At 42.4% G+C, this 72,089-nt stretch overlaps 1 protein-coding gene across 1 annotated transcript; it reads right to left on the reverse strand.

Annotated features, from left to right (window-relative positions):
- Window positions 1–24,063: 24,063 nt before the first annotated feature.
- Window positions 24,064–51,734, reverse strand: LOC134596288 (retinol dehydrogenase 7-like). The gene is made up of 5 exons (XM_063444760.1): window positions 51,695–51,734; window positions 50,217–50,547; window positions 44,395–44,653; window positions 42,294–42,457; window positions 24,064–24,369 (listed from the first exon to the last, which is right to left on the reverse strand). Exons 2-5 carry the CDS (start codon window positions 50,530–50,532, stop codon window positions 24,149–24,151), a joined length of 960 nt encoding a protein of 319 aa, XP_063300830.1. The 5' UTR covers window positions 50,533–50,547; window positions 51,695–51,734; the 3' UTR covers window positions 24,064–24,148.
- Window positions 51,735–72,089: the final 20,355 nt, after the last annotated feature.

Consider the following 72,089-nt stretch of genomic DNA (forward strand, 5'->3'; position numbering starts at 1 on the left):
CCGCCCTGTCGTGGGTCGACGCCTGCGTGGCCGGACTGCCTCCCCGAAGGTCCGCAGTGGGTCTCCATATCGGTGTCGGCGGGTCCACGAGGCCACTGCCCGTGTCGCCTGAGGGTTGGGCACTCCCCTGTTGCATAGTATCCCGCAGAAGGCCGAGCAGAGTCGGTCTAGGCCACCAGAGGATGAGGGTGCTCCTGGGTGTTTACATTTGTGTTCTTTAGTTGTCGGTGGGCGGCCATCTTGGACACACTCTGGCTGACTCATGCTGTCGCCGGTTGTCAAGATTGTCTCCCTTGTTTTCGTTGTTAGCCTGCTTGTCTTGTGGGGACTGGGATATCCCCCACCGGTCTATAGGGGGGAGGGGGGGTAGGAGGTCAGTGGTGCTTTCTGGGGTGTCCGGTGTCGATGAGAGAATGTGTTTTTGTCCCCATGTTTCCTAATAACCTTTCTCCTCAACAAGATAATGTTAAGACGTTCTATACACGTTAGACGGTTCACATACATCCTGTCGCCCACACCGGAAATAGAACGACCGGAACCGGAAGTGACTACATGCGTCTAAGCGTGATGATGAAGATTACGTGATGACGCTGGACCCGGAAGTAAAGAGCCGCGATTGCGGCGAAAAGGGCGCCAAAGGAGAATTTAAAAGCCTGCATGCTATGAACATACACATCACCTCTGACGAAGGCTAATAGCCAAAACGCGTTAGGTGCTGTGGACTTTAACCTTATGGGACTTCTTTTATAGCATTTCTGGTTTTATTTGTTTCCTGCATTTTGGAGAATAAAGTTTGTAACCCTGAATCTGCGTCCTGGAGGTACTTTATACAGGATACTAAGGAGGAGTGCCCAGCTGAAGTCTGATTAGTTCAAGGAATGCAGTTTGAGCCAGCTTATTAAAGGACCACTCTAGGCACCCAGACCACTTCAGCTTAATGAAGTGGTCTGGGTGCCAGGTCCTTCTAGGGTTAACCCATTTTCTCATAAACATAGCAGTTTCAGAGAAACTGCTATGTTTGTGAATGGGTTAAGCCTTCCCCTATTTCCTCTAGTGGCTGTCTCATTGACAGCCGCTAGAGGCGCTTGCGTGATTCTCACTGTGAAAATCACAGTGAGAGCACGCAAGCGTCCATAGGAAAGCATTATGAATGCTTTCCTATGTGACCGGCTGAATGCGCGCGCAGCTCTTGCCGCGCGTGCGCATTCAGCCGACGGGGAGGAGAAGAGGAGGATCGGAGGAGGAGAGCTCCCCGCCCAGCGCTGGAAAAAGGTAAGTTTTAACCCCTTTCCCCTTTCCAGAGCTGGGCGGGAGGGGGTTCCTGAGGGTGGGGGCACCCTCAGGGCACTCTAGTGCCAGGAAAACGAGTATGTTTTCCTGGCACTAGAGTGGTCCTTTAAGTGGCTCTCTATATGTGAGTGGGACCAACACATATATTCTATTATTTGAGTCTAAACTTTATTACCCTATGTCTTTCATCTTTGTTTAATTTCAGAGAATTATATGACTGCCAATTTGGGTAATATTTATTTATTTTCTTGAGTGCTCTCACCATTGTTTGCTTATTTGTCTATTACTTTAGATGTTTGTATATCCTGCACTGTAAAATTTACTTTAATCAAACATAGGACGCTCCTATAGGTTCTAGGACACTATCAGCAGCGAAGAAGATAAGAAATTCTAAATTAAACAACAATTGCAATAAAGGCAGTGTAAACATTAGATATCACTTCACAGGAAGGCTGTATGAGCTATTTGTAGGGAGGTGTGACTACGGCTGCATAAACAAACTCTTCAATTGCAGACATTGGAGCAGTCAGTCTGCAGAGACATGATATATACAACAAAACTGCTTCATTAAGCTAAAGTTGTTTTGGTGATTATACTGTCTCTTTAAGCTGAAATTCTTCATGTGTAAAGAGGGTGTCTTTTTTTTCCATTTAAAAAAAAAAAGAAGATAAATAAATTAAACCTTGTTACCCCCCCCCCCCCCACTCCCCCCCCCCCCACCCAACTGTCAGTCAGAGAACTGGTCTTGTTACTTCCTGATTAGTTTCCGTAGTGGAGCTAAACTCACGAAGCTGGTAATTGCTCAGAACACCTGCCTTGCAAATTAAATGAATCCATTTTCATTGAGCTGCATTGGGAAGTTTGCGATTGGACAGCCAGTTAGAATAAGAGACAGTGCCGGCAATGTGCTGCCTGGGTCCAAGGATGAAATGACGCCCCCCACCCAACAAAAACAACACCAACCAAAACACGCCCACGTTAATTATGTTATGCAGTGTGTGTAGTGAATGCAAAGTGTGTATTTGTGTAGTGGATGCAGGGTGCATATTGTGTGCAGTGTGTGTAGTGGATGCAAAATGTGTATTTGTGTAGTGAATACAGTGTGTGCAGTGGCTGGGCCTTGCATGCAGTGTGTGTAATGAATGCATTGCGTGTGTGTGTAGAATGTTTGTGTGTCTACTGGATGTAGAGTGTGTGTGATAGTGGATGCTTTGTGTGGATAGTGGATGCAGTGCATGTACAGGGAGTGCAAAATTATTAGGCAAATGAGTATTTTGACCACATCATCCTCTTTATGCATGTTGTCTTACTCCAAGCTGTATAGGCTTGAAAGCCTACTACCAATTAAGCATATTTGGTGATATGCATCTCTGTAATGAGAAGGGGTGTGGTCTAATGACATCAACACCCTATATCAGGTGTGCATAATTATTAGGCAACTTCCTTTCCTTTGGCAAAATGGGTCAAAAGAAGGACTTGACAGGCTCAGAAAAGTCAAAAATAGTGAGATATCTTGCAGAGGGATGCAGCACTCTTAAAATTGCAAAGCTTCTGAAGCGTGATCATCGAACAATCAAGCGTTTCATTCAAAATAGTCAACAGGGTCGCAAGAAGAGTGTGGAGAAACCAAGGCGCAAAATAACTGCCCATGAACTGAGAAAAGTCAAGCGTGCAGCTGCCAAGATGCCACTTGCCCTCAGTTTGGCCATATTTCAGAGCTGCAACATCACTGGAGTGCCCAAAAGCACAAGGTGTGCAATACTCAGAGACATGGCCAAGGTAAGAAAGGCTGAAAGACGACCACCACTGAACAAGACACACAAGCTGAAACGTCAAGACTGGGCCAAGAAATATCTCAAGACTGATTTTTCTAAGGTTTTATGGACTGATGAAATGAGAGTGAGTCTTGATGGGCCAGATGGATGGATTGGTAAAGGGCAGAGAGCTCCAGTCCGACTCAGACGCCAGCAAGGTGGAGGTGGAGTACTGGTTTGGGCTGGTATCATCAAAGATGAGCTTGTGGGGCCTTTTCGGGTTGAGGATGGAGTCAAGCTCAACTCCCAGTCCTACTGCCAGTTTCTGGAAGACACCTTCTTCAAGCAGTGGTACAGGAAGTAGTCTGCATCCTTCAAGAAAAACATGATTTTCATGCAGGACAATGCTCCATCACACGTGTCCAAGTACTCCACAGCGTGGCTGGCAAGAAAGGGTATAAAAGAAGAAAATCTAATGACATGGCCTCCTTGTTCACCTGATCTGAACCCCATTGAGAACCTGTGGTCCATCATCAAATGTGAGATTTACAAGGAGGGAAAACAGTACACCTCTCTGAACAGTGTCTGCGAGGCTGTGGTTGCTGCTGCACGCAATGTTGATGGTGAGCAGATCAAAACACTGACAGAATCCATGGATGGCAGGCTTTTGAGTGTCCTTGCAAAGAAAGGTGGCTATATTGGTCACTGATTTGTTTTTGAATGTCAGAAATGTATATTTGTGAATGTTGAGATGTTATATTGGTTTCACTGGTAAAAATAAATAATTGAAATGGGTATATATTTGTTTTTTGTTAAAGCGGCACTGTCATGCCGAACTTACCTTTCCTCAATCTCTTCCTCTTCTCCGCCTCTCTCAGGATCTGTTATTCTTTTCTTCCATTCTTCTTTAGTTTTCTTAAAAATCATAAGACAAAGTAGGGACTCTGTCTTATGGAGGATTCCTCCGCTTGACCAGCTCTGACCAGCGGAGGAGCAAAGTGTGCTTCATTTCCGCTGGTCAGAGCAATTTTCCCATGATCCCTAGCTTTCCTAGGGACCTACTGTCCTCCCCCCTTGGCCCCCACCCCTGCGCTGTGGGTGGGGGCCCTAATAAAATAATAAGGGGGGGGACCTACTGTCCTCCCCCCCTGGCCCCCACCCCTGCGCTGTGGGTGGGGGCCCTAATAAAATAATAAGGGGGGGGGACCTACTGTCCTCCCCCCCTGGCCCCCACCCCTGCGCTGTGGGTGGGGGCCCTAATAAAATAATAAGGGGGGGGGACCTACTGTCCTCCCCCCCTGGCCCCCACACCTGCGCGGTGGGTGGGGGCCCTAGTAAAATAATAAGGGGGGGGACCTACTGTCCTCCCCCCCTGGCCCCCACCCCTGCGCTGTGGGTGGGGGCCCTGATAAAATAATAGGGGGGGGGGACCTACTGTCCTCCCCCCCTGGCCCCCACCCCTGCATGGTGGGTGGGGGCCCTAATAAAATAATAAGGGGGGGACCTACTGTCCTCCCCCCCCTGGCTCCCACCCCTGAGCGGTGGGTGGGGGCCCTAAATGAACCCCCCCCCATCAAGGTGACTAGGGGTCCCAAGCCCCTAGTCACTCCCCCCACCCAAAACATTCTATCCCCTACCTACCCCCCTCACCCTAAAAATAGTGAGGGGTGAATAAAATAACTAACCTGTAAAAAAAAAAAATTAAACTTACCATTTGACGTCTTCTTTTTTCTAAATTCTTCTTTCTTCAGCCCCCAAAAAAGCCAAATAAAAATCCATCATACCCGTCGCACTTTAAAAAAAAACAAAAAAAAAACGAGCGCAAAAAAAAATTAATCCATGTTCACCCATGGAGGGCACGCCGCGTACTGAGCTCCGCAGGGCGGATCAAGGCTTATATAGCCTTGCCCCGCCCTGCAATTAGGCTTAGAACACACTGATTGGTTGGTTTAAGCCAATCAGAGTGCTCTGTGTCATTTTACACAGCGTGGGAAAATTCAAAAGAACTTTCCCACGCTGTGTAAAATGACAGATCACTGTGATTGGATGGTTTTCAAGCCATCCAATCACAGTGCTCTGTGTCATTTTACAAGCGTGGGAAAATTCCAAAGAACTTTCCCACGCTTGTAAAATGACACAGAGCACTGTGATAGGATGGATTTCAAGCCATCCAATCACAGTGCTCTGTGTCATTTTACAAGCGTGGGAAAATTCCAAAGAACTTTCCCAAGCTTGTAAAATTACACAGAGCACTGTGATTGGATGGCTTGAAAACCATCCTATCACAGTGCTCTGTGTCATTTTACAAGCGTGGGAAAGTTCTTTGGAATTTTCCCACGCTTGTAAAATGACACAGAGCACTCTGATTGGCTTAAACCAACCAATCAGTGTGTTCTAAGCCTAATTGCAGGGCGGGGCAAGGCTATATAAGCCTTGATCCGCCCTGCGCAGCTCAGTACGCGGCGTGCCCTCCATGGGTGAACATGGATTAATTTTTTTTTGCGCTCGTTTTTTTTTTTTTTTTTTTTAAAGTGCGACGGGTATGATGGATTTTTATTTGGCCTTTTTGGGGGCTGAAGAAAGAAGAATTTAGAAAAAAGAAGACGTCAAATGGTAAGTTTAATTATTTTTTTTATAGGTTAGTTATTTTATTCCCCCCTCACTATTTTTAGGGTGAGGGGGGTAGGTAGGGGTTAGAATGTTTTGGGGTGGGGGGGTGGGGTGACTAGGGGCTTGGGACCCCTAGTCACCTTGATGGGGGGGGTTCATTTAGGGCCCACACCCACCGCTCAGGGGTGGGGGCCAGGGGGGAGGACAGTAGGTCCCCCCCTTATTGTTTTATTAGGGCCCCCACCCACCGCGCAGGGGTGGGGGCCAGGGGGAGGACAGTAGGTCCCCCCCTATCTTTATTTAGGGCCCCCACCCACCGCTCAGGGGTGGGGGCCAGGGGGGAGGACAGTAGGTCCCCCCCCTTATTATTTTATTAGGGCCCCCACCCACCGCGCAGGGGTGGGGGCCGGGGGGAGGACAGTAGGTCCCCCCCCCTTATTATTTTATTATGGCCCCCACCCACTGCGCAGGGGTGGGGGCCGGGGGGGAGGACAGTAGGTCCCCCCTTATTGTTTTATTAGGGCCCCCACCCACCGCGCAGGGGTGGGGGCCGGGGGGGAGGACAGTAGGTCCCCCCCCCTTATTGTTTTATTAGGGCCCCCACCCACCACGCAGGAGTGGGGGCCAGGGGGAGGACAGTAGGTCCCCCCCCCTTATTGTTTTATTAGGGCCCCCACCCACCGCGCAGGGGTGGGGGCCGGGGGGGAGGACAGTAGGTCCCCCCCCTTATTATTTTATTAGTGCCCCCACCCACCGCGCAGGGGTGGGGGCCAGGGGGGAGGACAGTAGGTCCCCCCCCCTTATTACCATTTATGTTTTTACAGTGAGCAGCCACAGGCTGCTCACTGTTTAGTGGACATGCCCCTACTCGCGGTATAGCGAGTAGGGGCATTGGGGAGATTTTAATCTCCCTTGTGCTATTATGGGGGTCATATTGACCCCCATAGAGTGAGGGGGGGACCTGGGGGGCTTATGAAGTGGTGTGGAGCACAGCTCCCCACCGCTTCTGTCTTTACATATTACAAGGAGGGAGCTGCACGTCGGTAGCTCCCTCCTTGTAATAAACTGATCGAACAAACGAACACTGATACTCAGTGATACTCAGTGTTAGTTTGTTCGTCTGATTTTTTCTATTCATTCATTCGTCTGTCTGATGAATGAATGAATAGGTGAAATTCCCGTTCGCATGTCCAGGTGTTTCACTGGGCATGTGCGGGAATCTCACAGTCTGTCTAGTGTGGGTAGATGACGTGTCCCACAGGGACTTCACCTACCCACACAAAGATGGCGGCGCCCTGAATAAAGATCGGGGCAGAAGATACAGATTTAAAAATAGGTAATCTGGGGGGCTTAGGGGCATTTGGGGGTGACTAGGGGGTCAATTGGATGTAGTGGAGGCGGGAGGGGGGTTAAAAAAAAAACGGGATTCGGCATGACACTGCCGCTTTAAGTTGCCTAATAATTATGCACAGTAATAGTCACATGCACACACAGATATCCCCCTAAAATAGCTATAACTAAAAACAAACTAAAAACTACTTCCAAAAATATTCAGCTTTGATATTAATGAGTTTTTTGGGTTCATTGAGAACATGGTTGTTGTTCAATAATAAAATTAATCCTCAAAAATACAACTTGCCTAATAATTCTGCACTCCCTGTATGTGTGTGTATATAGTGGATGCAGGGTGTATGTGTGTGTATATAGTGGATGCAGTGTGTATGTGTGTATATAGTGGATGCAGTGTATATAGATTATGAAATGTGTGTGTATGTATAGTGGATACAGAGTGTGTGTGTGTATAGTGGATGCAGTGTGTGTGTGTGTATAGATTATGAAATGTGTGTGTATGTATTGGATTAATTGTGTGTGTGTGTGTGTGTATAGTGAATGTAGTGTTTGTGTTATTGCAGTGCATGCAGTGTGTGTTTGTGGTGTTGTAGTGTGTTTGTGGTGATACGTTAAGTATCACACCCAGTTTTTTTTTTGTTTTGTTTTTTAATTATTCCTCCCTGCCTCTTACTTGTGGGCAGGGAGGGGGGATACATGATTCCATGGAGGTCCAGTGGAGCTAGAGGACGGTGAAGAGGGGACCCGGGGTGGTAACCTCCAGCAGCAGCAGGTACTCTCCTCTCTGTGGGTTGCCATGGCAATGCTCCAGCACGCATTGCCATGGTAACACTCTTGTGGCTCGTGATAGAAGAGTACCTGCTGCTGGACTTGTAAGATTATGCTCCCGGAACCCCTCTACATTGCAAGGCCCCGGAATGCACATGTATATAGTGGTATTCATTATATATATGTGCAAAAAAGCGGCCCGGGCCCTGCACTCCGGATTAAAGGTACAGGGGCGGAAAAATGCTTGAGAAATGTACATATTTGTTTCAAGAAATTTTGTGAATAGCGAGCTCCTGTTTTAAAATTCTGAGAGCAGAGATAGGGCAGCGGCAGAGCTAAACTGCATTGGATTCAAGACTTTGTGGTTAAACAATTTGTAAAGTTGTTATGGTAGCCGCATTGTTCCTTTAACATATTGTAACATCCAAAAAATGGGGGTGCACACAAAAACACAATGAAAGATAAATCTATCAGTACCTCTCAGCCTAGGGAGGTTACAAATCTCATGACACTGATAAAAGAAGAAATTGTTCGGGCACATACAAGTAATCCAAATTATGCAGACTTTAATTAGGAACAAAACGCCCATTTTTGGATCCTTACAAGTCTTTCTCTAGCCTCAATTATTGTGGCTTTACAAACGCTCATAAGAGCCAACTCATTGCATTTACGTTTCTGATTAAAGTCTACATAACTTTAATTACTTGTATATCCCCAGGCAATTTCTTCCTTTATCTATTGTTCATTTAACACAATCCTTCAGCTTACTCCCTCTTAGGTTAACTGATGCCTTTCCAAAATCCCTTGCTCCCAACTAGTGTAACCATCAAACTAATAACGATCGCCTCTAGCTGTAAAACCATATGTTCTTATAAGGATAAATATATATTATTCTTTTGTTACTTACAATTTAACCCTTAAGGACCAAACTTCTGGAATAAAAGGGAATCATGACATGTCACACATGTCATGTGTCCTTAAGGGGTTAAACTAATCAAAAAGATAATTTTTCAATTTATACTCTGCTCAGGCAACTTTGAATGTTTGTCAAAAGGAGCGGGTTCGGGGCTGCAAATGTACACAGACAAAAAACAAGGTTTTGGGAAACAAACATAAAACATTTTTTTTTCACAGAAATCACCGCAGTTTATTTAAACTACCTTAACAATGATCAGAGCGAACATAAAATACACTTTCTAAATCTTAAAAAAATGTGCAGCTCACTGTTCTTACGTTCTGTAGATAGTTATTATTAATGTAACCAAGAATTGTTGTTAATCACCATATGAGAGCACTTTTCTCAAATAAAGAGCAAATAAAAGAGATCCCTGTTTACGCAAATATTTTTCTCAAATAAACAGATCCCTGGTTAGAACACAGCAATTCCAGGAGATTTTTAGTGTAATAAAAAGTCCCAAGTTCACAATAGCTCTTTTTAGAAAATAAATATTTGTTTATTTGGGTAAATCCTTAGTGCATAAATGGATCACTATTTTAAACATTTAAAATTAACTCTTATTCATAGTAACGTCTCTGTAAACTATATGTAATAGCTGAGAAGTTTGTTGCTAATTAGGGATAACAACACACAAGAAGGACTTGGGAATTGTTATAGACAACAAACTATGCAACAATGTGCAATGTCAATCAGCAGTGGCTAAGGCCAGTAAGGTATTGTCATGCATGAAAAAGGGCATTCATTCTCGGGATGAGAATATCATGTTGCCTCTTTATAAATCACTGGTAAGACCACATATTGAATATGCTGTGCAATTTTGGGCACCTGTTCTAAGGAAAGATATTATGGCACTAGAAAAAGTGCAGAGGCGGGCTACAAAATTAATAAAAGGAATGGAACATATCAGCTATGAAGAAAGGTTTACAAATTTAAACCTATTTAGTTTAGAAAAACGTCGCCAGAGAGGGGATATGATAACATTATACAAATATATTCGGGGCCAATACAAACCATTGTGTGCAAATCTATTCACAAACCGGACTTTACATAGGACACGAGGCCATGCGTTTAGACTGGAAGAAAGAAGATTTCGTCTAAGGCAAAGGAAAGGTTTTTTTACTGTAAGAACAATCAGGATGTGTAATTCTCTGCCTGAAGAAGTGGTTTTATCAGAGTACATACATATGTTCAAACAGCTACTAGATGCATACTTGCAAAAACAGAATATTCAAGGATATACTTTTTCAATGTAAGGTAATAGCCTCTTGATCCAAGTATAAATCAGACTGCCATTCTGGTGTCAAGAAGTAGTGATGTACCGAACTGTTCGCTGGCGAATAGTTCCCCTGCGAACATAGCGTGTTCGCGTTCGCCACGGCAGGCGAACACATGCGCGGCTCGATCTGCCCCCTATTCGTCATCATTGACTAAACTTTGACCCTGTGCCTCACAGTCAGCAGACACATTCCAGCCAATCAGCAGCAGACCCTCCCTTCCAGACCCTCCCACCTCCTGTACAGCATCCATTTTAGATTCATTCTGAAGCTACATTCTTAGATAGAGGAGGAAAAGTGTAGCTGCTGCTCATTTGATAGGGAAATGTATAGCTAGGCTAGTGTATTCAGTGTCCACTACAGTCCTGAAGGACTCATCTGATCTCCGCTGTAAGGACAGCACCCCAAAAAGCCCTTTTTAGGGCTAGAACATCAGTCTGCTTTTTTTTTTTTGTGTAATCTAATTGCAGTTGCCTGCCTGCCTGCCTGCCAGCTTCTGTGTCAGGCTCACAGTGGATATTGTGCCCACTTGCCCAGTGCCACCACTCATATCTGGTGTCACAATAGCTTGCATTTAAAAACAATTTTTTTTTCACTGTAATAGATTAATTAGCAGTTAGTTGTCTGCAAGCGTCTGTGTGTCAGGCCAACAGCGTGTACTCTGCCAGTGCACAGTGCCACTCATATCTGGTGGCACAATAGCGTGCATTTAAAAAACCCCAAACTTTTTTCACTGTAATAGATTGAATAGCAGTTAGTTGTCTGCAAGCGTCTGTGTGTCAGGCCAACAGCGTGTACTCTGCCAGTGCACAGTGCCACTCATATCTGGTGGCACAATAGCGTGCATTTAAAAACCCCAAAACTTTTTTTTCACTGTAATAGATTGAATAGCAGTTGGTTGTCTGCAAGCGTCTGTGTTTCAGGCTCACAGTGGATACTGTGCCCACTTGCCCAGTGCCACCACTCATATCTGGTGTCACAATAGCGTGCATTTAAAAACCCAAAAACTTTTTTCACTGTTATAGATTGAATAGCAGTTAGTTGTCTGCAAGCGTCTGTGTGTCAGGCAAACAGCGTGTACTCTGCCAGTGCACAGTGCCACTTATATCTGGTGGCACAATAGCGTGCATTTAAAAACCCAAAAACTTTTTTCACTGTTATAGATTGAATAGCAGTTAGTTGTCTGCAAGCATCTGTGTGTCAGGCCAACAGCGTGTACTCTGCCAACCTCTGCCAGTGCACATTGCCACTCATATCTGGTGTCACAATAGCGTGCATTTAAAAACAAAAAACTTTTTTCACTATTATAGATTGAATAGCAGTTAGTTGTCTGCAAGCGTCTGTATGTCAGGCCAACAGCGTGTACTCTGCCAGTGCACAGTGCCACTCATATCTGGTGGCACAATAGCGTGCATTTAAAAACCCCAAAACTTTTTTCACTGTTATGGATTGAATAGCAGTTAGTTGTCTGCAAGCATCTGTGTGTCAGGCCAACAGCGTGTACTCTGCCAACCTCTGCCAGTGCACATTGGCACAATAGCGTGCATTTAAAAACAAAAAAGTTTTTCACTGTTATAGATTGAATAGCAGTTAGTTGTCTGCAAGCGTCTGTGTGTCAGGCCAACAGCGTGTACTCTGCCAACCTCTGCCAGTGCACATTGCCACTCATATCTGGTGTCACAATAGCGTGCATTTAAAACCAAAAAACTTTTTTCACTGTTATAGATTGAATAGCAGTTAGTTGTCTGCAAGCGTCTGTATGTCAGGCCAACAGCGTGTACTCTGCCAGTGCACAGTGCCACTCATATCTGGTGGCACAATAGCGTGCATTTAAAAACAAAAACGTTTTTCACTGTTATAGATTGAATAGCAGTTAGTTGTCTGCAAGCGTCTGTGTGTCAGGCCAACAGCGTGTACTCTGCCAGTGCACAGTGCCACTCATATCTGGTGGCACAATAGCGTGCATTTAAAAACCCCAAAACTTTTTTTTCACTGGAATAGATTAATTAGCAGTTAGTTGTCTGCAAGCGTCTGTGTGTCAGGCCAACAGCGTGTACTCTGCCAACCTCTGCCAGTGCACATTGCCACTCATATCTGGTGTCACAATAGCGTGCATTTAAAACCAAAAAACTTTTTTCACTGTTATAGATTGAATAGCAGTTAGTTGTCTTCAAGCGGGTGTGTCAGGCCTACAGCATGTACTCTGCAAACTTCTGCCACTGCACAGTGCCACTCATATCTGGTCTCACAGTAGCTTGCACGCATAGTACCACTAATCCAAAAAAAAATGACAGGCAGAGGCAGGCCACCCCACAGGGGCCATCATGGTCGTGGTGCTGTGATTCCCTTTTGCCCTAGAATAATGCCCAGTTTTCAGAGGCCACGTACCCTGAACTTGAAAAGTTCTGAGGATATAGTTGACTGGCTAACACAGGACACCCAATCTTCTACAGCTTCCGCTCGGAACCTTGACGCACCATCCTCCTCCAGCTTAGTTTCGGGCACCTCTCAAGATACCACTCACCCGCCTGCCGCCACCACCAACACTAGCACCACAGTCGCTTCCCTGAAAATTCCCTTTACATAGACCCGCTCTCTAACATGGGGAATCCCTTGAATCCCCACGCTAGAGAGCTGGTCGTAAGTGCGAGCTATCACAAAACAGGTAGGTCGCATAGTGAGGACAACCTGTTTTTTATAAAGTGAAAATTCAAATTACATTTCAAATTTAAGGCCAGAGTTGCAAGCATAGCAGACTTTTTCAGGTCGACTATTTTGAACTTAAGTTTTAAGTTCACTTTGAATTGTCACTTTAGTGAATAACCCTGATATAGTCTATTACAAAAGACCTAGATGCTAGTGATCAGTGTTATTTACCTTGATATGAACAAGTGTCAATGTGGACTTAGAATCTGGCTTAATGTACACAGTCGTGTATAGATGTGGACTGCAAATAGTCACCCAGGAAAAAATATAATTGACTATGGGTACTCCTCTCTATCTTTAGAACTGTAATATTCAAGCAAATTTGACATAGTATATATTTTAGCAGCAACCCTTTATAAAATGATAACCCTGAACATATAAAATGTACCTAGATGCTCACCAATAATTTACTTTTCTGCTTCCTTATAACAGGTTGGTCACATTTTGTAAATGACAGAACAGATCCCTCTTACTTATGCTACTCTGTAATCTACACAATGATGCACTTACCTTAGATAGGGGAAAAAAACAAAAAACTAATCAGCAAGAGTGGCATAATGACTGCTACATGTTTGGGTTTTAGCAGCAAATGTGAGTTTGAGCAAATGACACCCTAATCTGCTTAAATATATAAAGTGAGGTTTTCCACTCCTGCTGCAATCACACAGTAGAAGGAGCTGCTAAATAAGCAGAAGGAATTTCTCTGAGTTAGTGTTCTGATTAGTTTAGTGTCCCCCCCAGGCCCCCACCTATGACTGTCAGGTGGGGACCCTAATTAATTAAAGGGGGGGGGGCCTAATGTCTCCCCTGGTCCCCACCCATGAGCAATTCCATATCCTTATTACTCTTACTGTAAAAAAAACCCTTTTATTAGCCTAAATGTTCTCATAAAAACATCCGAAAAGGCTATTCATACAAAAACGAAAGGCACATATATACAAATGTGTGTTCAGTACATGAAAAGAAAATAACCAATGAACGGATTAGCAACAGGTATTGGAAATATGCCAAAAGAACATGAATAAGGAAGAAAAAAAATATATAATAAAAAATAATTAAAAAATGTATAATAAAAAAGGGGGTATACTGGAAAAATGCAAAAATAAATAAATAATATAATATTTAAAAAATTATAAATAATAAAATACTAAATAAATAAAAATTAATATAAAAAATTAAATAAAAATACTGAAATAAAAAAAATGAAAATAAAATATAAAAATGAATATACATTCAAATTAAACCAGCCAGATCTATATCTATATTAAGCCCTAACCCAAGGGTTTTTAAATTAAAAATCCATTGGGCTTCTTTTTTAGCAAGCTCTAATGATCTATTCCCTCCTCTCCAATTTACTATCACCTGATCTATTCCTATAGCTATGAAATAGTTTGACTGAAGAGCTGGACCTGTATTACAGTGTCGAGGGACACTGTGATATACTTTGTTCTTTTGTATTTTATTAAAATGTTCTCGTATTCTAACATGTAGTTGACGTATTGTTCTGCCCACATACTGGGCCCCACATCCACATTGCAACAAGTAGACCACATGAGAAGAGAAAAATTGTATACACGTTTTTATTTTATATTCCTTTTGGGTATAAGTACCTAAAAAAAGTATTTGTGATATTCTTCTGATGTCCACATGTTGAACGATGTCCACAGCTATAGAATCCCTCATTTCTATTTTTACCTGATGCTACCGTTCCTTGTATTCTATTTTTTTTTCTGAGAGTAAACTGGGGGCCAATTTGCCTTTAAGATTGTCTGCTTTTTTGTATATCATAACTGGATGATTTTAACTAAAATTTCATCTTTTAGAAGAATGTGCCAATGTTTTATAAGCACCTTTTTGATCTTTTTGGCATAGACATTGTATTGTCACAATGGCATATTCAAATTTATTTTGTCTGGCTGTATTTTTGCATTTATCTTTATTTGTATTTTCTATGAGGAGTTCTGATCTGTTCTTTATAATGATTTCATCTCTTTCCGTTTTTTTACAGTCATAACCTTTATTCATATATCTGGTTCTTATTGTCTTTGATTGTTCCTCAAACACCTTTGGATCAGAGCAGTACGCCATACTGATTTATATTTAGTTTGAAATGACAGTGAGCAGGAATAATTATTTAGGACAAGGAGGGAGCTGGTAGCGCTGCCGGCTCCCTCATTGCTCTTTTTATGCGCATGTATAGTGTTATTTCTCCGTGCTGTGGGGGTTAATTCCCCTGCAGCACGGAGTCTATTAAACAAATGAAACGAAAAGGTAATGCATAAGTTTATATTTTGTTTGTAGGGCTTTCGTTTACATTTAGTAATCAAATATGAAAAAACACGCATTTGTGTATTTTTCTCCCCCCAGCCCCTTTGTTTCGCTGTCTCTCTCTCCCCCTCCAAAGCCCTTTATGTGTATATTTTCCCTCCAGTTAATTATGTGTCTCTTTCTTCACATTTGGTAGAAAGTTGCCTCAAATCACTAAAGAATTCAAAATCGTAGGACAAGTTGTGAGTATCAGTGTGTTTACATTTCATGTGTTCTGTACTTTTCTATCAGATTTTCTGACATTAGTGTTAATGCACATGTTGCTTGCAAATCATATATTTTATTAAGACTTGATTATAAATTTGTTTGATATGAAATAGTTTTACCTGTCTACATTAACCAGAATTGTGCTTTATATCCTGATTAATGGAGTTGGCTAAATCTGTAGAACATAGCTTCCATAGTTTTCTACCAGAAAATATTAGTGCATCGTCAATCAAGGATCTGTATACAGGCCTTGATTTAATATTTTTGAATAAACTTAAAAAAAATAATATCATGAAAAATGTTTTAATTTTGTAATATTTTGATATGTTTTGATACATTGACATATTTTTTCAATGCATATTGAGTTAACATACGTGCGTGGGGTACCCCAACGGCAATCCTCACGTAATATTGAGACATAGGTAACAATGGGGTAATTGAGAATACATGCACTATTTTTTGTTTAAGAAAGTAGTATAAGTAGATTATCACAATAGAGCGTAACAATCAGAGTACACAGACAATTCCTCATGGGTATATTCAGCAATCACATAGTGGTAACATACCAGAAAATGTCATGAAATACTGCATTTTTTATATTTATGGTAGCTAAAGTAATTCCAACAAGTATAGCTGGCATATCTGTATGTTTCCAGCTGGGGTGACATCTTGTCAGGGGGGAGATACAGGAAATTAGAAAACAGCGTAACAAGATGAATACGTATGATCAGTGTACTTAGGTTGAGGAAGTCGGCATTTGTTAGGCAGACTGATAATAACACAAGAAAAAAGAGAGAAAGAAAAAAAGAGAAAACAAAAAACAAAAAACGTGAAATGAGCAGAGAAGACACACATAGCTCGGTTCGTGACTCTGTGTAACACTCTGCGCAGTTCAGATAATTAATTATACCGCTGGGTATGGAAGCTGGGCAGTTGGAGTCGGCTAGCTGTGACAAGGCTCGAGCTGGTAGACATTTTACTTGTAAGGTCTGGCTAAACAAGATGGCGAAAGTTACTAACATGCTAGGCTCCATACGGTTGAACAAGCTTTTAGGGCTTACTAATTGCACAATAAATGGCGTGTGGTGCAAGCTATAATTAAATAAGTAAACCTGAGTGTCTCAGAACAGAAATTAAGAGCCTGAAAAATAAGCGCTAACAAAAAAGAAAATGTTCAGGCAATGAATGACATTTTAAAATATAAGTCCATCTCTGTGCTTGCCGGCAGGCAGCTGAGTGTTCTCGGCGTCTTGGCCTGGCTCAGGGTACCGTGGTCAGTCGCCCAGAAATAGAGCGTGCTCTCGAGTTGTCAACCGATACCTTGTTGGGGTTGTGCTGGTCCTTGCCTCGGACACCCATGTCGTCGAGTAACCGTGCGGTGAGCTTGTGGGCTTGCTGAGTGTCGTTGAGATGAATCAGTAGGCAGAGGTACAGGTGCCTTCATGGTAGGGGGTGCCTCTGGCTTGCTCGCGTTGCGGGCAGTCGGTGATCGTTTCGCCACCCTGTATGAGTTGGGTGTCTGTGTACGTCTCCGCCATCTTCTCGCATTTTTGCGCCTCTCCTGGGGTGCGGTTGGGCTTTGCGGAGCGGGCGATGGGCGGCATGTTGCATGATATGAGGTGTGTGGCGGCAAAGTCCCCCATCTCAGCCTATGCTCAAGCTTGAGCCAGAAGTTGGCAAATATTGTGTCCAGGCTTGATAGGGGGGCTTGTTGTGCTTCATGCCCGTTCACGGGTCCAGCGGTCTCCGCCATTTTGGGTCGATCCCGCAGCCCCCTGAGGTGTTCCTCGCTCGTTTTTGCCACTGCTGATAAGGCTGCAAATAATGGACCGGGATAACCCCCACCGGTCCGGGGGGGGGGGGATGTCGGGTACCCGGTCATGACAATCGGCTCCCAGGCTGCTCCAGGCTGAGAGCTCGGCTGCTGCTCCCGTCCAGTGCACACCCGGCCGCATGTCTTCGCGGGTGTAGCCTGCTGTCCGTCTGCTGTTCACGGGCCGCATTACCGGTTTACCGTGTGCAGTGAATCACTCAGGGTCTGTTTATGCCGTTTTTTGTGGTACAATTATGCCTATTTTAGCTGTTTTAGCTTAGTTCAGGAGGGAGCTGCAGCTAGGCACGTCTTCCCTCCATGACAGTCAGGCCCCGCCCTAAAATAATTTTTATATGATTTAAAAAATATATATTTTAATATGTAGAAAACATAATTTTAAAAGTTTACCCAAAAATATAAATAATTTGGAAAGCTTAACAACCAATATTAAATTGAGACCTAAGTTTGCAAAGTAAGAATTGTAATATATGTAAAGGTTTACTCATCATTTATTATATCCACGCAGTGTTACAAATCTAAGTAAATGATTACATTATCCCACAAGTTGGTTTGGGTGCTGAACGGCACAATAAATAGTCAGAGAGGACTGTGGGAAGGTAAGATACAGGAATGTAGTAGAACTTGCAATCCCAACCAGCAGTGTATCGTGTCCAGGGGTAAACGGCAGTAAGAGCATGTTCCATGCAGTCTGTGACGCCAGTCAATTTAGGATTGGCACAGCCCTTCATTAATTCTACATTTTTAACATCTGTGTACATAGAAAAAAAAATAACAAAACAATAATGTTGTTATTTCTTTGCCCAACTTAAAAAAAAAAAAAAAAAAAAAAAACCTAACTTAAAGGAAAACTCTAAACACCATTAGTTTATATTTTGTTTGTAGGGCTTTCGTTTACATTTAGTAAAAAAATATGAAAAAAACACGAATTTGTGTATTTATCTCCCCCCAGCCCCTTTGTTTGGCTGTCTCTCCACCTCCCCCCCCTCCCCCCCTCCAAAGCCCTTTATGTGTATATTTTCCCTCCAGTTAATAATGTGTCTCTTTCTTCCCCCATTCCCTTGTGTCTCTTTCTTCCCCCATTCCCTTGTGTCTCTTTCTTCCCCCATTCCCTTGTGTCTCTTTCTTCCCCCAGTCCCTTGTGTCTCTCTTTCTTCCCCCAGTCCCTTGTGTCTCTCTTTCTTCCCCCAGTCCCTTGTGGGTCTCTTTCTTCCCCCAGTCCCTTGTGGGTCTCTTTCTTCCCCCAGTCCCTTGTGGGTCTCTTTCTTCCCCCAGTCCCTTGTGGGTCTCTTTCTTCCCCCAGTCCCTTGTGGGTCTCTTTCTTCCCCCAGTCCCTTGTGGGTCTCTTTCTTCCCCCAGTCCCTTGTGGGTCTCTTTCTTCCCCCAGTCCCTTGTGGGTCTCTTTCTTCCCCCAGTCCCTTGTGGGTCTCTTTCTTCCCCCAGTCCCTTGTGGGTCTCTTTCTTCCCCCAGTCCCTTGTGGGTCTCTTTCTTCCCCCAGTCCCTTGTGTCTCTCTTTCTTCCCCCAGTCCCTTGTGTCTCTCTTTCTTCCCCCAGTCCCTTGTGTCTCTCTTTCTTCCCCCAGTCCCTTGTGTCTCTCTTTCTTCCCCCAGTCCCTTGTGTCTCTCTTTCTTCCCCCAGTCCCTTGTGTCTCTCTTTCTTCCCCCAGTCCCTTGTGTCTCTCTTTCTTCCCCCAGTCCCTTGTGTCTCTCTTTCTTCCCCCAGTCCCTTGTGTCTCTCTTTCTTCCCCCAGTCCCTTGTGTCTCTCTTTCTTCCCCCAGTCCCTTGTGGGTCTCTTTCTTCCCCCAGTCCCTTGTGGGTCTCTTTCTTCCCCCAGTCCCTTGTGGGTCTCTTTCTTCCCCCAGTCCCTTGTGGGTCTCTTTCTTCCCCCAGTCCCTTGTGGGTCTCTTTCTTCCCCCAGTCCCTTGTGGGTCTCTTTCTTCCCCCAGTCCCTTGTGGGTCTCTTTCTTCCCCCAGTCCCTTGTGGGTCTCTTTCTTCCCCCAGTCCCTTGTGGGTCTCTTTCTTCCCCCAGTCCCTTGTGGGTCTCTTTCTTCCCCCAGTCCCTTGTGGGTCTCTTTCTTCCCCCAGTCCCTTGTGGGTCTCTTTCTTCCCCCAGTCCCTTGTGGGTCTCTTTCTTCCCCCAGTCCCTTGTGGGTCTCTTTCTTCCCCCAGTCCCTTGTGGGTCTCTTTCTTCCCCCAGTCCCTTGTGGGTCTCTTTCTTCCCCCAGTCCCTTGTGGGTCTCTTTCTTCCCCCAGTCCCTTGTGGGTCTCTTTCTTCCCCCAGTCCCTTGTGGGTCTCTTTCTTCCCCCAGTCCCTTGTGGGTCTCTTTCTTCCCCCAGTCCCTTGTGGGTCTCTTTCTTCCCCCAGTCCCTTGTGGGTCTCTTTCTTCCCCCAGTCCCTTGTGGGTCTCTTTCTTCCCCCAGTCCCTTGTGGGTCTCTTTCTTCCCCCAGTCCCTTGTGGGTCTCTTTCTTCCCCCAGTCCCTTGTGGGTCTCTTTCTTCCCCCAGTCCCTTGTGGGTCTCTTTCTTCCCCCAGTCCCTTGTGGGTCTCTTTCTTCCCCCAGTCCCTTGTGGGTCTCTTTCTTCCCCCAGTCCCTTGTGGGTCTCTTTCTTCCCCCAGTCCCTTGTGGGTCTCTTTCTTCCCCCAGTCCCTTGTGGGTCTCTTTCTTCCCCCAGTCCCTTGTGGGTCTCTTTCTTCCCCCAGTCCCTTGTGGGTCTCTTTCTTCCCCCAGTCCCTTGTGGGTCTCTTTCTTCCCCCAGTCCCTTGTGGGTCTCTTTCTTCCCCCAGTCCCTTGTGGGTCTCTTTCTTCCCCCAGTCCCTTGTGGGTCTCTTTCTTCCCCCAGTCCCTTGTGGGTCTCTTTCTTCCCCCAGTCCCTTGTGGGTCTCTTTCTTCCCCCAGTCCCTTGTGGGTCTCTTTCTTCCCCCAGTCCCTTGTGGGTCTCTTTCTTCCCCCAGTCCCTTGTGGGTCTCTTTCTTCCCCCAGTCCCTTGTGGGTCTCTTTCTTCCCCCAGTCCCTTGTGGGTCTCTTTCTTCCCCCAGTCCCTTGTGGGTCTCTTTCTTCCCCCAGTCCCTTGTGGGTCTCTTTCTTCCCCCAGTCCCTTGTGGGTCTCTTTCTTCCCCCAGTCCCTTGTGGGTCTCTTTCTTCCCCCAGTCCCTTGTGGGTCTCTTTCTTCCCCCAGTCCCTTGTGGGTCTCTTTCTTCCCCCAGTCCCTTGTGGGTCTCTTTCTTCCCCCAGTCCCTTGTGGGTCTCTTTCTTCCCCCAGTCCCTTGTGGGTCTCTTTCTTCCCCCAGTCCCTTGTGGGTCTCTTTCTTCCCCCAGTCCCTTGTGGGTCTCTTTCTTCCCCCAGTCCCTTGTGGGTCTCTTTCTTCCCCCAGTCCCTTGTGGGTCTCTTTCTTCCCCCAGTCCCTTGTGGGTCTCTTTCTTCCCCCAGTCCCTTGTGGGTCTCTTTCTTCCCCCAGTCCCTTGTGGGTCTCTTTCTTCCCCCAGTCCCTTGTGGGTCTCTTTCTTCCCCCAGTCCCTTGTGGGTCTCTTTCTTCCCCCAGTCCCTTGTGGGTCTCTTTCTTCCCCCAGTCCCTTGTGGGTCTCTTTCTTCCCCCAGTCCCTTGTGGGTCTCTTTCTTCCCCCAGTCCCTTGTGGGTCTCTTTCTTCCCCCAGTCCCTTGTGGGTCTCTTTCTTCCCCCAGTCCCTTGTGGGTCTCTTTCTTCCCCCAGTCCCTTGTGGGTCTCTTTCTTCCCCCAGTCCCTTGTGGGTCTCTTTCTTCCCCCAGTCCCTTGTGGGTCTCTTTCTTCCCCCAGTCCCTTGTGGGTCTCTTTCTTCCCCCAGTCCCTTGTGGGTCTCTTTCTTCCCCCAGTCCCTTGTGGGTCTCTTTCTTCCCCCAGTCCCTTGTGGGTCTCTTTCTTCCCCCAGTCCCTTGTGGGTCTCTTTCTTCCCCCAGTCCCTTGTGGGTCTCTTTCTTCCCCCAGTCCCTTGTGGGTCTCTTTCTTCCCCCAGTCCCTTGTGGGTCTCTTTCTTCCCCCAGTCCCTTGTGGGTCTCTTTCTTCCCCCAGTCCCTTGTGGGTCTCTTTCTTCCCCCAGTCCCTTGTGGGTCTCTTTCTTCCCCCAGTCCCTTGTGGGTCTCTTTCTTCCCCCAGTCCCTTGTGGGTCTCTTTCTTCCCCCAGTCCCTTGTGGGTCTCTTTCTTCCCCCAGTCCCTTGTGGGTCTCTTTCTTCCCCCAGTCCCTTGTGGGTCTCTTTCTTCCCCCAGTCCCTTGTGGGTCTCTTTCTTCCCCCAGTCCCTTGTGGGTCTCTTTCTTCCCCCAGTCCCTTGTGGGTCTCTTTCTTCCCCCAGTCCCTTGTGGGTCTCTTTCTTCCCCCAGTCCCTTGTGGGTCTCTTTCTTCCCCCAGTCCCTTGTGGGTCTCTTTCTTCCCCCAGTCCCTTGTGGGTCTCTTTCTTCCCCCAGTCCCTTGTGGGTCTCTTTCTTCCCCCAGTCCCTTGTGGGTCTCTTTCTTCCCCCAGTCCCTTGTGGGTCTCTTTCTTCCCCCAGTCCCTTGTGGGTCTCTTTCTTCCCCCAGTCCCTTGTGGGTCTCTTTCTTCCCCCAGTCCCTTGTGGGTCTCTTTCTTCCCCCAGTCCCTTGTGGGTCTCTTTCTTCCCCCAGTCCCTTGTGGGTCTCTTTCTTCCCCCAGTCCCTTGTGGGTCTCTTTCTTCCCCCAGTCCCTTGTGGGTCTCTTTCTTCCCCCAGTCCCTTGTGGGTCTCTTTCTTCCCCCAGTCCCTTGTGGGTCTCTTTCTTCCCCCAGTCCCTTGTGGGTCTCTTTCTTCCCCCAGTCCCTTGTGGGTCTCTTTCTTCCCCCAGTCCCTTGTGGGTCTCTTTCTTCCCCCAGTCCCTTGTGGGTCTCTTTCTTCCCCCAGTCCCTTGTGGGTCTCTTTCTTCCCCCAGTCCCTTGTGGGTCTCTTTCTTCCCCCAGTCCCTTGTGGGTCTCTTTCTTCCCCCAGTCCCTTGTGGGTCTCTTTCTTCCCCCAGTCCCTTGTGGGTCTCTTTCTTCCCCCAGTCCCTTGTGGGTCTCTTTCTTCCCCCAGTCCCTTGTGGGTCTCTTTCTTCCCCCAGTCCCTTGTGGGTCTCTTTCTTCCCCCAGTCCCTTGTGGGTCTCTTTCTTCCCCCAGTCCCTTGTGGGTCTCTTTCTTCCCCCAGTCCCTTGTGGGTCTCTTTCTTCCCCCAGTCCCTTGTGGGTCTCTTTCTTCCCCCAGTCCCTTGTGGGTCTCTTTCTTCCCCCAGTCCCTTGTGGGTCTCTTTCTTCCCCCAGTCCCTTGTGGGTCTCTTTCTTCCCCCAGTCCCTTGTGGGTCTCTTTCTTCCCCCAGTCCCTTGTGGGTCTCTTTCTTCCCCCAGTCCCTTGTGGGTCTCTTTCTTCCCCCAGTCCCTTGTGGGTCTCTTTCTTCCCCCAGTCCCTTGTGGGTCTCTTTCTTCCCCCAGTCCCTTGTGGGTCTCTTTCTTCCCCCAGTCCCTTGTGGGTCTCTTTCTTCCCCCAGTCCCTTGTGGGTCTCTTTCTTCCCCCAGTCCCTTGTGGGTCTCTTTCTTCCCCCAGTCCCTTGTGGGTCTCTTTCTTCCCCCAGTCCCTTGTGGGTCTCTTTCTTCCCCCAGTCCCTTGTGGGTCTCTTTCTTCCCCCAGTCCCTTGTGGGTCTCTTTCTTCCCCCAGTCCCTTGTGGGTCTCTTTCTTCCCCCAGTCCCTTGTGGGTCTCTTTCTTCCCCCAGTCCCTTGTGGGTCTCTTTCTTCCCCCAGTCCCTTGTGGGTCTCTTTCTTCCCCCAGTCCCTTGTGGGTCTCTTTCTTCCCCCAGTCCCTTGTGGGTCTCTTTCTTCCCCCAGTCCCTTGTGGGTCTCTTTCTTCCCCCAGTCCCTTGTGGGTCTCTTTCTTCCCCCAGTCCCTTGTGGGTCTCTTACTCCCCAGCCCTTTTGTGTCTATTTCTCCCCACAGCCCTTTTGTATGCTCTTCCCGCAGGCCATCTGTGAGTCTTTGCCCCCCCTACCCCCACGTCTCTGTGTCTCTTGGTCTCCCCCTGCCCTTCTATGTGTCTCTTGCCCGCTCCAGCCCCACTGTGTATTCTATGTTCCCCCTGTCCCTCTGTGTTTCTTTGTCCACCCCAGCCCTTCTGTATGCCTCTTTGTCCTCCCAGAACTTCTGTGTGTCTCTTTCCCCCAGCCACTTTGTGTGTCTCTTTGTTCCCCCAGCTCCTCTATGTGTCTCTTTGCCCCCCCCCCAGCCCTCTGTGTGTCTCTTTGTCCCCCGAGTGACTCTGTGTCCCCCTTAGCCCCTCTGTGTCTTTGTCCTCCCCTAGCTCCTCTGTGTTTGTCTTTTTGCCCCCCCGCCCAGGCTCTCTGTGTGTCTCTTTGGCTCCAGACCTTTTCCAGGGCATTGCATTATTTTGTAAGTGCAGATATACAGAATAGAGTGATGAGTGGTGAAATCACATTTGGTAGAAAGTTGCCTCAAATCACTAAAGAATTCAAAATCGTAGGACAAGTTGTGAGTATCAGTGTGTTTACATTTCATGTGTTCTGTACTTTTCTATCAGATTTTCTGACATTAGTGTTAATGCACATGTTGCTTGCAAATCATATATTTTATTAAGACTTGATTATAAATTTGTTTGATATGAAATAGTTTTACCTGTCTACATTAACCAGAATTGTGCTTTATATCCTGATTAATGGAGTTGGCTAAATCTGTAGAACATAGCTTCCATAGTTTTCTACCAGAAAATGTTAGTGCATCGTCAATAAAGGATCTGTATGCAGGCCTTGATTTAATATTTTTGAATAAACTTAAAAAAAATAATATCATGAAAAATGTTTTAATTTTGTAATATTTTGATATGTTTTGATACATTGACATATTTTTTATATGATTTAAAAAATATATATATTTTAATATGTAGAAAACATAATTTTTAAAGTTTACCCAAAAATATAAATAATTTTGAAAACTTAACGAACAATATTAAATTGAGGCCTAAGTTTGCAAAGTAAGAATTGTAATATATGTAAAGGTTTACTCATCATTTATTATATCCACGCAGTGTTACAAATCTAAGTGAATGGTTACATTATCCCACAAGTTGGTTTGGGTGCAGAACGGCACAATAAATAGTCAGAGAGGACTGTGGGAAGGTAAGATACAGGAATGTAGTAGAACTTGCAATCCCAGCCAGGGGAGTATCGTGTCCAGGGGTAAACGGCAGTGAGAGCATGTTCCATGCAGTCTGTGACTCCAGTCAATTTAGGATTGGCACAGCCCGTCATTAATTCTATATTTTTAACATCTGTGTACATAGAAAAAAAAAATAAGAAAACAATAATGTTGTTATTTCTTTGCCCAACTTAAAAAAAACAAAAAAAACCTAACTTAAAGGAAAACTCTAAACACCATGATAAGTTAATCTTAATAGAGTTGTTATGGTGCCAGGAGGCCCTCCAGGCGCTTTCATACAGTAAGAAAGGGGTTCCCAATTAATTGTTCACGTTGAACCCCTTGACATAGTGTACCAACATCGTGGAACCCCAAACATATTGTTGGGTGCCATAGCACAAACCTTTTAATTAGCAGAGTGTATATATATAAAATGTGCTTGCGGTCGGTCATAAAGGGACCTCCAGCTAACTTTTGATCCACTGGAGGGATTTGGCTGATTTTTGGAAGGTTTTTTTTAAAAAAAACCTCAAAAAATCAGCCAAATCCCTCCAGTGGATCAAAACCGACCGCAAGCACATTTTCCTGCCCAAAACAGTTCCATAGATTTGGGCTGTGCGGTCGGTCAATTTCATGCCGAAAAACGACTAAGTCCCATTTCGAACGGGACTTAGTCTCTGGAGCTGAAAAGCGAAGTGTAGGAGAAGGTAAGGGTCAGCGGTGTTCGGTAAAATGTGTAGGCGATTTCAGTTCCACAGAATCTTTAGCATACACCGCTGACCGCGTTCGACTGAACAAAGATGGCCGCCGCCACGTGCAATTAACCTGCAGTAACCTCACAGCCTGGGAGGTAAATTGCCTGCACACTTTAACTTCTGGGTGGTCCGCCTGTGTGGTACTTGGTTCAGTAAGCCCTATTTACTGAAGCAAGTGGGAGAGAGCCAGGGGCAAGTTATTTTACAGGTCTGGGGACATAGTCTTAAAGGGGCATTGTTCACCAAAGTTACAAGATGTCCCCAGACGGTTCTTAAAGGGCCATACACACCCAATAAAAGTTAATACTTTTCAGGGGCCATAGTCTTAAAGGGTATTGTTACCCAAAGTCTCAATATGTCCCCAGACAGTTCTTAAAGGGCCAGCAGCAGTACAATAAAATACCATTCACTGTGCTTAAAGGGCCAGCAGTCGCACAATAAAATACAATATGCCCAAATGTTGCACCTGAAGGGCCAAATCTCCGAGGGACCATAGTCAACAGGTAAGAGGCTGGCAATCAGGCTCCTCCAACGGCCGTGGGTAAAGGGCAGCTTGTCACCAATAAACTCAGTGACGAAAGGCATTTCGTCACAATATATATATATATACACATTCATATACCAGTAACAAAATTAATGCTGACTCAATAGCATCATTGCAGCTCCCCACACCTCCTATAACACACTACCTGCATGCAGGGGTGTGTTTGGATGTAGTGTTGGATTTTAAATGTGGATGTACATTTGTGTTTAGTATTGGTGTTTGAGTGTTTTTATAAATTTGGAGTTTGAATTCAGGGATGTTTTTCTATGTAATGTTTGTGTTTGCAGGGGTGTGTTTGCATGTTGTGTTAGTGTTTAGAGATGTCGCGAACACTAAATTTTCCGTTCGCGAATGGCGAATGCGAACTTCCGCAAATGTTCGAACGGGTGAACCGGGCGAACCGCCATAGACTTCAATAGGCAGGCGAATTTAAAATCCACAGGGACTCTTTCTGGCCACAATAGTGATGGAAAAGTTGTTTCAAGGGGACTAACACCTGGACTGTGGCATGCCACAGGGGGATCCATGGCAAAACTCCCATGGAAAATTACATAGTTGATGCAGAGTCTGGTTTTAATCCATAAAGGGCATAAATCACCTAACATTCCTAAATTGTTTGGAATAACGTGCTTTAAAACATCAGGTATGGGGGGGCGGGGCCTGACCGCCATGCAGACAAGTCGCACATGAAGCGAGCTCCTGCACAGGGACAACAAACAAGTTGAAAAAACGACTTCTCACCCGAGAAACCGGGCTCCGATCCGACTGGAGTCACTCTGCAACCTTGAGAGACACCCTGTGAGTCGTCCCGCTACTCGACAGGTGGTTAGAACCCGAAGCTTCCCTTTGGACCTGCACGCAGGCACAGTGGAGGAGATACGGCCGGTCTCCCTGCAGCCAGCAGCGCGGCACATAGGAGGTGGAAGGAGCTCCGGTACCCCACCCCTTTTTTGCCAGTGAGGGATATCACGGCAACCGCACACAGGCTAAAGCTTCCCACTAAAAGGGTATTTAACGCCCCACACGTAACCTTAACTCCGAGGCCTACCTGGGTGCACCACTCAAAATGGCGGACGCCATGAATGCCTCCCCAAGGGTCCCGCGGGACATAGGCGAGGGCCATTCCAATCCCCACGGGAAAAGCAGATTGAGGCAGCAGACGACACGCTTACCGGCGCCCCCACTCACGGGGAAACCGCGACACCAAGGCCCGGCCAAGAAGATGGCGGCTCAGCAACAACCCGAATCAAAAGCAGCACACACCAGGCCAAGGGCTGGGTCCCTGGACACTTTTGATCAGCTCTGTGTGAGCTTCTGGACATTACTCTGTAAACAGGGGCTAACCCACGACCAAGCAGTGAGAACGGTAGCCCCCTGGATCCGCCCCACAACCCGGCGCCGCCATTACAGGCCCCTGCCACGAGCCCGCAAAGCCACCACCCGGCAGGGCGAACGGCGGCAACTAAGCACACGCTCCCACGTCTTTATGAATGGGATTACCGGGCAGCCACAAAACCTCAGCAAGGCACCAGAACACAGCATCGCCGGCCAGCAAGCCAACACTCTGCAATCCAAGGCTCAAGAGTCCTACCAAGTCACGGCGCAGCAGACTACCAGAAGAATCCACGCCGGAGAGGGGCCCATAACCTTGCCGATCACAGGGACTGTCCATCTCAAGTGGCCCGTGTGTGGGATCGGCTGATCGAGGCCGGGTGCTGGTACCACCGTAAGGGGCAAGGAGGACACTCCTGTTCAAAGATGGGACTCAAACTGTTAAAATTCATTTTCTTCTCTCTTTTTTTTTTTTTATTTATTCGCTCTAACACCCTACGCCCTGCAACCAATAGCCTGAGGCCTTCCCCTGCACACCACACGACAGCCAACATTAGCATAGGGCCTACTGTTTTACCACTCACTGACACAGACATACTCTGTAACCACCAGCGGAAGGTGGAAGTGTATTCCCTTAGCAACCACACGACACCATGTTGGTTTAGCCTGAGCCTACTTATTACTGCATGTAAGCCTAGCGGAGTTATTGTCATACAATTTGTTGAACTTTCCCGGCTCAGATGTGTATTATATTGCTGTGTAGTGATTTCTAGTGCATCAACTGAAATACCCTGCATACATAGGGGGAGAATTGCCCAGACTGTATTGGTGAAGGGCAAAGGGGCCTGCTACCGCCTAGCCTGCACACACAGATGTACGCTGTCACAGCACACTGCCCTCATAGCAGGGGGACAATATGACAGAGAAAGCAACGTGTGGTCCCATAAGGAGAACGCACCATATCAAAGTCATAGCGCAATACCTCCTGACATCATCACCTAGTCTGAATTAAACCACCACTACATGTTTAAGGCGATCTATACTTGATCAATCGAAAGCACCTTCCTGTCTGTCCCCACTATATTAAGGCGCGAGGTACACACGCATCACACATAGCAAAGCAAACAATGACATGCGATTACAGCCCACCATAGCATAACTTACACCCACACCTGTGTTTCAAGCGATCTTCTACCTGTTCAACCATATACAAGTTTTCCCATGAGTAAAATTCTCAACGAAGTATATGAGAGTGTATGCATGTCACTAGTGTATATTATTTTATTTTTCTATTATTATTTTTTATAACATGCTCTGACTTATATCGGTGCATTAGACCGTAAGCGGCATATGTCTGTATATGTCTCAACTACTGGCCCTTATCTTTTTATTTCTTTTATAATGTCTCCCTATAAGCGAGGATATGCAATAGAAATGTTAATAATAATCTACTTTTACGAAGCGAAGATGCAACTCATATAATTAATGCGAAGAACCTACGTATGACTAGCCTGCTTTACTAATATAAAAAATGTGTATGTCCCATCAAAATGCTATATAACGGTTACCAAATCTATATGTACAAAATGTTGGATTATGCTGTTGTGGCATTGCTGACAAGCGGTTGTTCTTCATGCACAATAAAAATAAAGAATTAAAAAAAAAAAAACATCAGGTATGATGTTGTATCGATCAGGTAGTGTAAGGGTTACGCCCGCTTCACAGTGACAGACCAAAATCCCCGTTTAACGCACCGCAAACAGTCCAGGAGGCTACAGGACTCACCCACCGAATAGCATTGGCAACAATACCCGGCAATCTATGGCTCCTGAATAGCATTGGTAACAATACCCGGCAATCTATAGCTCCTGAATAGCATTGGCAACAATACCCGTCAATCTATGGTTCCTCAATAGCAGTCGCAGAGATACAGCACCCACGGACTGGTGATCCTTAAGGTGCAGCTAAAGCCACTTCGTCTATAGACAGTCATAACAGTTAACCTTTCCACATCATATACATGTCGCAATGCATAGTCTCTGAGAGCGGTTGATCCCGATTCATACTAGGATGTCTTCCATGTTTTAGTGCAAACTAGTCTAACTACTAATGTAGTTGAAACATGCTACTTTTATTCATGCCAGACAACCATGCAGGCCAGACTAACAAACATGCCAGGGCCAATCATAGTTAACCACCTCAGATAGTAACATGGCTCCCTCTATATACAGAGTAAACATGGCTCCCTCTATATACAGAGTAACATGGCTCCCTCTATATACAGAGTAACATGGCTCCCTCTATATACAGAGTAACATGGCTCCCTCTATATACAGAGTAACATGGCTTCCCCCTATATACCGTGTAAACATGGCTCCCTCTGTATACAGAGTAACATGGCTCCCCTCTATATACAGTGTAAACATGGTTCCCGCTATATACAGAGTAACATGGCTTCCCCCTATATACAGTGTAAACATGGCTCCTCTCTATATACAGTGTAAACATGGCTCCTCTCTATATACAGAGTAACATGGCTTCACTATATATACCGTGTAAACATGGCTCCCCTCTATATACAGAGTAACATGGCTCCCTCTATATACAGAGTAACATGGCTCCCTCTATATACAGAGTAACATGGCTCCCTCTATATACAGAGTAACATGGCTCCCTCTATATACAGAGTAACATGGCTCCCTCTATATACAGAGTAACATGGCTCCCTCTATATACAGAGTAACATGGCTCCCCTCTATATACAGAGTAACATGGCTCCCCTCTATATACAGAGTAACATGGCTCCCCTCTATATACAGTGTAACATGGCTCCCCTCTATATACAGTGTAACATGGCTCCCCTCTATATACAGTGTAACATGGCTCCCCTCTATATACAGTGTAACATGGCTCCCCTCTATATACAGTGTAACATGGCTCCCCTCTATATACAGTGTAACATGGCTCCCCTCTATATACAGTGTAACATGGCTCCCCTCTATATACAGTGTAACATGGCTCCCCTCTATATACAGTGTAACATGGCTCCCCTCTATATACAGTGTAACATGGCTCCCCTCTATATACAGTGTAACATGGCTCCCCTCTATATACAGTGTAACATGGCTCCCCTCTATATACAGTGTAACATGGCTCCCCTCTATATACAGTGTAACATGGCTCCCCTCTATATACAGTGTAACATGGCTCCCCTCTATATACAGTGTAACATGGCTCCCCTCTATATACCGTGTGAACATGGCTCCCTCTATATACAGCGTAACATGGCTCCTGAGCTACGGGTTGGGGCCCTATAAAAGAATAATGGGGGGGACCTTCTGTCCTCCCCCCACCCCCGTGCGGTGGGTGGGACTTATAAAAAAACAATAAGGGGGGACCTACTGTCCCCCCGGCCCCCACCCCTGAGCGGCAGGTGGGGGCCCTAAATGAAAATCCCCCCATCAAAGGTGACTAGGGGTCCCCAAGCCCCTAGTCACCCACCCCCCCACCCAAATAAAAAAGCCCCTACCTACTTCCCTCACCCTAAAAAATAGTGAGGGGGGAATAAAATTACTACCCTGTAAAGTAAAATTCAACTTACTATTCAACGTCTTCTTTTTTCTAAAATCTTTTTCCAGCCCCAAAAATTTGAACTGAACTTAAAAATAAAATAAAAAAAACCCGAGCGCAAAACATTAATCTATCTTCACCCATGGAGGGCTCCGCGCAGACTAGGGTATTAACATATACCCTATTGTTACAATTGTTACTTGAAAAGCATGAGGAATGCCGTTGGGGTACCACATGCTCATTTGTTATACCTCCATGCACTACAAAAATAAAGAATTTAAATAAATAAATAAATAAAAAAAAATAATAAAAAAAATAAAAATAAAAAAAAATGTATGCAGCTTCCAAATGAATCTAAAATGGATGCTGTCCAGGAGGTGAGAGGGTCTGGGAGGGAGGGTTTGCTGCTGATTGGCTGGAATGTGTCTGCTGACTGTGAGGTACAGGGTCAAAGTTTACTCAATGATGAATAGGGGGCGGACCGAACATCGCATATGAAAATGATTTTAAATAAATAATTTGGAAAGTTTTTCAAACAGTAATAATTAACTTGGAAAACTTCTTGGATAAGGCTTGAACCTGAACTAAAAATGAGCACCAAAATGAATTCGCCATTTGCGCATTCGGATGAATGCACGAATGTCTCATTCGTTCGGTGCTCAATCGTTAGTTCGGCTGAGCAGAAAGGACAAATTGCTCAATAAAAGAATAAGCCATTCGTGCATTTGGATGAATGCATAGGACAATTAATTAATAATGTGGGGAGACCTATTGTTCCCAACAAACTTCAGCACAGTGCTGGCGGGTGGGGGCCTTCATTTATAATAGATGGGGAAACAAAATTTCTTCAATATGCCATTCTTTTGTTTGTTCATTTACAATTCACGTTCAGCTTTTTGTATTACACGGTCTGTAATTCAAAAGGCAAAACACTTCATCCGAATGCATGAATGGCTCATTCTTTTGTTGAGTCATTTGTTATTTTTGCTCACTTCCATCACATCTGCTGGGAGTGAGCTGAACTAAAAATGAGCACCGAATGAATGAGCCATTCGTGCATTTGGAAGTATGCATAGGATAATAAGTTATTAATGGGGGCAAACTATTGTTCCCCCCAGCACCCACCCATTGCCGGCAGACGGGGGCCCTACGTAATAATGGGGGGGCCTAAATAATAATCCTTGGTGTCTGGATACATACCCAAACTTTGGAAGACTGCAAAAGTAGTGCCTATCCATAAAAGTGGTGACACTACTTTGGTTTCTAACTATCGCCCAATATTATTGCTCCCAGTATTGTAAAAAATCTTAGAAAAAAGGTGTCCATACACAACTATGTGAGTATTACGAACGATCGAACTATCTGACCCCTGATCAATCGGGTTTTCGTCAGAATCACTACATTACAACTGCCCTCTTCAAAGTTTGCAATGACATCCAAACTGGCATGGAACAAGGAGACCTAACTGGAGTTATTTTCCTTGATTTTGCAAAGGCCTTTGACACAGTAGACCACTAAATTCTACTGCACAAACTCAAAAAAATCAGGTATTGGTGATTGTTCGCTAACCTGTTTTCGATCATATGTGTCGAATCGCTCACAATGTGTCCATTTCTGACATCGACTCCCTCCCTCTCCTAGTCACGTGTGGTGTTCCCCAAGGTTCCATTCTCGGCCCCCTACTATTTACATTATTTATAAATGATCTGCCTAATGTCTGCAAATCCTCAATGTACACATGTACGCAGACGACACAGTAATCTATGCGAGCAAATCCGATCTACCGCAGTTTGAGGCTGTGCTCCAAGACCAGTTTACAGAGGTAGAAAAGTGGATCGCAAAACACAAACAATTCCTAAACACTTACAAAACTGTCACAATGATCTTTGGAACAGTACCTATATTACACAAATTCCTCAATTCCCACCTATCCATCAAAACAAATTCAAATAGCACACTGACCACAGTCCACTCTTTCAAATACTTGGGTATATTGTAAGACCCCAATCTATCTTTTGGCCTCCACATAGAAAAACTTGCATCTAAACTTTATCCCAAACTAGGTGCCCTGTACAGAAGCAAATCCTGCCTAAGCCCTACAGTAAAGGAAAAGATTGTACAGCAAATGCTGATGCCAATCATTGATTATGGGGATGTAGTATATGCACATGCACCACAATTTATAAAATATTTTACCAGGAAAGATACATTGAGATTTCTCTCGTTTTCAAGTATGTCCTGGGTCCACAAATCATTACATTGTTACATTAGGGTACAATAAAATACAAAAACCAATATTAATACACAATAAATACAAACTTTAACATAGAACAGGTAGGAAATATATAATCAACTATGAGAGGTGCGTTTTGTTTTTAGGTATGTAGAGAGGGATCTCTTAAAGGACTTTAGGCTTAGGGAAGATTTTAAATTGTGCGGGAGGTCGTTCCACAATTGCGGTGCTCTTGTAGGAGAAGGAGGATCGGGCTGCTTTCTTTTTGTATTGAGGTAGACTAAATAAAGTGTTGGTACTGGATTGGAGGTTATAGGAAGTGGGAACAGCTGGGGAAAGCATTTTGTTCAGGTATGGTGGGAGTTTCCCAGAAAAGCTCTTAAGCCCATAAATCCTGTTCAGTTAATTAAATTAAAATGCAAATGCAAAACCCAAATGCAAAAATAACCCCACACTTGTTATGGAGAGGCGGATAGGTAAGGTGTTTACATATTTGGGTGGGGATGACTATGTGCTTGGTGACCACTAGTTACTGTGGGGGGTGCGGGAGTGACTCAGGGCTTGGGGATTGGCAATGGATGGGGGCTGTGGGGGAGCAATAGGTATGAAGTATGGCTACATAGCTTGGCAGTCGTGGAAACAAAAGTGCCGGTGTGAAGGGGTTATTGGAAACAAAAATGACAATTTTGGTTGGACAAAAAAGCTTTGAAAAAAGAATTTACCAAATAAAGTTACAGATAAGAAAACAGTGTCATAGGCATTGTCCCCACATATTCTATAATCCTTTTATATTATCCTATATGTTCTTTATATGCGTTCTCATGTATTGTATATGTATGCATATTATATAAGTTGCGACTTTCCCTTTTCATTATCCATACCATGCAACCCTCACATTGCAGCCATAGACACACACACTACCACATGCACACATATCAAAAACAAAGAAACACAAAGGAGAGCGCATATAGTAAACAATCAAACACATTATATATATATATATATATATATATATATATATATATATATATATACTAAAGCAGCTTAACACAAAGAGAAGCTCCCCAATTTAAAAAAAAACTTTTGCAATATACAAACAGTGTCAGCGTTTAGTGAATACTCCCCCATAGGGAATAACTTGGAGTATCAATAATATTTGCATAACCTTATATGTTAGGAGTTGTTACTCATTCAGTACACATCTGAATTAATATACGAAGAAAATAAAAAGAATTAACCTAGGGCCAAAATTTAGATATCACAGGGTAGAGGGCACAAAAAAGGGGGTAACCCCCCTTGGTGAAATGGTGAATATCATAGAGAATAAACAAAAAAAGAAAAAAATGCCATTCTACCTGTGTATGATTTACTGAGAAGATTATAGGCTTAAAAAGTAACTTTTAATAAATAAATCTAAAATAAAACTATAGAAAAGAAAAATAATCTGAACAGCAGGAGTGAGTTGAGACTATACAGCGCGTAAAACTCTGTGACTACTTATACAAGCTGTAAAAGTGTAAACATAACACTAATGCTGAAGCAATACTGTTTTGCTACAATATAACATCAGTGTATTCCCAAGTAATAGAAGTGATACTGTATTATATATAACTAATAGCTGTAACAAGAGGTGGGAGATAAGACGACTGCTAAACCAGTGCTGTCAATAGCAAAAGATTTATGGATAAGTAACTCCCTACATGATAGTACAACTAACGACATGGGTTAACTCCACATACAATAATTGATAATGTTCTATGGTGCTTAACCTCAGAAAGATCAAAGATAATGGTTATATTGTAGCAAAACAGTATTGCTTCAGCATTAGTGTTATGTTTACACTTTTACAGCTTGTATAAGTAGTCACAGAGTTTTACTCGCTGTATAGTCTCCACTCACTCCTGCTGTTCATATTATTTTTCTTTTCTATATTTTTATTTTAGATTTATTTATTAAAAAAGTTACTTTTTAAGCCTATGATCTTCTCAGTAAATCATACACAGGTAGAATGGCATTTTTTTCATTTTTTTCTTCTTTTTTGTTTAATCTCTATCACATCTGAATTAATGTTGAATAATTCAGTAATGTCCGGTATATGATGACAGTACGAAATGTATCCAAAAGTAGTGTATCCAGGAGGACCTGGTGATAAGCCTGACACTTTACCCGAGCGTTCTGGTGATCGGGAGCCCACGATGGCTAGCCGTGGCCTGCAGTCGAAGGAGACGGGGAGAGACGGCCGCTCTCCCAATCCACAGACCGGAACAGTGGACCCGTGGGTACCCTGCTCCCCCCCCCCCGGACCGGTGGGGGTTATCCCGGTCCAACCCCGAGAGGACACACACGGGCAGAGATCCTGACGAGAGAGGCAGGCGAGCAGCGAGACGAGGCGCGGTCCCGCAATATGGCCGCCGCCACGTGCGATCAGGCTGTGGAAATACCTGACCTCATGGACAAGCTAGAGTCCATACTGGCAAAGTTCTGGCAGAAAATGGCAACCAAGGCACGAAACGCTGAGGCACAGAGGCAGACTAAAAGCCCGCTGAAGGTACCTCCATTAATCTCACCACGCAGAAGTAAAGGTCCTCCCACAAAGAGAGCCAGAAAATGGCGCCTGACCAGACGGGGCTCCCAGCGGGCCCGCATATCCAAGCGACAGACCCTGCCAAAGACGGGGCACCATCGGGAACAACGCCCTGAACGACCCAGCCCACGAACCTGGCAAACGGAGGGGACCCTCCAGACTCCGCATCTAGCCCAACGACGGGAACAGGCATTGCCGAAGGGAACCAGGTGGCACCTTCCGAGCCTCCTCCACTCACGCCACACGGACTTAACGCTACCCTCGAACACGCCACTGGACAAGCTCCAAGCGTCATTACGGGACACTGTAACACCCCAGCAAGGCGTCGGCTGATCCCGGCGAAGAATGGACTAACCCAATTTTGCAAGTCATGTGGCCGGCAATGGTCTCTACTGTTATCGTTTTATATAGTCTCATTTTAGTTAGCACAGTTAAAAATTGCAATGTACTAGGGGCAAGTAACACACAGGGTGAGAATAGCTTCACGGGAAAATGGTAAAATGGAAATATGACGCCCTAAGCGCACTCAACCATACGAACCCTAACACACTATTAACCCTAGCTATCCAGTATACCAGACTTATGGGCTCATACAAATCTCGTAATGTGACTCACGAGGGCTTTGTTCAAGCTTAACCCTGCCTGCCCTAACTACCCTACCTCTCCAAAGAGTGATGCAATCCACACAGTCAAACACCCAAGCTATACAACATGGTACTCACAGCCTTAAACACAACCCATGTGTGAGTTTTCTCAATCTCTCTCTTATGATTAGCCTATGTTTTTTAAGCATGTTACTAGTGTATAGGCAAAGTCCATATTCATGTACTCAATAACGTATCTCACGACTGCTGATATACACTACCTTTAATTTACAAGCTCAAGCTTTCCTTAAAGTTGAATCTACATAACTTAAAAATGTGCAGTAATAGCAAATGTCATACAAATGTTATACATGTAACGGATGCGCTTGACCTAGCTGTTGTGGCTATTCAAGCAAAATGTACAACTTGCACAACAAAAATAAAGAATTAAAAAAAAAAAAAGAAAAAAAAAAAATAGTGCACATTCTGATCAAAACAAAACGTAAACAAAAACTGGAATCTGCGCTATATGTCTGTTCACCCATAGTTCCCCTCTTTCAAATTATATGCACCCACACTTATTATATATCATTTTGTTCAGGAGAAACAGGGCTTTAATCCATCATTAACTATTCATATATGGAACATAATTTCTTATGAATAAAATTTAAAAAAAAGTGTGAAAATAAGATTTTTTTTTTACAATTTGCATTTCCGTCTGACATTTTAACTGTGAATGTCATAACACTGTTAGGTTGTACTGCAGAAAAATGCACATATTTGTAATCAGTGATGTCTCACGAGTACAACAGTACCCCCCATTAACAGGTTTTATGTTGTTTTGGAAAGTTACAGGGTCAAATATAGAACATTCCATTTTCAATTTGAAATTTTCCAGATTAGTAATGTTACCTTTGAGACGGTGTGGTAGCCCAGGAATGAGAATTACCCCCATAATGGCATAGCATTTGAAAAAGTAGACAAGCTAAGGTATTGAAAGTGGGGTATGTTTAGTCTTTTTTAGTAGCCACTTAGTCACAAACACTGGATAGGTAATAAGGAATGGTGAGTGCGCTTACAATAAATAAAATACAGTGTTTATCACACTTAAAAAATCTGAAGGGCATATAACACGTTTGATTAAAATGCAATAATACCAAAGTGCTATAGTGCTTTAAGAGATTTACAAAATATGTGAAGTGCCAAAGTGCATATATGTGCAGACAAGGGATATCCAATATAAATAAAAAAAAGGACTGATATACTTGCAGAGCTTCTGGAACAAAAAATACACGGCTCTGTAATACAAATAATACAACACCTAGTGCAATATGTTTGTACAGTGCAAAATTAACAATAAATAAATAGGTATCTCACTCACAATGGTGGAGTGGTTGAAGTACCACCCCAAACTATCAGGCTCCAGGGAGGATCAGCCCCCAGTTATCGTGGGATCCACTCAGTGTAGAAAGAACGTGGGCCAGTCCGGATATGTGTAAACCAAGAATTTCTTTATTACCAATGCATAAAAATATAAAACACCAGTCTCCTGCAACCTGCTACCGATAGTCCGAGAAAGAGAGAGAAGGTCTATAATCAGAGTGTCCTCCTCGCAGCTCAATCCTCATGGATCCACGGATACACGGTGTAGGTGCAAAAACTTCCGGATTGATCAGATGCAATGCATTTCTCCCCACCCACGGGGCTTTTTCAAGCATGTATCCGTGTATCCATGAGGATTGAGCTGCGAGGAGGACACTGATTATAGACCTTCTCTCTCTTTCTCGGACTTTCGGTAGCAGGTTGCAGGAGACTGGTGTTTTATATTTTTATGCATTGGTAATAAAGAAATTCTTGGTTTACACATATCCGGATTGGCCCACGTTCTTTCTACACTGAGTGGATCCCACGATAACTGGGGGCTGATCCTCCCTGGAGCCTGATAGTTTGGGGTGGTACTTCAACCACTCCACCATTGTGAGTGAGATACCTATTTATTTATTGTTAATTTTGCACTGTACAAACATATTGCACTAGGTGTTGTATTATTTGTATTACAGAGCCGTGTATTTTTTTGTTCCAGAAGCTCTGCAAGTATATCAGTCCTTTTTTTTATTTATATTGGATATCCCTTGTCTGCACATATATGCACTTTGGCACTTCACATATTTTGTAAATCTCTTAAAGCACTATAGCACTTTGGTATTATTGCATTTTAATCAAACGTGTTATATGCCCTTCAGATTTTTTAAGTGTGATAAACACTGTATTTTATTTATTGTAAGCGCACTCACCATTCCTTATTACCTATTTAGTACTTAGGAGATCTCACCAGGACTCCCAGTGAGTTGCAGCTATTTGTTTCTATTTATATTGTGTATGCTCGCTATACATATATATTTTCCTCCTTTTGCGCCATTTAACCTTCTGTCGATATATAGTCACAAACACTGGCCAAAGTTAGCGTTCATATTTGTTTTTGTGTTAAAAAAGCAAAAAACGAATATTTGGCCAGTGTTTGTGACTAAGTGGCTACTAAGAAAGACTGGACATACCCCACTTGCAATACCTCGGGTTGTCTACTTTTGCAAATGGTATGCCATCATGGGGGTAATTCTCATTCCTGGGCTACCATACGCTCTCAAAGGCAACATAACCAATCTGGCAAATTTCAATGTGAAAAAAATGAAATGCAAGCCTTATATGTGACTCTCTAACTCTCCAAAACACCATAAAACCTGTACATGGGGGGTACTGTTATTCTCGGGAGACTTCACGAACACAAATATTAGTGTTTTAAAACGTATTACAACAATAATATAGACCATAAAAGTGCCGTTTGTTTGTAAAAAATGCAAAAAACGTCACTTTTACTTAAAATATCATCGTTGTAATACAATTTACCAGTTTGAAACACTAATATTTGAGTTCAGCGAAGTCTCCCGAGTAAAACAGTACGCCCTATGTACAGGTTTTATGGTGTCTCTGCACTTTCTCCCTGTGTTGTCAGGCATGTCAATCAAATATTAATCAAATCACATAATTACGTTAAAAGATTTAAATATACACGTAGAATTTTAATATATATGCATTTATAGGTATTTAAATTCTACGTGTATACTAATGTAATCTTTTATGTAATTATATGTATTTATCTATATTTATATATTTGCGGTTATTTGTATTTTATATATAGATAGATATATATAGAATGTCATTCTAAGTGTATTTTGTTACCGATATATATATATATAATAATAACAAAATATAGTTAGAATGAAATTACATATGCATATATAATTTATATTAAATTTTGTTTCAATATTTTATTATTTTATTTATTTATTATTTTAATTATACGTATTTATATATAATATATATATGTACATCTATTATGTATATAATATATAAACATATTATATATATGTAACGTCATTCTAAGTGTATTTTAATATTAATATATATACTTAGTGTAAAAATAAATTAAAAATATTATTATATATATATATATATATATATAGAAATAGTTTTAATTTATTTTTACACTTGTTTAATTTATTTATTTTTACTTTCCCACCAGCAGGGGGACTGTCTGATATTTTAGACAGTCCCCCTGCTGGCAGATCCATAGCCAGCTATAGGGGGCCATGTGATCGTTTTCTGAGAGCGATCACATGGCCCCTGGGGGCCTGATTTGCCGTGGGGGGGCTGCCTGGGCTGTCAGGCAGCCCCCAGAAGAGGATCGCGGCAGAGGTGAGTACAACTCATCTCCAGGGCTCAAAGCCGTTACGGCGTTCCATGCCGCCGCAACGGCTTTAAAGCCCTTTTAATGCGGGACGGCATGGAACGCCGTAACGGCGTTAAGGGGTTAATATCTCAGATACGCATAGACATATCACATGTCACATTTCAACAGTATGGATTGTTAAAGAGGTTTTGCAATGCATGTCAAGATTACTGCACTATTTTTAAATTATAGGATTCAAAAATAAGTAAGCTGCTTAGAACTCAATAAAGTTTGTACATAAAAATTAAACTAAAATATGAACTGAACACATGCAGGAGATAAGTATCAGAAGCTAAGGCATCTGCCTACGGTGACAATGTCCCATGAGGTGTAGTATGCAGAGACAGGACCCCAGGAATACATGCCCATTGAATTAACCCCTTTCAGCCTATGCCCACAGGGTATACATTACTGTCCAGCATGGAGGTGACTCGCCAGGGGACTACATGCTGACTTGGTGAGGAGATGCCCGGCCACAAGAAGCATGAGAGCCGACTCAGAAGTGACTGTAGTGGTTTCGTCATGAAGCTTAGTACTGACGCTCGGTGTACAGTGGGACTTGGCACTCCATGACAACAGCGGGCAAGACGTTGGTCCACAACTCGCCTCCTCAGCTCACTTTGGTGTAATCAAATTAGGAGCCATGTTCGGGTACTGCCATCAAGAGACAGAGGTGCACTTTGCTGAGTTGACTGAGGCAGGGTAGGTGCCATCTGAATCTCCACAGAAGCTTCCAGGTGACAGGCGAGCTTAGACCAAAAGTCTACATACTTGCATACAAACTTGCATACACGTCTTGCATACAAACACACCCCTGAATTCAAACTCAAAAAGTACATAGAAATACACCCCTTCACTCAAACACAAGTACTACACCCTACATGCACACACATACTCTATACAACAACATGCTCAGATCAAATGTACAAATACTGCTCACAAATACAGCCCTGCAAGAATGGCCAACTGGTAGATCCCCAGCTGGCATAGCATTGTGGGAATTGTACAACAGGTGAGGATCTATCTTTTCTCCATTCTTGTGCTAGAGGGGAGGCCCAAAAAATGTCTTGTACCAGGGCCCTCTCTACAATAGTTCTGCCACTGTGTTGAGGTGGAGGGCATGAATGCATGCCAGGGGATGGAAGTGTGTAGGGGTGAAGGGCAGGATCCAGGGGGACCAAGCAAATGCTTGCCCAGGGTCCAATCAATGTTAAAGATGGCCCTGAATGTGGTTACTTATGATACCTCCACACATGCAGTTGGTATAAGCCAATAGGGCAATGTCTTTTTCCACACTGAAGTTTTAGGATGGTCACTCAAGCTACAGGTTGGATATATAGGAAAAATTGTTCTGCTTGGGGTGGAAGTTGTAATTTAAATTCGGACGAATTTCAGCAATTCGGACATTTGGATTCTTCCGCATGTCCGAATTGCCGAATTTTAGAAGTGCCGAATTTCGGAAGTGCCAAAGTACTTCAGATTTCTGAACAGTGGCAAAACAGAAGAGGGAGGGTAAATTAAGGGAATGATGACAGAAATCTAACTCTACCCCTAACCCTAACCCTACCTCCAACCCTAACCCTACTCCTAACCCTAGTTAGTAGGGTTCAGGAATTGCCGAAGTCCCGAATTGCAGAAGTCCCGAATTGCCGAACCGAATTGCCGAAGTCCCGAATTGCTGAAGTTCAGAATTGCAGAAATCTCGTATTTCGGAAGTGCCGAACTGAACAAATTTTTTTGCCGGCACTGGCCCCGTCTCCTTTGTGACATCATCAGAATTGCAGATTTTTAGCCAATCCAATGCTTTCCCCATAGGGAAAAGCCAATCAGCACTTCCTCATAGAAATACATTGAATCAATGCATCTCTATGAGGAAAAGTCAGCATCCCCAAGCAGAGTGTGGGGTCGCTGAACGGCAGGGCTGCCTACTGTGCAGTACTGAGCCAGGAAGCACCTCCAGTGGCCATCTGAGGAGTGACCACTTGGAGGTGTCCCTAGGGGCAATATAAACACTGCCTTTTCTCTGAAAATGCCTGAAGGCTATAATTATTCTCACCAGAACAACTACATTAAGCTGTAGTTGTTCTGGTGACTATAGTGTCCCTTTAATTTATAAAAATTCTGAATTTAGTGAATGACTCAGTTATTTTCAAATATAGAAAGTGTTCATTTAATGCTAGGCATAGAAATAAGCATAGAAAGTGTTCATTTAACGCTAGGCATAGAAATAAGCCTTAAAGGAACCTGTAGGCACCCAGACCACTTCAGCTCATTGAAGGGGTCTGGGTGCTGTGTCCCTTTTACACCTAGTGCTGCAATGTTTTACACCTAGTGCTGTTAAACATTGCAGTTCCATTGCAGTCCGTTATCTGACGCTGGACGTGCTCATGCTCTGCATGAGGATCGCCAGTGTCGGATTTTTCCCCATAGGAAAGCATTGATTCAATGCTTTCCTATGGGGAGGTCTAATGTGCGCATGCATTAGACACCACTCGTCGTGAGATGGTGGAGGGGGCGGAGCTTACACCATGTGCCGAGGGACACCTGCGCTGGGATCAGGTAAGTAAATAAAGGCACTACAGTTTCCCTTTAAAAATATCTTACAATAAGAGAAAAAAAAACAGTAAATGTTCCCTTTAATTAAACATAAGTATGCATATAGTCTTACATTGCTGGAAATATCGTTCTCCGTATGACTCTCTTATCTCTGCACTGGTATTCTCCCACAAACGATGCAGAGCCTTTATATGTGGCTCAGTGGCAGCCAATCTAGTTCTGAAAGCACCAGGTTCTATGATGGAAACTTTAACCCCAAAATCCCGCATTTCCCTTCTGTAATAAGAAGATAAATAAACAAATGAACAAACAAAACCTTTGAATTCTAAGCCAATCACACTAGGTATTTCATAATTCATGAAAAAAAAAATCCATGTTATGTCAGTTGGTTAAAGCAGTGATAATGTCACTAAGAAAAAAAGAAGGTGAGATACAGCGCTAATTCCAAAGGCAGTAGTATAGGGTGTGTTTCTTACCCTAATAATCCAAGAGAAACAAGGAAAAAAAAAACTGAAAAAAACAGCCTGCGCCAAATAAGAAATACTAGCTAATCATTTCTAGATATATATGTACAATATTACATATAAAAATATTGAGATATAACAATATTAAAGAGTCCCAGCAAAAAAGTATTTTTTTTGGAGATAAGAACCTTTTGTCGCTACAGTTGCAAGAAAAAGTATGTCAACCCTTTGGAATGATATGGATTTCTGCACAAATTGGTCATAAAATGTGATCTGATCATCATCTAAGTCACAACAATAGACAATCGCAGTCTGCTTAACCCCTTAAGGACACATGACATGTGTCACATGTCATGATTCCCTTTTATTCCAGAAGCTTGGTCCTTAAGGGGTTAAACTAATAACACACAAAGAATGAAATGTTGCCATGTTTTTATTGAACACACCATGTAAACATTCACAGTGCAGGTGGAAAAAGTACTGTCCTCCCCCCTGGCTCCCACCCCTGTGCGGCGGGTGGGGGCCCGAAATAACAATAAGGGGGGGGGGGACCAACTGTCCTACTGTAGAGCTTTCTTCACCTCTAAATATCTCCTTTCTATAATGCTAAATTTATGAGAAATATGTAGGTGCTACATAAATTTGAATAATAACCAGTATTTGCAAGCAAGTTTCAGACACGCCATGTCACAAACAAGATTTTTTTAAATTATATTACAATTACCTAAGAGGTTTGCCTTGATGTGGCAGGTGGGCATCCCCTCTCGTTGCCATTGGCATAACTAAGTAACCTCCACTTGTTTAAATATGCATAGGGATTTGTGAAAAGCGTAGGTAACTTTTTTTCTTTGGTTTTTACAGTATGTATTGGAGCTGATGTGTACTGTGGTCGTTGCTGCCGCCCAAAGGTAGTGGATGTTTGAGAGCAGGACCTGTTTTTTTGTATCACACAGCTATATTACAATGTTGCCGCCCGCAGGACGTGTTTTTTTGTATTTGTATCTCCTTTCTATAATGCTAAATTGCTGAGAAATATTTTGGTGCTTCATAAATGCTAATAATAACCAGTATTTGCAAGCAAGTTTTAGACAGGCCATGTCACAAGACATTTTTAAATTATATTACAATTACACATTATTAGAAATAATGTTAGAAAGTCTTATTTGTGATATATAGCCTTCCTGAAACTGCTTGCAAGTACACATTGTTGTTGTTATTATTATTAGCATTAGAATTATTATCTGACAAAAAAAATTAACATACAGAATATTGGCCTTGATTTTAATATTTTTGGATAAACTTTTAAAATGTTTTTATATTTTGAAAATTACTATAATATTTAAGTATTTTTGATATATTATTGTTTTGATATTAAATAATTTGAATTATCCAAAAATATTAAATATTTTTTAAAGCTTATCCAAAAAATCAAACTGAGGATATTAACAAAGACAAGAGATTAGGAAGGCCCTGCTCAAACAAGCTCATAATCTTGTGAGGACCTTCTAAAGTATTGTAAAGTATATTTTTTAAAAAAAGCTTATCCAAAAACATCAAACCGAGGAAATTAACAGAATCAAGAGGTGAAGAAGGCCCTGCTCAAACAAGCTCACCATCCTTAGACCTTCTAAAATACTAATTTTGGAATGGGCCTCATTTCATTTACAAAGCACTGAAACCAATGTTAGGAATCTACAGAGCATACTGTATTTACAGGTTCAAATATATATTGGTTTCTAGATTGCTTACCGTATGCCATCAGAGAAAGCTTCTACAGCAAATTTTGAGATACAGTATCCTCCACCGGTTACCACTAGTCTTCCGCCAGCGCTAGAAACGTTAACAATGCGTCCTTGAGCTTTTCTGATCATATGCAGGAAATTCAGTGTTACATCGATTAAACCCATCAAGTTTATATCCAGTATTTTAGCAAAGTCTTCCTTTCTTTGCCATTCATTGGGAGATATTGAATATGCGAATCCTGCATTATTCACTAAACCCCATAGTCCTGCAAAACATGAAATAATAAAAATGTAGAAAGTGTGAAAAATGCTTGCTCAAGGAGTATCCCTGTGATAAGGATCAGAAGAACCTATCAGTGCTCTGCCTAGACCTCCCAGTATACATCCGGCCTACAGAGGTTTATGTGAAGGTTGATTGACAAGTTGATCAAAGGTCAAAGATTTAAAGAATATTACATTAAAAACAACACCTTTGTTAAAGGACCACTATAGGCACCCAGACCACTTCAGCTTAATGAAGCTAGGTTTAACCCTTGCTTTCCTATGGACTGGCTGAATGCGCGCACGGCTCTTGCCACGCATGCACATTCAGCCAGGGACGTCAGAAGAGAGAGGAGAGTCTGGAAAAAAGGTAAGGGATTAACCCCTTCCTCCCCCCTTCAGCGCCATGGGAGTGGGACCCTGAGGGTGGGGACACCCTCAGGGCACTATAGCGCCAGGAAAACGAGTATGTTTTCCTGGCACTATAGTGGTCCTTTAACATTCCTGCTTGCACAATGTGTAGATAAAATAATTTGTCTAAGTTGTGTGTACCATGGCAATTACATTTTAAAACAGCCTCAGATAATTCTGAGAAAAATTCCACATCGTATTATTCTTACTGGAAAAAAATGTTTCCCCTCTATTAAAGGCAAAATCTTCTTTCTTCAAGTCTAAATGGGTGCCTTCTTGTTCTTTGTACATTCTCAAATGTAAGCTTGTTTGAGCAAGACCCTCAACACCCTCTGTTCCCATAATTAACAGGTTACCAAGGAGTTGATTGAACGTCTTGAGTTTTTTTTTAATGATCTGCTAGATCATTAATAAACTAATTGAAGTCATTTAGAACAGACCACAAAGGGACTCCACTTACTACTTTTGCCCAGATACTCTCTGCTTTCTTTAAGTTAATGTATAACCCAAGAAGAAGAATTTTCATCTAAACTAACAGCTTTTAAATTAACTATCCTGGCACCATAACCACTAAAGCTTGCTGTAGTGATTTTTGTTAAAGTAGTGTCCTGTTGCCCTCCCCCCACTCCCTCCCCCACTGTAAGGAGTTAAACCGTTTTTTAACAGTTTGACTTTTTACTTGGTGCCCAATAGGCGCCACTCCCTGCCTCCACTACCATTGCTGAAGAAAGAGAAGTTTATCAACAGTAACTCTGTTAGCTCTCCTTGAATTAAGCTCTGCTATGTAACTATGATAAGCAGAACATATGAAAACTGTTCCTAATGGATTGAATACAATTGAGTAATTGAACATTAAATAATTTTTTCTTCATAGAATATTGTTATACTATAAACTTGAAGAATGATACCTGTTAATGGAGGCAAATATGTCTCCACAGGATCTCTCCAATCATACATAAAGTATTCAAGTAAAATCTAAATAATTAGATCAATTAATTAACTTATGTTGTTCTAAACTACGCTGTCACAGTATTACCCTCAATATTCAAGAGCATATATTTATCTTAAATAACGTTTAGAAAACATTGTACCAAATTTCCCCACAAAACTTTCTTGTGTTTTCTATTGGAATACAATTCCCTTTTGTGGGAAAATATTCATTGAGTTTTAAAGGCGTATATGACTGTACAGTTTTGCTATGGTCAGGAGCTACAGCTCAAGAGCTTCCAGTAGTGCATTCTTAAAGCGGCACTGTCATGCCGAACTTACCTTTCCTCAATCTCTTCCTCTTCTCCCCCTCTCTCAGGATCTGTTATTCTTTGCTTCCTGTCTTTAGTTTTCTTTAAAATCACAAGGCAAAGTAGAGACTCTTTGTCTTATGGAGGATTCCTCCGCTTGACCAGCTCTGACCAGCGGAGGAGCAAAGTGTGCTTCATTTCTGCTGGTCAGAGCAATTTTCCCATAATCCTTACCTTTCCTCTGTGTTCCCGCGATGCTTCCTGTCATTTTAGATGAAACTGCCGAATTGCGTTCTAACTGTATCTTCGTTTGTTTTAGAACGCAATTCGGCACTTTGTTCGGATCGGAATTTCATTAGAATGAATGAAACTCTGATCCTATTCATTGCTGTGGCTGCATCTTGCAGCCGCTTAGTAGATAACTCCCTAATTCCCACGGGATTAGGGAGTTATCTACTAAAAGACTGAAAGACCAAAATTGGTCTTTCAGCCAAATTTACTAACACTAAGTAAAAATGACTTAGTATTAGTAAATAATATGCCCCTACTCGCTATACCGCGAGTAGGGGCATGTCTAGTAAGCAGCCTGTGGCTGCTCACTGTAAAAAAAAAAAAACCAACCTATTGGCCCCCACCCCTAAACGACGGGTGGGGGCCCTAAAGTAAAATAAGGGAGGGAGACCTACTTTCCTTAACCCCTGGCCCCAACCCCAGCGTGGTGGGTGGGGGCGATAAATTACAATGGGGGGGGGACCTACTGTCCTCCCCCCCGGCCCCCACCCCTGGGCGGCGGGTGGGGGCCATAATGGTAATGAGGGGGGGCCTACTGTCCTCCCCCCCAGCCCCCACCCCTGGGCGGCGGGTGGGGGCCATAATGGTAATAGGGGGGGGGTGACTTACTATCCTCCTCCCCTGGCCCCTACCCCTGGGCGGCGGGTGGGGGCCATAATAATAATGGGGGGGACGTACTGTCCTCCCCCCCCCGGCCCAAACCCCTGGGCGGCGGGTGGGGGCCATAAGAATAATGAGGGGGGACCTACTGTCCTCCCCCCCGCCCCCACCCCTGGGTGGCAGGTGGGGGCCATAATGGTAATGAGGGGGGGGAACCTACTGTCCTCCCCCCCACCCCTGGGCCATAATAATAATGGGGGGGGACCTACTGTCCTCCCCCCGCCCCCACCCCTGGGCGGCGGGTGGGGGCACTAAGTCAATTCCCCCCCACCCCCCATCAAGGTGACTAGGGGTCCCCAAGCCCCTAGTCACCCACCCCCCACCCAAATAAAAATGCCCCTACCTACCCCCCTCACCCTAAAAAATAGTGAGGGGGGAATAAAATTGCTAACCTGTAAAGTAAAATTAAACTTACCATTCGACGCAGTGGCGTACATACCAGGGTCGCAGGGGTCGCGGCTGCGACCGGGCCCGGCCCACCAGGGGGCCCGGCCGCCCCTGCGACCCGGTATGTACGCTCTGGGCCAGCCTCTTCTCCTGGGGGGCCCAGGAGCCGGCAACCTCCGGGCCCCCCGAGGCTGGCCCTGCTTACACCCGCGGCCGGATGGTGGGCGAGGGAGCACTCTCCCCTGAGTGCTTCCTCTTCAGCTCCCTCGCACACCGCACTGATACCGGAGCCGGAAGATGACGTCATCTTCCGGCGCCGGTATCAGTACGCGGCGCGCGAGGGAGCTGAAGAGGAAGCACTCAGGGGAGAGTGCTCCCTCGCGCGCCCGCAGGACCAGCCAGCCCGCCGGGTGACCGCCCCCCCCAGGAGCCCAGCAGCACCACTGGACCCCAGGGAATCCCCTCAGCACTCCAAAAGGTAAGGAGGCTGGGGGGATTAAATAAAAAAAAAAACATGTGTAAGTGTAAGTGTGTGTGAGTGTTAGTGTGTGAGTGTGTGTTAGTGTTAGTGTGTGAGAGTGTTAGTGTGTGTGTGAGTGAGTGTTAGTGTGTGTGCTAGTGAGTGTCAGTGAGTGTGTTACTGTGTGTGTCTGTTACTGAGTGTGTTTGTGTGTGTGTGTTAGTGAGTCTGTTTGATGTCTGTTAGTGAGTGTGTGTTTGTCAGTGAGAGTGTATGTTTTGTAAGTGAGTGTGTATGTATGTCTGCCGCTGAGTGTGTCTTTGTCAGTAAATGTGTGTGTCTGTTAGCTAGTGTGTATGCATTTGTTCGTGAGAGTGTGTGTGTCTTCAGCACTTACCTTTCTCCAGCGCCGGACTCCCATGGCGCTGGGGATCCCTCCGCCTCTCAGCTCCAAATGCGCATGCATGGCAAGAGCCGCGCACGCATTCAAACCGCCCATAGGAAAGCATTACTCAATGCTTTCCTATGGACGTTCAGTGTCTTAAAATGGCGGAAGCGCCTCTAGCGGCTGTCAGTGAGACAGCCACTAGAGGCTGGATTAACCCTCAGTGAAACATAACAGTTTCTCTGAAACTGCTATGCTTTCAGCTGCAGGGTTAAAACTAGAGGGACCTGACACCCAGACCACTTCATTGAGCTGATGTGATCTGGGTGTCTGTAGTGGTCCTTTAAGTGTGTGTGCATCTGCATGCAGTGGCGTACATACCGCGGTCGCAACCCCTGCGACCAGGTGCCCGCCGCCATGTGTTGCTGCCCCGGCCCGCGCAGAGTAAGCGCGAGGGGGGGGGGGGCCCACGGATCAATTTTCGCACCGGGGCCCCATGGGTCATGTGTACGCCACTGATTCGACGTCTTCTTTTTTCTAAAATCTTCATTTTTCAGCCCCAAAAAAGGCCAAATAAAAAAACCATCATACCCGTCGAACTAAAAATAAAATAAAAAACTCGAGCGCAAAAAAAAACCTGACGAAAAAGAAAAAACCCGGGAGCCAAAAAAAAAATCCATCTTCACCCATGGAGGGCTCCGCGCAGACTGAGCTCCGCAGGGCGGGGGAAGGTTTATAAAGCCTTGCCCCGCCCTGCAATTAGGCTAAGGGGTGGGGGAGGACAGTAGGTCCCCCCCCTCATTACCATTATGGCCCCCACCCGCCGCCCAGGGGTGAGGGCCGGGGGGGGAGGACAGTAAGTCCCCCCCCTTATTACCATTATGGCCCCCACCCCGCCGCCCAGGGGTGGGGGCTGGGGGGGAGGACAGTAGTTCCCCCCCCCCCCATTACCATTATGGCCCCCACCCGCCGCCCTGGGGTGGGGGCCGGGGGGGGGGAGGACAGTAGGTCCCTCCCCCTCCCCTTATTACCATTTTTTTTTTACAGTGAGCAGCCAGAGGCTTCTCACTGTTTAGTGGACATGCCCCTACTCGCGATATAGCGAGTAGGGGCATTGGGGAGATTTTAATCTCCCTTATGCATATTGACCCCCATAGAGGGAGGGGGGGGACCTGGGGGGCTTATGAAGTGGTGGGGAGCACAGCTCCCTACCGCTTCTGTCTTTACATATTACAAGGAGGGAGCTGCACGCCGGTAGCTCCCTCCTTGTAATAAATCGAACAAACAAACGAACACTGATATTCGGTGTTTGTTTGATTTTTTTCTATTCATTCATTCGTCTGTCTGATGAATCAATGGGTGAAATTCCCGTTCGCATGTCCAGGTGTTTCACTGGGCATGTGCGGGAATCTCAGTCTGTCTAGTGTGGGCAGATGAGGTGTCCCACAGGGACTTCATCTACCCACACAAAGATGGCGGCGCCCTGAATAAAGATCGGGGCAGAAAATAAAGAATAAAAAATAGGTAATGTGGGGGGCTTAGGGGCATTTGGGGGTGACTAGGGGGTCAATTGGATGTAGTGGAGGCGGGTTAAAAAAAAAAACGGGATTCGGCATGACAGTGCCGCTTTAATGCCCTTTACCATATTTTAAACACAGAGCATGCTCGTAAAAAAAAATAAAAATACAGTCTTGTGCAAATTAAAATATATCTATTATTTACAGGACATAATTCACCTTTATCTCCTACAATACTAGCAGCCCACTTGGCAGCAGAGCTTACACTCTGACTATCAGTTACATCCAGGATTACAGTCTGCAGTCGCCTGGAAGCCTCCTCCTTTAGATCTTCGGCCCCTTTCTCTGTCAGACAAGCTGCCAACACTATCATCCCTCGCTTATCCAACTGCTTTGCCAGCAGGTTCCCAAATCCTGAATCACATCCAGTGATCAGCACATATTTATCTGTGAGATTCTGTAGGATCTGGCTCTGTCTGTGCCATCTGAAGAGCAGGATTAGCAACAACACAACCACCAGCAGAGGGAGCCACATGTTGGAAACCTGTAACTAAAATATAAATATAGAACCATGGGTCATATTTACTAGTACAGATTATTACATTCAGTTCTTGGCTCTCTCTACTACCTTTTTAACAGGTGTTCTTTCAAAATTAGGTTTCTGTCAGATTTCCATACCCCACATGACATCCGGTGATGGAGACGGGTATGGAAATCTAACGGAGACTGGAAACATGCAGCTGACAAACCATCAGCTGGACTGAAAACTCCTTCTCAGCAAAGCCCTGGATGCTAAGTTAGCTAGTTTTACACTTACATTATAGTTAGAGTAAATACATTCTAACTGTATTTTAATATTACTATATATTTAGTTAATAAGCGAGTGCGCTGGATTTTTGTATGTTATATATCAATATATTAATATATATATATATATATATATATATATATATCGAAATACACTTAGAATGAAATGAAATGATCTCTCTCTTTCTCTCTCTCTCCCCAAGTATTTGTGTAAAAAATACAAAAAACAAATATGAAGATTAACTTCAAAGTGACTACTACAAAACACTGGACATACCTCATTGTGAATAACCTGGGTTGCCTACTTTTGTAAATGGCATGCTATGATAGGGTTACTTTTCATTCCTGGGCTGCTATACGGTCTCAAAAGCAACAAAAACAATCCTCCAAATTTCAATGTGTTAAAATGGAAAAGAGGAAAGCCCAAACAGTATTATGACATTCACAGTTAAAATCCCACGAGGAACTTGAAAAATACTTAGATTTTATTCATAATAAGTTATGTTTGATATAAATATTTCATATGTAATGAAAGAGCTCTATTTCTCCTGAACGAAATAACATATTAATGTGAGTGCCCATAATATGAAAGAGGTAAATTATAGTTGAACAGACATAAAACTCAAATTGCATATTTTGTTTTGATCAGAACTTAAAAAACTTAATTGGCTTGTAAATACCAGGGACCTATTTGAAATGCCTCACCCTCATGTATATATCCTTCTACAACCTTTCTAATTCATGTTACTCCTCTCTCATGTCCTGCTATATGCATACCTGTCCTCCCCATTCCCTCTCCTCCACATCCCTTAACCCATCTCCATACCCATGTGTTTCTGTTCAATTCTTACTTCTAAACACGCAGTACTGGAACAACCTTCCCCTCTCACCTTTAATCTGCCACCTATATCCTTTTGTGAACTTCTGAAAACCCACCTCTCCATTAAAACATTCCCTTATTCCCAGATACAAAATATATGAACATTCTAGCCTCCTTAACCCCTTAAGGACACAGCTTCAGAAGCTTGTCTTACACTTAAAGGAACACTATAGTCACCTAAATTACTTTAGCTAAATAAAGCAGGTTTAGTGTATAGATCATTCCCCTGCAATTTCACTGCTCAATTCACTGTCATTTAGGAGTTAAATCACTTTGTTTCTGTTTATGCAGCCCTAGCCACACCTCCCCTGGCTGTGATTGACACAGCCTGCATGAATAAAACAAACTGGTCAATCAGATGTAATTTACCTTAAATAATTGTATCTCAATTTTCTAAATTGAACTTTAATCACATACAGGAGGCTCTTGCAGGGCCTAGCGAGCTATTAACATAGCAGGCGATAAGGAAATCTTAATTAAACAGAACTTGCAATAGAGAAAGCCTAAATAGGGCTCTCTTTACAGGAAGTGTTTATGGAAGGCTGTGCAAATCACATGCAGGGAGGTGTGACTAGGGTTCATAAAGAAAGGGATTTAACTCCTAAATGGCAGAAGATTGAGCAGTGAGGCTGCAGGGGCATGTTCTATACACCAAAACTGCTTCATTAAGCTAAAGTTGTTCAGGAGACTATAGTGTCCCTTTAAGGACAAAAAACATTTTTGCTTTTTTTTTTGCATCTCTGTCATTTATTGCAAAAATGGCTTTAATTTGATGTCACATATACATAGATACATTCTCATTAATTATAAAAAAAAATTACAAAACATTGGGGGAAAACAAAAAAATATGTATTTTTTCACAATGTTGGCAATAATAGCATGTGCATAATATGGCCAGCTTAGAAAAAGTAATTAAAATCACATTCATTTATGTGTCTTGATTTATAGAGTACATCATATGTATAGGATTTCAGCTTATTTTAAAAGTTACAGGTCACAAAATACAAGGACTAAAATAAAATTTCAATTTGCAACAATTTTAGAAGTTGGTATGTTTGTCTTGTGGGTTTAGTAGCTATCACAGAAAAAAAATTGCCACACAAATGTATTTATTTATATAAAGTAGGCATCACATGCTATTTAACTAAGGTTAGTTTGACACTTTTTACATATCCATTTCATCACCAATCTCTGCCAAATATTTTTTTGGGCATATACACATATAACAAGGTTTTTGTAATGTGTATTTTGTAAAGCTGGTGTGTGCTATTCCTGCACAGAACCTCAATATTGTGTTCCGCTACATCTGCTGAGTATAACGATACCCCATTGTATGCCTTTGACACTTTTCTGTAAAGCCACAATGCCATAAAATAGACAAGGCTATTTCAGTTTCTATAGTTAGAATTTTCGTAGATGGATTTGACGGGCCCATGTGTCATTTTAGGGTATTATAGCAGTGTGAATGTTCAAATAACCCCACAAAGGGCTTTCATTTGATAAAGCAGACACCCCAGTGTCTAGTTTGTTCCAGGTGTAGTGGTAATGAGCAATTTTAAATGTATTTTTTTTACTTTTTAAAACTAGTTTTTAAACTTTTTTTTGCATATTAATTTTTTTAAACTTTATTTTTCCAGTGAACCCCTAACTAGCAGTAAGCAGCACTAACCGTAAATTCCCCAATTTCCCATAACTCCCACCCACTCCAGCTAGCAAAATATATCATTTTAAAATATTTAAATTAATTAATTAAATTAATGGAACCCCTGGGGGTTAAAAAAAACTGTTAAACCTAAGGGGTTAAAAAAAATACTGTGATCTGTATTTTGATCACTGTAGACAGTGATCAACTAGCAGGGAAGGGGCTAATTTTTATTAGGACTGGGTAAATTAGGGTAGGATTTTTTAAACTTTTAAAAAAAACTTTATTAAAACATTTTTTTAAAACTTTTAACCCCTTAAGGACACATGACGTGTGTGACATGTCATGTTTCCCTTTTATTCCAGAAGTTTGGTCCTTAAGGGGTTAAAAAACTTTTTTAACGTTAACCCTAACAGCCTAAAACCAAATTCCCCAATTCCCCACTAACTTCCACCCACCCCAGCTAGCTAAATATATACGTTTAATATATTATAATTAATTAATAAAATAAATTTAACCCCTGAGGGTTACAAAAAATAAAAGTTGACCCTCAGGGGTTAAAAATAAAAGTCAGTGATCAATTGGCAGGTAGGGGTTAATTTTATTAAAGCAGGGGAAAGGGGGTGGGATTTCACTTTAACGTTATTTATTTTTTTAACAGGGAGAAGATCAGCACTGATCCGTCTCCCTGCACTTCACACAGAACGCGGAAGCGCAGGTAGGTGGATCCTGAGTCCCTGCAGCACATGTGCTCGCTCTGACTGCTTGTCAGCGATCACTGCTGCAGGGGCAGCCCGGTCGGGTGCTCCCGGTTTGCCTCAAATACAGATCTGGGGTTAACTTTACCGCATGACGGACCTGGTCCGTCATTCGGCGTTAACTGCTTCCCGGCCATGACGGACCAGGTCCGTCATTCGTCATGAAGGGGTCAAAGGGACATTATAGTCACCAAAACCACTTTAGCTTAATGAAGCAGTTTTTGTGTGCAGATCATGCCCCTAAGGTCTCACTGCTCAATTCTCTGACTTTTAGGAGTCAAATCAGTTTTGTTTCTGTCTGTGCAGCTCTAGCCACACCTCTCCATGCTGTGACTCACACAGCCTGTATGAAAAAAATGGTTGCATTTTCAATCAGATGTTGACTTACTTTTTCACTCCTGCTTGGTACATTAAACTTTAATCACTGACAAGACTCTATGAGACTATTACCGGAACAGAAGGTAAACATTTAAATTCTAAATTAAACAATATTTGCAATTAAGTGTAAACATTAGATCTTACTTCACAGGAAGTGTTTAGCAATGGATGCATAAACAAAGTCATTTAACTCCTAAATTGCAGAGAATTGAACAATGAGTCTGCAGGGGCATGATCTATACACCAAAACTGCTTCATTAAGCTAAAGTTATTTTTACGATGTTAGTGTCCCTTTGAGCACTTTAGCTTGCTGAATGCTTTATGTGTAAAGGGGGTGTCTTCTATTAGTTTAACAAAAAGGAAAGATTTCTACGTTAACCTTGTTACAACCCCTCCCTCTTGCTTCTTGGTTGGTTAGCTCAGTGGAGCTAAACTCATGAGGCAAGTTATTGCTCAAAACAATGTCCTTGCAAAGACTTCTCATGGAGCAGCAGTGGGAAGTATGTGATTGGAAAGCCAGTTAGACTTTTGCAAGCTGTTTTTAGATATACCCTCCAATGAAAATATGTTTAATTAAATATATTCAAGTTTTCCTTGGATGTATACCTACTAAACAGGGATTCATAGTTTTTTTTTTTTCGTTTAAGAACTGGAGTATCCCTTTAAAGGAAACCACCAGGCATCATAATAATTTTATTGCAATTAAGTAGTTAGGGTGCCAGGAGGTCCCTGGCACTGGTACCTTTAAAGGTTCATGAATGGTTTAACCCTAAAGTCTTGAATTCATAGTTGTTTAGCTCTGCCCCTGCACATCCGCTGCTCTCCGATTCTTGAAATAGGAAGCCTCGGATGATGATGGTGGCTTTAGAAAGGCTCCTAAGAGATGACAATTTGCAGTTTCAATCCTGATTAAAGTCTACATCAATTGGACTAATTGTATGTGCCCAGGCAATTTCTTCCTCTATCTACTGTCCCTTTAACACAAACCTTCAGCTTACTCCATCCAAGGTTAACTGATGCCTTTCCAAAATCCCTTGCTCCCCACTAGTCTAACCATCAAACTGATAACATCGCCTTTGGCTGTAAATCCATACGTTCCTATAAGGATAAATATATACTATTCTTGTGCATGTTCTGATCAAAACCTGGAATTTGATTGTATGTCTGTTCAATCATAATTTACCTCTTTCATATTACGTGCACCCACTCTTATTATATATAATTTTGTTCAGGAGACACAGGGCTTTCAGTTCACATCACATATTTATTTATGGAATACAATTTAATATGACCCAAAATTAAAAAAGTGTTTGAAATTAAGAAATATTGTTATTCATTTAGTTCTCCATGGGATTTGAACTGTAAATGTCATAATACTGTTTATTTGATCTGCAATCAAATACACATATTTGTACACAGCAATGTTTTATGAGTACAATAGTACCTCCCATGTACAAGTGTGTGGGGTTTTGGAAAGTTACAGGGTCAAGCATAGCATGTTCCCTTTTTTCAGTTTATGCACATTGAAATTTTGCCAGATTGGTTTATGTTGCCTTTGATAGAGTATAGTAGCCCAGGAATGAAAATTAAACCCATCATGGCATACCATATGCAAAAGTAGACAACCCAGGCTATTGCAAGTGGGGTATGTCCAGTCTTTTTATTAGCCACTTAGTCACAAACACTGGCCAAAGTTAGCATTCTTATTTATTTTTTGCATTTTTCGCAAACAAAATGATGATGATATCATCAGTATTATGCCTTTTACTGTTTTGAAGCACTAATATTTGTGTAAAGCAAAGTCTTTATTGTACAAAAGTACCCCCCATGCAGTGCTCCTCAACCCTCTTCCCAAGCCAGGAATTAGGGATTACCTGGGTGTGTCCAAGGAGTTTATAAAAAGAGGAAAAAAACAAATTAGAGTCCAAGGTGTTAATATTTTTTAATTTATTTATTTTTTACACACTTGAGTAATCCCTATATCCTGGACTGTTAGGTGTGCCTTGAGGAGAGGGTTGATGAGCACTGCCACCATGTACAGGTTTTATGGTGTCTTTGAAAGTTACAGGGTTAAATATAGGGTTTGCAAATTAAAATTTCTGGTCTTTCTGTCTGGGTTGTCAGGTAGGTCCTTCAAATTGTAATTAATAAAATTTACTTAATAAGGTAAAATTATTAGAAAAATATACACATAGAATTTATGTCGCGACCACCATTCCTACATGGGGAACGGCAGGGACCCGGTAAGTTTAAAGGACGACGAATATGTTCTATGCTGCCCACCAGCATTGAGGGCAGCCCCTTTAAGGATGGCAGAACACTCACCGTCCTTAAGAGGTTCATTTACAATCACCTATCTTAAGTAACTGGTGACTTGTTCACACAATATGGCCATATTTGATAAGTCCACTACTAAATCAAGTACCCCAGTTTTGGTGGGTCCTAATCTAATTATATCATGGAAGAATAACATGTGAGCTATATATATTACTTACAGCTTAAACCCCTCAAAAAAGTCTCTTCTTCAATTTATACTCTGCTCAGGCAACGTTATCAAAAGGAAACAAACCAAAAACAAGCATTTTTTCACAGAAATCTCCTCAGTTTATACAAAATGCCTTAACAAAGATCAGGGATAACATAAAATACACTTTTCTTAATCTTTATAAATGTGCAGCTCACTGTTCTCACATTTCCGTAGTTAGTCATTATTACTGTAACCAATTGTCTCTTTTAAAATCACCATAAGAGAACACTGGAAATGTAATTTTTCTCAAATAAAGGGCAATAAAAAACAATTCCAGAAGTTTTATTTTTAACTGAAATTCCCAAGTTAGTGCTAGGATTGATGTTAGCAAATAAATGTTTATTTGGTACATACATTGATCTTGATTTTAAAAAGCTAAAATGAACTCTTATTCATAATTAATAAATTAATAATAATTAATAATAATTAAGCTATATGCAATAACTGAGAAGTTTGTTACTAATAGTACTTGCAGGTAGCGACTTGACTAGAGTTCGCTGAATGCACAAAATATACGGCATTTTTTCTGCAATGTTGAACCAAAATAAAAGTCGGAGCTTTAACTTTTATTGTAAAGATTTCGTTGCTAAATACCTTAAATGAACCTCAAGATGTCTCAATGTTTTGTCTTAAATGTTAAACCTATTGTAAAGCAAAAGTAAACTGATGTTAGTCTTCTGTGCCACAAGACGTAAAAATTGTAAACTGTGCCAGTTATGCGTGTCAATGTTACAAATAAATACCTTTAAAAGCAACATTTGTGATTCATCAATAGAACGTCCCTGCAAATGGCACCAAGTTAGGGGATCAATCTATAAATTAAATAGTTGCAATCTAAATTCTTTGGACAGTGTCAAATACTTGTGACATCTGTCATGAAGTGTGCTGCAATCTTATAATAAGGAACTCTGTTAAGTAAATCTTATTAACTCTGTTAATGCAATAAGGAAAACTTACCCTTCAAAGATTCCAGCAAAGAGTCTTGTGGAACAGAGACTGGCACTGTGTTATGATTTGATGGGGTGTGGTTATTATGACGTTAGATAACTAAATAAGGTCATAATCATCAATCAGACATGAAACTAGCTTTACATGAGTACTGGCACCTAAGGCAATCTAACAAACAATGACTTCAATTTAATAAGCTCTCCACATTTTATCTTTAAAAATTAAATATTTTACCAGCGCGTTCTGCATATCAATTGCTTGGAAAGTGTTTATAAAGGGACACTCCGGGCACCCAGACCACTTCTGCCCATTGGAGTGGTCTGGGTGCCAACTCCCATCACCCTTAACCCTGCAAATGTAATTATTGGAGTTTTTATAGATTTCAATAATTACCTTGCAGGGTTAAGTCCTCCTCTTCTGGCACGAAAAAACACGAAAAGTGTTTTTAATGACACTGGACGTCCTCACACAATGCATGAAGACCTCTAGCGTCAATGCATCTCTATGAGGAAAATTCAGCGTCTCCATGCAGAGTGTGGGGACGCTGAACGTCAGGGCTGCTTTTTTGGCAGCACTGACTCAGGAAGCACCTCCAGTGGCCACTTGGAGGTGTTCCTAGAGGCAATGTAAACACTGTCTTTTCTCTGAAAAGGCAGTGTTTGCATGAAAAAAGCCTGTAGGGAACTATTATACTAACCAGAACAACTACATTAAGCTGTAGTTGTTTTAGTGACTATAGTGTCCCTTTAATTATGGGAGAGGTGGGTGGGATATATGAAGCTGATCTCAATACGGTTGGGGGTCAGAGGAGGTGAGCAGCATAAGTAGCTGCAACTAGCCCTTCCCATAATTTCAGGCTTCCCCCTTTTAATATGTGGTCAGGACACAAAATGGCCGTATGTTGTAGGTATTTTGCATAACATAATAAAATGTAACATAAGGAAATACGTAATTTAGTTGAGATATGCTGAAACCGATGTACGGGTAGGCCTGAAAAATAGGGCAAAAATGAATACAAAGTTCATAATTTTATTGAATAAATCAATATACAATAATCATTATTCATTTAAACCTTGAAACGCTTGTCTGAGTTTCAAATACATAATGACAGTATGCTGAAGATTCCCAGCACTCCAATTTCTTAATGATATGGACAGGTACATTTTTAATAGCGGCAGTGGATGCTTCCCAAATTCGAATCGAATGTCCTGAATAAAGTGATGGATTCAGGCCAAATCTACCAAGTAAAATACATACATACAGCATGAATATTGTAGAAGTGAGAAGCAAGCCATGAACAGTAAACAGTGGTTATATAGGAGTGACTACGGACGATAAGTAGTGATCTAATACCTTCACGGTGCACCATTTATGGCTTGGAGAATAAATTGGTATTACAACATTTTGTCCTATTTGGCTAGTTTTGGTATGGGGTAGGCAAACCGTGTAGTTATCTGATTGTTTAGATAAATGGTTAACTTTTAAATAATGGTTTGTAATGGAGGAGCTTTCACTAGTGAACTCTCATGGTCTTAGGAATCCATAAAAAAGTCAAAGATATAGCTGCCTTTATAAATAGGTTGGTATGATGTTTAAAAGAAGATAATCCAATAAATCTGATTGTGACAGAGCTCCTGTACTCTGACTAAATACTTCCACCCAGTCCACTTCCAAGCTGCTTGATGGGACCCATCCTCTCTGGCTATTCCTCTGCAGTCCTTCTTCCAGGCAGGTATGCACCTCTGCCTGCAATGTTATTGCTCATGTCTTTATTAAGACACATGCAGCTTTTTGGCCCAGCTCTCTTTTTGCCCCGGGCTAGAGAGATCGTGCAGCCAGCCAACAGGTCCACACAGGACACAGAGTTCTAAAAGGAACTAACATTAAGCATGTGGTTGCAAACATTTAAAATACAAACATATAGAACACTAGCAAATGAGAAATTAAAATTAATATATGAACTATATAATACAAATAAGATTTTCAAACACAATTAAAAGCAACAATATGTGCATTTAAAGGGATTCTCCAGTGCCAGGTAAACATATTAGTTTTCCTGGCACTGCAGGACCCTGTAGTGCCCCTCTCCCTCTCACACCCCCATGCCAAGTTGTTAAAACCCATTCAGTGACTTACCGGAGTCCAGCGCCGATGTCCCTCGGCACTGGGTCAGGCTCCGCCCACGCTCCTCCCCCGCCGACGTCAGCCGGCGGGTGAGAACTAATGCGCATGCGCGCCAATGGCCTGCGCATGCGCATTAGACCTCCCAGTAGGAAAGCATTATGCAATGCTTTCCTATGGGGATTTTGGCGATGCTGGAGATCCTCACATAGAGGAGGACTTAACCCTGCAATATAAATATTTCAGTTTATGAAAACTGCAATAATTACACTTGCAGGGTTAAGGGTAGTGGGAGTTGGCACCCAGACCACTCCAATGGGCAGAAGTGGTCTGGGTGCCTGGAGTATCCCTTTAAGCACATATTTGATTGTCCTCATTTGCATACCTGCATTATGTAAATACACATGCTTTTATTCAGCCAGCAGAGGGCACTGCATAGTTCTCAAGTAACAATTAATAGTTTGTACATTGATTGCTGTGTGTCACACACCTCTTTCAGGGGCTTTTGGGACCAGGCCCAAGCCTGACAACCTCTGCTCCTGGTAGCTCCAACTGCTGCTGGGGAGGGAGGCCGAGACTCTCCTCGACCTGCATAAATAACTGCAGTTGGGGAGGGCCCAGGGGACTTACCATCTCTATTCCAGATAGCTCCAACTGCCGCTAGGGAGGGAGGCTAAGACTCTCCTTTGCCTGCATAAAGAACTGCAGTTGGGGAGGGCCAGGAGACTGACCATCTCTATTCCAGATAGCTGCAACTGCCGCTGGGGAGGGAGGCTAAGACTCTCCTCTCCCTGCATAATAAACTGCTACTGGGGAGGGGGACCCAATTTTATTATAACATAATGGTATACCTGATTCTCAAATAATATGTATAAAGCAGTTGCGATTGACAAACTGTGAGGGATTAATGTAACTCCGAGATTATTAGAACATCAATGGAATGAATAATATATATATTGCAACTAAAGTATTCCGTCAAAGGGATATGATCACAAAAGGTTATGTCCACAGAATTATATATAGGCATGTAATAACATAGGTAATTGCAGCACTTGCATACCCCTAATTACTGGAACTGGAATACCAAGAGGCTAATTTATGGTTACTATTCACACTGGACTTTAATTCATATGATGTAGGAGTTGTATATGACTTAACCTAAATGAATAAATTCAATTGGGATTGATTCCGTAAGTTGTATTACCAATTATTGTAAGTTAGACACCTAAGTAGTATGATGTTGTACATATGGAAAATTAGACACAGCGAACCTTGAAATGTAGCGAGCTGAGATTAACAAGATTCCCCTTTCAAAATACAGCGCTAACTCTAAAGGCAGCAGAATAAGGTCTGTTAGTTGGATACCTTAATAACCCAAGAGGAACAAGGATAAAATACAGAAAAAAAACAGACTGTGCCTGTGACAAACTGCCATTTGCCACTGGGCATTGTAGAAAACTTATGGCTAGCCTCCTGCCCTACGACTATGGCCCCGTGACATATTGCACTTTAAAAACTATATCTGGGCTTAATGGATCTTCATTATGCTGTCTCTGGCTCTTTAACTGGGCTGTACAGAGACTGTGGACACCTGGAGAATGTGTAACTGCTTTGCTGGGATTCGGTATTAAAAAACGTTCGTGCCTTTTTATCATTCCCTTTGTCTCAGTGTCTGGGTGGCCACCATTTCGGGACTTACACGTGTTCGCGGCCATCTCGCGCACGAACAGCGGTGTTTGCCTGTGAACGCATGGAACTAAAAACAGATACGCAAACAGGCGAACACCGCTGAGACCTCCATGCGCCTAGAACTTCGTGCTGGAACTACCGAACAACCGGCCGTTCGGTAGTTATATTTAACTTGATATGGGGATTCTAGCGACACAAATTTCATTCCTTTTCATCGTACGAACGAGGACCGACCGCAAGGCCAAAACTTATGGAACTATTTTTGGCTAGTTGGTCTGTGCGGTCGGTCAAAACTTTGGAACCCCATAACTCCCGAACCATTCATCCGAATGGGCTGATTGAATGGGCGGATATGTTACTCCCCTGAACAAGGGCGATTTAAAGGTGTACCCCCTGTTTTTGGGGTACATCCAGAACTTGGCTAAAAATGTGTACCGTATAATTGGGTTAACTGTTTATCTGAGGGGAGGGGATGTTTGGGTTGAACCATGTATGTGATTGGCTATTTTATACCTCCCCCTGGGTGTGTCCTGTTTGTACTTTACTGTAATAAAAAGCAGACTGGGTGTCCCAGTCCTGAGTTCTTCTTGACCCTTCAAAACGTAGCCTCGTCTCGTTCTTGAAAGGGGATTATTTGGGAATATTATTCTGCTCCTGTTACAGCTGAACCTGACTCTCGCTCTAGATATCGTGAATGGGATTACACCAGCTTTACTTCTCCACAGCAGCTTGCAGGGAAAAGGACGTCTCCAACGGCTGATACCCTCTCTCTACCTGGGTAGCCGTTACAGTGCCAAATCAGAAATCCTAGATAATCTTATATAGATATATGTATACACAATATTATATATACAAATATTGAGATACAACAATATTAAAGAGTCCCAGCAGAAAAAAGTATTTTTTGGAGATAAGAACCTTTTAAAGGTAGTGATTTTTTGGAGTTCAGTCTGTTATCCTCCTTAGTGTTCAAGTAGACAAAGGTTTAGCGCAGATGAGGAATTCTGTTGTTCGTGTTTCATATGAAATAGAATACAAAATAAACCACCAATAGTGTAATCCTGTATATACAATGTATTAGGTAACATTAAGATAAAATACACTCACAACGAGAGAGCTTCTAATCAGCTCTTAGATAGGGCTCTGAGCGGTACAATTAGTGAGAGGGTACTGGATGCATGGAATAGTCTTCCAGCTGAAATGGTAGAGGTTAACACAGTGAAGGAGTTTAAGCATGCAAGGGATAGGCATAAGGCTATCCTAGATATAAGATAAGGCCAGGGACTAATGAAAGTATTTAGAAAATTTGGCAGACTAGATGGGCCGAATGGTTCTTCTTTGCCGTCACATTCTATGTTTCTATGTAATTCCTGCCCAAGGATAAATCTGGAGCTGTCCTCTTTTGATGTTTACAATGCAAACAGCATATGAAAGGAACACAATGAGATATAATGCTGACTGTTTCAAACAATAGTACTCTTTAAAAAAAATGTATACAATCTACTCACAATTTCAAGAGCACCTTTTGCTCAATAACATCTGCTTGGGTGGTATGATCCCCACCAAGGATATATGTAGGTAGATGTGGAGGTTCTTTCAGATTAAAAAATTAAATGCAGGATAAAAAAATACATAAAAAATAAACATAAATGTTTGAAGGTAAATACAATGTTTACTGTAATATACCTAAAAACAGATTTTAAAAAGCCCTTCTATATAATCACAACGCGTTTCACCCATAGGCTTTTTCAAGTGATACAAAATCAGTCAATTAATTTTGAGGGTAAAACAACATGTCAAACATGCAGCCCATGGACACAAAATGAAATAAAAGCAAATTTAAAAGTCCTTATGAATACTCACAACTGATTTCGCCCTTGGGCTTTCTCAAATGATCAAAATTGTATGTTTTTACCCTCAAACTTTTATCGTCTTTATTTTTTATCTTGCATTTATTTTAGCATCTTATAGGAGCCTCTCCAGGGACCATCACAATAACTACCTCTACTCATATATATCCTCGATGGGGATCATTCTACTCAAGCTGATATCATTGAGCATAAGGTGCTCTTAAAATTGTGAGTAATTTTCATACTTTTCCCACATATTTTGATTGGTTTGAAACAGTGAGCACTAAATCCTGGTTTTATTCTTTCATATGCCACTTCCACTGTGAACACTCAAAGAGAAAAAATCCAGTTTCATCCCTGAGTGGGCATTATACCTTTCAGAGCCTTATCTAAGAGCTGATTGGAGGCTCTATCCTTGTGAGTGTATTATTTTTCTTCACATAATTGAGATATTTAACATACGGGGTTGCACTATTGGTCTTTCTTTTCTGCTTATATTTTACATGAGATGACAATAACAGAACTCTCTACCTCAATCAAAACTTAATTTATTTTAACGCTAAGGAGAACTGCTTTTAGCAGCTGCTCTCTTCATCCGATGCATGGATCTGGCAGAAATCTTCCTCAACGTGCCTTTATCTGCACAAACCCGTCTGTGCTCTGAATCAGCCACAAATCTCTTAATAGTGCGATGATCACGCTTATGTTTTCGTGAAATATCTAATGTTTTCATACCTCACCCAAGGCCTTGAACCATTTCACTCTTTTCGGCAGCAGAGAGATCCTTTTTCTTCCCCATATTGCATGAAAATGGTGCTCTGCTTAATAATATGGAACACCCTCCTTTAGTAGTTTTTCCTTAAATTGGGCTCACCTGGCAATCTAATTATCACAGGTGTCCGAGATTTTTTTCAGTGATCAAAAGAGCCCTGAGACACAATGCCACCCATGAGTTAAACTGAAAAACTAAATATTTAATCTGTGTGACACTTAAATAGAATTTGCATAATAATTTGGAACAGGGTATATATATATATGGATAAGTATATCCATACTTATTTCAATTTATACTTGGAACAAACCTGTTTTTTCTTGTTTTTTATATATAGCGTTCTGTCTGATCTATATATATAAAAGGACTTTCCATGTTGGGTTCTCTTTGTTTATATGCTGGGCTCAAGTCTCATGGATTGGGTCAGGAATGGTTAACTTTGTTAAGTAATTAATGTAGAGTCTCTTCTGGACATTTGAGACCCAGTATATTAACTAAAACAATTCTTAACTTTCTATTTTTGGTCTTGGGAATAAAAATATGACTTTATTTGCTTTTTGATCTCATTACATGGTATAAAGTTGGAATGAAAACCTATCACCTATGTGTCTCCACTGGGGGGAGGGATTTATTATTTTAAAAGGAGACGTAATACCAATGAGTATCAAAAGATAAAGGTTTGCAAGTGTTCAATGAGAGATAAGTGTGTGTGTAAGATACTCTAACGTCTGGGTGTGGTCCCCTCAGCCTTCACCAATAGTACATAACATAAACAAAGATTAGACGGAATATCTTACATATAAATAACAGTAGAAATTCAGGTGGTGTGAGTATCGTTCCTATAACAGGATAAAAAACAAAGGGAACAAATAATGGTGCAGTATCGTTGGTACTGACAGGGGCAATTGTATTATTCCCAATATGATCCCAATAAATTTGCACTCACAAACAAGGAGCCAATCAATATCCGGCTCAGATCATCAGCTTTGTGGGGTATCAGAGGTCCCACTCCCTCCTTTGTGTGTTCAGAGTCTTCCTTTGGTTGCAATCACAGGCATGCAGTAGTAGTAATTAAAGTGCTTTATTCCATAAAGTGCACAAATATGATAAAAATAAATAAAAACCTTACAGTCTGTACTGGTTAGTCTTGGATAAAATAGCAATACGCGTTTCGCCTCTCTGGGAGGCTTCCTCAGTTGCTGGTTTAGTGTCCTAGGGGTTGTCGTTCTTTTAAATCCGTTTCTTAACTCGTGAGGTGTATCACTTCCGGGTCGCGTCTATTCCTTACGCATTTCCGGTTTGCGTTCCACCGTTGGAACGCATAGAGGAGATGGTCGCAGACTTCCAATGTGTCTGTCTGCTGGAACGCATCCTTGCGTTCCACTCCGCCATCGATTTCCATTCTGGATAGTACTTACAATGTTCGTTTAAGTTCTTTTTTTTTTATATATACACCTTTTTTATATACACCTTTTTTATATGGTTACATTCTGTGCATAGCATGACATTGATACACCTTCTTTTTATTGTAAATTATTGGTGAAATACTGTTTGCTAACTATGAGTATCTACATATCACCATATTTATCCTTGTCCGGAGAAAGTATCCTACTGCAAGTTTATGCACTTAATATTGTACATATGGGATGTCCTAGCGATTTTATGATGATTGACACTCCCACACAGCACGCATTGTATGCATTTTTAACATTGCCATTTTATACCTTTTTGATTTCAATTGTCTATTAAAACTGAGATATACAAATATCCGGTTACTAGCTTACCCACTTCGTATTTATAATCATGTTTATACTACCATTTATTTTTACCAATTGGAGTATCCTTGGCAATATCTAAGAAATACCGGTAAGCCCTTTTTACATTGGTACATAAAGGGAAAAAATATATAGGTATGAAATGGTACACATTTGGAAGCACTTTAAGATACTTTATATATTCACTGGACACATAAATATAAAATTATGGTATCAGGTAATGGTGAATATAACTGCAAAAAAGTAATGCATTTCGATCCCTGACTACCCCTACCTATTCTTTGTCTCCCCTCTTCTTCTATTTTTCATTCGAGAAATATTTGGAGTTCAATAATATTGGGACTATATAAAGAACTTAAACGAACATTGTAAGTACTATCCAGAATGGAAATCGATGGCGGAGTGGAACGCAAGGATGCGTTCCAGCAGACAGACACATTGGAAGTCTGCGACCATCTCCTCTATGCGTTCCAACGGTGGAACGCAAACCGGAAATGCGTAAGGAATAGACGCGACCCGGAAGTGATACACCTCACGAGTTAAGAAACGGATTTAAAAGAACGACAACCCCTAGGACACTAAACCAGCAACTGAGGAAGCCTCCCAGAGAGGCGAAACGCGTATTGCTATTTTATCCAAGACTAACCAGTACAGACTGTAAGGTTTTTATTTATTTTTATCATATTTGTGCACTTTATGGAATAAAGCACTTTAATTACTACTACTGCATGCCTGTGATTGCAACCAAAGGAAGACTCTGCACACACAAAGGAGGGAGTGGAACCTCTGATACCCCACAAAGCTGATGATCTGAGCCGGATATTGATTGGCTCCTTGTTTGTGAGTGCAAATTTATTGGGATCATATTGGGAATAATACAATTGCCCCTGTCAGTACCAACGATACTGCACCATTATTTGTTCCCTTTGTTTTTTATCCTGTTATAGGAACGATACTCACACCACCTGAATTTCTACTGTTATTTATATGTAAGATATTCCGTCTAATCTTTGTTTATGTAATACCAATGAGCACTGCTCTTGACAAATGCATGTGAAAAAGTCTGACACTGACTTGTTTATTTTAATTTTCACATCTTGGATGGGGTTTATGTTAGTATCAGATGATGTATAGTATACATACTAGTGAGCTTTTGGTTTGATTTAATCAACAAAGGGACTGCCTTGAAGCAGTGGGTTGGGTATAGTACAGTCTGTTAGGATCCTCTTTAAAGGGAAATTATAGTGCTAGGAAACCAAACTTGTTCTCCTAGCACTATAGCTTCCCCCTTTATCAAGGCACGACCCCGTTAATAACCCCATCTGTCACTTAGCTGGGTCCAGCACTGATGTCCATGGGAGTTGGCTCAGCTCTGCCCACGTTCCTCCCCCACCAACGTCCACTGGCGGGGGAGACCTAATGCGCATAGTGCATTCCTATGATTATTTCTGTGATGCTGGAAGTTGTCATGCATAGCGTGAGGATGTCCAGTGTCGTTAAGGCGACCGAAAGGTGCCTTCAAGGCCGGAAGTCCCTCTAGTGACTGTCTGGTAGACAGCCACTAGAGGATGAGTTAACCCTGGCAGGTAATTATTGCAGATTATGAAAACCGATTGGTAAATTGGTAACAACTATATCCTTTCACTGGGAAATGAAACAAAAATCTGCCACAATTATAACAATCTCACTTTTGATGATGTTTACCTCACTGCCACAGATGCATGCATCTTTCTTGATACAAATTCCCTTTTCTTTTAGTTTGGGCTTTTCTTTGATTTTGGTTTAGTCCTGGGGAAGCTCTGGGAATCAACAACCCTATTAATTGTATGAAATCGCATTATCCCTTGATATTGGGGTCTTCCTATATAGAGACCTATATTTTTTGAGCCAATCTTCTGAAAGAACATGTTTTATTTATGAGAGGTTTATTTCTCTATAGGTATTTTGCCTCTCTTCTATTACGTGCTATCTCCACTGAGTAATAGCTCTTATCAGTCATCTAATTGAACAATATTTTTAATCTTGTTATCCAATTTGCTATAATGTATCTTTGTCTCTACTTTTGGTATTTGACACATTGTTGCAATATAGCGGTTTAGATCCAGTATTATAAGGTGATCTTTTCAGAAAATTGAATACCTATGTATATTTATAACTTCAATTAAAGGGACACAATAGTCACCAGAACAACTACAGCTTAATGTAGTATTTCTGGTGAGTATAATAGCTCCCTTTAGGCATTTTCATGTAAACACTACCTTTTCAAAGAAAAGGCAGTGATTACATTGCCTCTAGGGACACCTCCAAGTGGCCACTCCTTAGATGGCCACTGGAGGGGCTTCCTGACTCAGGGCTGCACAGTAAGTATCCCTGCCATTCAGCATCCCCACGCTCTGCATGGGGTTGCTGAATTTTCCTCATAGCGATGCATTGATTCAATGCATCTCTATGAGGAGGTCCTGATTGGCCAAAAACTGCATTTGGCCATCCCCCGTGCCGATTTTAGCCAATCGAAATGGATTGGCTAAAAATCTGCCTTTTCGATGATGTCACAAAGGGGGCGGAGCCAGCGTCAGCTGATACATGTGGCACTCAAAATAAGGTGAGTTTTAACCCCTTAAGTCCGGAGGACGTAATATTACGTCCTGCAGGAACCGGCTCTAAACGCCGGCGGGCGTAATATTACGTCCTCGCCATAATGGCCGCCCACGTGGCCGGCGCTAATCGCCCGCTGCAGATCGCGGTCGGGGGGGATGCCTGGCCCCCCAGGCAACCCCCCCTGTGGCCGGTGACCGCGATCTGCAGTCTCTGATCGCAGTGACAGGCTGTCACTGCGACCAGTATTAAGCATGTGTCAGCCGATTTCAAATCGGCTGACACATGCGGCCGGCGGCTTTCCCCTTCTGCAGATCGCGGTCGGGGGACTTACCTGGCCCCCCAAGCAGTCCCCCTGGGGTCAGTGACCGCGATCTGCGAAGTCTGATCGCAGTGACAGGCTGTCACTGCGATCTCAAAGCACTCTGATCGCAGTGACAGCCTGTCACTGCGATCAGTGTTACATGTGTCAGCCTATTGGCTGACACATGTAACTGGCACAGTGATCCCCCTGCAGATTGGAAGGGGGGAGTGCTTGTACCACCCAGGCACTCCCCCCTGTGGTCAATTACCCAATCTGCAGGAGGTGATCACAGTGACAGGCAGTCACTGTGATCACTGATCCTGTGTGTCAGCCAGTGATGTGAAATCACTGGCTGACACTGTCTCTGCCCCCTGTCCTGTAAAAAAATAAAATATTAGTTCAAAAAATAAATGTAAAAAATTACAGTTACAAATAAAATATACTTAGATCATATATATTATATATATATATATATATGATCTAAGTATATATATACATACACATACACACACACACACACATTTACACATACACGACGTGTATTTAAATATTAATAAATATATATATATATATATATATTAATATCAAATTACACGTAGACTGATACTGATTAAATATATATATAATTATTGTTATATATATATTTATATATAATATAAAAAAATATATATGTAAATACGTAAAAAAATAAAATTAAAAAAATATTTAAAAATAAATAATTAAAAAATATATAGATGTGTTATTTCGTTCTAACTGTATTGTGATATTAATATATATATTTATATCAAAATACACGTAGAACAAAATAATATATATATCATAATATATATATATCTATATACATAAATATATACGTATATATCACTATATATATACCTATATATAAATAAAAATATACAAAAAAATTATATATATATATATACGTATATATACACATATGTATATATATACATATATTAATTCTACACATATATTTATGTAATAATTTTACATAATTAGGTATCCTAATTAATTACAATTAGCGGGACCTGCCTGACAACCCATGCCGAAAGTATAGGGAATTTAATTTGCTAGCACTATATTTAACCCTATAACTTTCCAAGACACCATAAAACCTGTACATGGGGGGTACTGTTTTACTCGGGAGACTTTGCTGAACACAGATATTAGTGTTTCAAAACAGTAAAATGTATTACAACGATGATATCGCCAGTAAAAGTGACGTTTTCTGCATTTTTCACGCACAAACAGCACTTACACGGACGATATTATTGCTGCAATACTTTTTACTGTTTTGAAATACAAATATTTGTGTTGAGCGAAGTCTCCCGAGTACAACAGTACCCCACATGTACAGGTTTTATGGTGTTTTCAAAAGTTACAGCGTCAAATATAAGGCTTGTGTTTCATTTTTTTCACATTAAAATTCGCCAGATTGCTTACGTTGCCTTTGTGACCCTATGGTAGCCCAAGAATGAAAATTACCCCTATGATGGCATACCATTTGCAATAGTAGACAACCCAAGGTATTGCAAATGGGGTTTGTCCAGACTTTTTTAGTAGCCACTTAGTCACAAACACTGGCCAAAATTGGCGTTTTTTGCATTTTTCACACACAAACAAATACTAACGCTAACTTTGGCCAGTGTTTGTGACCAAATGGCTACTAAAAAAGACTGGACATACCCCATTTGCAATACCTTGGGTTGTCTACTATTGCAAATGGTATGCCATTATGGGTGTAAATTTAATTCCTGGGCTACTATACAGTCTCAAAGGCAACGTAACCAATCTGGCGAATTTCAATTTCAAATGTAACGTGCTATATTTGACCCTGTAACTTCCCAAAACACCATAAAACCTGTACATAGGAGGTACTGTTTTACACGTGAGACATCGCTGAATACAAATATGTGTATTGTATTGCAGTAAAAGCAAACAGTATTTTGACATCCACAGTTAAAATGTCACATAGAACAAAAAAAAATTAAAAAATTATTTTTTTCTCCCATTTTTTTATATTAAATTATGTTCAATACCTAAATATTTGATGTTAAATGAAAGCCCTGTTTCCCCTGAATAAAATGATATATAATAAGGGGGGGTGCATTTAATATGAAAGAGGTGAATTACGGTTGGACAGACATATAGCGTAAATGCCAGGTTTTGTTTACGTTTTGTTCTGTTCACAACTTGTACATTTGGCTGCGGTGTTAAGGGGTTAAACTTTTATAGGGGGGCTAAGGTGGGGCAAGCCACCTAAATGGTGGGTTTAGCACTATAGGTTCAGGAATACATGTTTGTGTTCCTGACCCTATAGTGATCCTTTAAGAACTAACTATCCTCCTGCTTTACTACATTTCCCCCTATTTTTCTTTTAATTTGCTCCTCAGTTTTTGCAAAATATATGGTTTTCTTTATTTATTATAATTACAATTGTTAATAAAGTTTATATAAACTTTTTTTTGTTAACAACCAGAATGATTTTTAAACTGGTAGTAATTTCTGTGGAGTTATGCTCCCCCCCTCCCACCTCCTTTGTGTGGGGCTTACCTTCATTAGTTTTCTTTTGTGATGTTTCTTACTTTTTTGTAGTACAAACTGCCAAACAACTCATCCAAAATGACTCCATGTTCAGTGCTCATTCGTTAGTTCTGCTCACTCTCATATAGGTATTATTACAGGTATGTTGGTGTTGTGGTTCGTGGTTTTGGATGAATTAGTGTGTGCAATACAAAGGGTTTCACAATAACTGCTGTGTTAAACTTCCAAGAGCACCAAGATGGCTGCAAACCATGTGTTTCAAAGAGTATCAAGATGGCCACCATCCATGTGTCCTTGTGTAACCTAGTTACACTAACAACAGACATCACCTATTTACAATAACAATAGACAGCAACATAGTTACTGCATATATTTGCAAGCATTCACAACCAACCCTTAAATGCTGTACAGCAAGCATGTCAAACATGCGGCCCATGGACCGCATGCGGTCCACAATTAATATTTTTGCGGCCCGCCTGCCCTGGGGCCAGTTTCAGCTGTG

Source organism: Pelobates fuscus, chromosome 1, assembly GCF_036172605.1.
Source record: "Pelobates fuscus isolate aPelFus1 chromosome 1, aPelFus1.pri, whole genome shotgun sequence".
Lineage (NCBI taxonomy): Eukaryota > Metazoa > Chordata > Amphibia > Anura > Pelobatidae > Pelobates > Pelobates fuscus.

Bases quoted from the DNA above. Each gene is read 5' to 3' on its own strand.
- LOC134596288 (XM_063444760.1), bottom strand. From the start codon at position 50,532: ATGTGGCTCCCTCTGCTGGTGGTTGTGTTGTTGCTAATCCTGCTCTTC. The intron at 44,654-50,216 runs GTGAATTATGTC...CATGTTTTGCAG, and splicing joins TAGTATTGTAGGAGATAAAG to GACTATGGGGTTTAGTGAAT. The intron at 24,370-42,293 runs GTAAGACTATAT...CTATGTACACAG, and splicing joins AGAACGATATTTCCAGCAAT to ATGTTAAAAATATAGAATTA.